This window comes from Ascaphus truei, chromosome 1, assembly GCF_040206685.1.
Source record: "Ascaphus truei isolate aAscTru1 chromosome 1, aAscTru1.hap1, whole genome shotgun sequence".
Classification (NCBI taxonomy): domain Eukaryota; kingdom Metazoa; phylum Chordata; class Amphibia; order Anura; family Ascaphidae; genus Ascaphus; species Ascaphus truei.
The window spans coordinates 521,380,569-521,452,657 of NC_134483.1; the positions used below are offsets into that span (position 1 = coordinate 521,380,569).

The following is a 72,089-nucleotide window of genomic DNA, read 5'->3' on the forward strand; positions in this document are numbered from 1 at the left end:
TCGTTAACAAGAACCGATTCTATGCAAAACCACCAAACCACAAAGGCTGGAAGAATTCTACTCGACACAACTTCAACATTAGTCATTGCTTTATTAGATCACCGTGCCCCAGAAAGAGGGGTGGGCACTGCACACATCACAGATGGGTATGTTCGATGATAGTAACTTTAGAAGGAGAAAGAGATTGAATAATAGACCTTCCCAAACCCATCCCTCCAATCTTCCGCCACCCGAGTACCTGCTCCAACTAAAGTAAATAAAGTAACAAGTCGTACAAAATTGTGTATGGGGGAATTACAGTGTAAAGGGCTGTTTCAAATATAATGCTACAAGATGTCTACAGTCTAACATGTACATTTTTAAATACAGATAATAAAAAGGAGTTTCAATTTTAAGAGCAATGGCCGCACTTTTTTATTAAACAATTTATTAATGGTAACGCTTGTTATGTTGTGTATCTGATAGAATGCACAAAAAGAAGCGTAAAAACCCGATTCCTGGAACATAAGAGAAACACTGTGGTCGGTTTCACTAAGCACCGAGTGTCAAGGCATTTTTTTAAACGCTCCATAATAAGAACCCCACAGGAATGAATATTAAAGGAATCTAACTGGTAACCCTAGAAATAGAGGAGAAAGACTCCTGAAATTGAGACAAGAGACATTTGATTCACTGCTTGCAAACCTTAGCTCCTATGGGTCTAAATCCGGATATAGATCTTGCTGCTTTTATTGAGCATTAATTAATATCATTATGTTGTATCGGATACGTTCTCTATTACCCTTCAGTATACCAATTTAATATCTGATTTTTTAATTACCCTTTTGAGCCAGTTTTATCATGTGAATTTTACAATTTTAACTCAAAAGGTGTTTTTTAATTCTAAAGTGTAATTTTTGTTTTCTGTTTTTATATTTCTAAACAGATATTTATATTTATTCTATATTTTGTTCACACTAATAGCCAGTTAGATATGGGCTTGGAAATTATTATGCCACTCATGTTTTAATATGTTTAATTCTCATTTTAAAAGTTTATTCCTATTATAGATGTTTTAAAGTTGTATTTCATAGGTATGTGTATTAGAGTTGTTTATATTATGTCATTCAGATTATTGAGATACAGTATTTTGAGTCACTGAGCCACTGTCACTATACACACGCTTTTCCCAGCAAACGAACAGTTAATATCTGAAATTTACTATATATATATATATATATATATACAGGCATACCCCGCTTTAAGTACACTCACTTTAAGTACACTCGCGAGTAAGTACATAACGCCCAATAGGCAAATGGCAGCTCACGCATGCGCCTGTCATCACGTCCTGAACAGCAATACCGGCTCCCTACCTGTACCGAAGCTGTGAGCAAGCAGGGAGACTATAGAGCCTGTTACACATGCGTTATTTACATCAGTTATGCACGTGTAACAGTATTTCTGAACCGGCCTGACCCACCCAATCTCACATTGGCCCCTGTGGTCTAACCGGCCCCCATTACAGTGTGGTAGTGTCTGGTGGTGCACCTGTTGGCAACAGGACTCCTGAGTCTTCCGCATGATGGTGTGTGGGGAGGACCCGTCCAGACAGGCAGCTGAGGTAGTGTGCTGAGTCTCACCTAGTTCCAGTGCAGCGCCTCCACCTCATCAGGGTCCCTGCGTCCGCAAGGGGATGATCCTGTTGAGGAACTCCTCCGTGGTGCTCCTCTCTGTACATTCACTCCACACATGTACACGAGAGGGTTTGTGAATGAGAACATCTTTATTGGTTGATGTGGGCTAGCTGCCCCTCGCAGTATATTCTTAGCCACTCATTCTGCAGTCAGTGCCTCCCTTTAAAAGGTGTATCTCTCCTTAGATAGGGATTCCCTATCCCCGCAGGGATCACTGCCCTGTGCCAGGTCCCTGGACACAGTCTCCTCTATGGTTACTAGAACATAACTTTCAGTCTCTTAGGCTAGTACTTGAACTTGGGCTCCTGCCAGAACTCCTCCTCTTGGCAGAGCTGAACGTAGATCTAACTTTAGGCTCAGTGCTGTGCCTTTTGTATACTCTGGAAGCTGACACACCTCTGACATCACTAACCATGGAGTCAGAGCATGTGACTACTCCCATCCATACACAGGGCACCCCACCAGGGTGTGAGGGCAAACCTCCATAATTACTGCTGGCATGCCTACAACTTACCAGGCCTTACTGTCAGCAGGAGAGATGACTGTAGCCATTTTACATGTCCGCTACATTCTCCCCCTGGTGAATCCCATCGTCCTCGCTGGGACCTAAATTTGTATACCCTTTTCCAGGAAGCACTGAAATACAACACATAATTGGTTAACTTTTCATACAAATCTTCATGGTGTATAACAAAAATGACTACAGTACATTCCGCCAAGCCCGCCCGACCAGCAGCCACGAACCCGCGTAACGTATCAGTACCCCCTAAAAATAGTGACTCGGGTCAGGTTTCTTAACCTCTCTACCGCCCATGTCTATGACCGTGACGTGATAGTGCCTAGGCAGTCCCCTCTCGGGCCTATATGTCACCCTGTGTTTATAAATGTTTCTGCCAATGCCCCATACACGCACTAAGTGCTCTATGCGCTCCTCAGCCTTCTTCCCTATCACGGAACTCCCTCTTCCTACTAAGTGCATTTCAATGGCCTCCCTAAGCCACCTATCCCGGTTGTCCTCTATCTCATCCATGAGAGGCTCAGGGACATACGGGTACTCCAACCCGTGGGACGATTTATACCGAGCCATTATGGTTCTCTCGGCCCTACTTATCCAAGTCAGGTCAGCCTTACCTGCCCTCCCAGGCAACACCCATGATAGGGGCTCATCAGGGTCCACGGGGTCTGATAGGATGCTAGGACCCATGGGTTCTATTTCCCTATGCTCGATCTGCTGACACCGCTCCTGCAACTCTCTGTCCCTCTGTTCCGGTGTGAATTCTCCCACAGCCCACCAGTAGTCCACTACATCTTCTCGCCGGATGAGGAACCGAGTGCGGTCCATCCAGGCGGAGTACCCTTCGAATAGTGGGGCCCACCAACGGTTCTCTCTGAATCTATTTGACCTCCCTGACTCCCTATCATCGTCTATAGAAAATATCCCCGATGACCGTGCCGATCGCGGTAGAGACCACCTGGAAGACCCCGGGGCCTTTATCACTGGCTCGGGTGCTGTCGTAACCACTCTCAATTCTCCCCCTCCCCGAGAATCACCCTCCGTAGCGCCACTGCGCTGTCTTTCCCCAGTCCGTCTCCCTTCTCCCCCTGATGATATGTCCACAGATTCCAAACTAGGCGGGGAACCCGGGGACCGTGTGAGTGGGGCAGGGGTTTTAGCTAGGGCGGGGGATTGGGCGGATGGGCAAGGAATGGGACCCCACGGGGTTACGACCCATTCCTGGCTGTCCGTAGACTGGTCCAATGAGGATATCTCACCCTCCTCAGTCCTTGGATCGCCCATCCAACTCCTGGGCCTTGTAGGTGATCGGGGACCTTCCCCCGATCGCCGAAGCGTCGCTGCATTCTTCCTCGGGGTTCCGCTGTCGCAACCGGAAGTGATGTCCTCCCCGGAACCGGAAACACCGTCATCGCGGGTTGGACCCCCATTCGGGATCTCTTCCTCAATGACAACATCCGGAAGCTCCGCCGTCGTCCTCACCGGAAGTGATGCCGTCTTTCCACGTGCGCCTGCGGCCTGGCATGGCCTCTCCGCTCCTACACCGTCTGCTGGGGCAAGGTAAGTGAAGGGACTCCTCTTACCCGTCCGCAGGGGTGTCGGCGTCTCTCGTCCGTCGCCGCCACGCTCTGAGGCGGAGGGACTCCGTCTCTCGGCTCGCTTATCTGCGGGGGACGTCCTGTCTTTCTGACAGCTGCTGGTACCACGGGGTGTCGTCCTCCCCGGTTCTATCCTGGGCCTCGCTGTCACCTTCGCAAGTTCACGGAGATCCTCGTCCGAGTATTCTCCCTTCTCGGTGCGGTCAGGAGGTGACCCGACTGTCTCGGTTGCGGCCGACCCAGCCGACTTGACCGGCTCCAGTCCCCTTTCTCCGGGAATCACACGTCCTATCCACAGTGCGCCAGGGGACTCGGCGGTTCGCTTAGCCTGGTCCCCCGGGGGGTCAGCCGATTGTATCGGTATAAATGTTGGCATAGGCCATAAGTACAGTGTCCCGCAATGTGGGCAATGTGCCGCCGTGTTGACCGTGCCTCCGGGCAGCCCGCATTGTAGGCAGAGCCCGACCACCGTCTCGGTGTTAGCCACCCTTACTACTAGTAACCCGCCGGGTACTGAGTAGGGCTGAGTGGAGACCATAGTTCCCACAGCGGAGGGGCAGGCCATTCTTTTTGTAGGGACCACTTTCAGTGTGGGTCTCTCCAGGTCAGTGGTTCCTCGCAACTGACCGGTAGAAGCTTCTGGGCCAGCCACTTCCTGCTTCGGCTCCTCCTTCCGCTGACATAGCTGGAACCCGCCCCCAGGGGTTGCAATTATGGGCGGGTCCCACAGGGGAATATCATGCCCCTTAATTAAGGCCGCGCCTCTCTCAGTCCTGGTGGGCGCGGTCTGCGTTTTCGCGCCAGTTTCCTCCTCAGAGCTGGATTCTTTTCCCGCGGCTAGTTCCCGCCTTCTCCTTGCAGCAGCTTTGCGTGCAAAATATCCCTCTTTCTTGCAAATCATTTCCGCGGCCGGAACTACCTTTTGTAGTGGCGCCGTCTGGATATCAGTCCCTGGGCCCAGTGGGTGCATTCCCACAGGCCATAGTTGAAAGTCACTCCCCCTGGTGGAAATCAGGGGAGGGTCCCATAGACTAAGCGGTTGACTCAGCACAGGGGCCGAGTGAGTCACTGTCCATGAAGGCGCAGCCATAGCTTTCGCGCCATGCCCCCCATCAGGGCGGGGCTCTGCTGTTCGCGCCATTCCCGGCCAGCTCTTTGCAAGTTCTGCATCAGCCCTTTCTTCTGTGACTGTCCCATGCGGTTTCCCTAGCAAGCGGGAACCGCCATTTTGGTTGGCTTTTAAGCCCAAAAAGTCATTTTGTTTGCTCTCCTCGCGGGGTTCTCCCCCAATTATTACAATTTCCTCACACTCTTCAAGGGTGGCCCCTCGGTGTCCCAGACAGGATAAAAACGGGGCAGCCACAGCCTTCGCTCCACTCCAGAGCAGACTGGTTAACGATAACTCGGCGACAGTTTGCTCTTCAGTGGGGTGCACGCCACGGGTGCCCTCCCCAACAGCCTCGGGTCGCCATTTTGTGTTCTCCGCACCACGCGGATCCTCCATTCTCTCGTAACAGTTATCGTACATGGGACTCCGCTCTGCGGGGCAGCCTCCACATCAGTACAATAAAGAGTTGCTCAGATGCACCACCACATGTGTACCTGAACTAGGCTGGACTCATGTTGCACTACCTCAGGCTAGGCTCACTCTCTCAGTGTCTGCTGTAACTCCTTCCTCCCAGTCTGTGCTCCCTATGGTAAGTGTCTGGAATGGGCTAGGTACTCTGGCTCTGCCATGCAGTACTTGGGGCGTCTACCTCTTTTGGTCAGCCTAGCGCAGACCCTCTCCAGGATTCCTGACCAAGTTACAGGCTATCCCTTATGGCGTCCTACCAACTAGCACTGCCTCAAGGTGACTCGGTCAGCTATAGCCCGGCTCCAGACCCCTCACTCCTTTCAGGCCCCTAGGTTGTCCCTGCGAACTGACAATATCCCGTCAGCCCCCTGACCACCCCTAGGTCCGTCCCTACGCAGCACAGAGTGGCAGCAGACTCTCTCCCTGTTTCCCAGTGTGCCTAGCTAGAGCCTGTCCTGATGACAGATCTGATCTCAGCAGCTCGCCTCCAAATGTAACGGTATTTCTGAACCGGCCTGACCCACCCAATCTCACATTGGCCCCTGTGGTCTAACCGGCCCCCATTACAGTGTGGTAGTGTCTGGTGGTGCACCTGTTGGCAACAGGACTCCTGAGTCTCCCGCATGATGGTGTGTGGGGAGGACCCGTCCAGACAGGCAGCTGAGGTAGTGTGCTGAGTCTCACCTAGTTCCAGTGCAGCGCCTCCACCTCATCAGGGTCCCTGCGTCCGCAAGGGGATGATCCTGTTGAGGAACTCCTCCGTGGTGCTCCTCTCTGTACATTCACTCCACACATGTACACGAGAGGGTTTGTGAATGAGAACATCTTTATTGGTTGATGTGGGCTAGCTGCCCCTCGCAGTATATTCTTAGCCACTCATTCTGCAGTCAGTGCCTCCCTTTAAAAGGTGTATCTCTCCTTAGATAGGGATTCCCTATCCCCGCAGGGATCACTGCCCTGTGCCAGGTCCCTGGACACAGTCTCCTCTATGGTTACTAGAACATAACTTTCAGTCTCTTAGGCTAGTACTTGAACTTGGGCTCCTGCCAGAACTCCTCCTCTTGGCAGAGCTGAACATAGATCTAACTTTAGGCTCAGTGCTGTGCCTTATGTATACTCTGGAAGCTGACACACCTCTGACATCACTAACCATGGAGTCAGAGCATGTGACTACTCCCATCCATACACAGGGCACCCCACCAGGGTGTGAGGGCAAACCTCCATAATTACTGCTGGCATGCCTACAACTTACCAGGCCTTACTGTCAGCAGGAGAGATGACTGTAGCCATTTTACATGTCCGCTACACACGTATATAACGATTGCAGCACAGTACATGCATCGGTAAGTGGGAAAAGGTCGTGCTTCACTTTAAGTACATTTTCGCTTTATATACATGCTCCGGTCCCATTGCGTACGTTAATGCGGGGTATGCCTGTACATGATTATCATGCTGCCTACCACACAGTCAATGATCCCTTGAGAAAGGAACTAAGTTGTTCTGAAACACGTTGGATTGCTGTGGCAATGATCGGACCGCCGGTGTGCGACTCTGACACTGACCCCGAGACATCAGTTTTCTGCGGCCTTCCCGGAGCTCTGAGCCAAGATGCCAGCAAGTGAAGCAGTGAGGAGACTGCAGACGGACCAGCACTTGATATGACAGTTTCTGTCTACACATCAGTCGGTCATAGGATCTTCTGTACAGGCAGGTTTTTTAATGATGCAAACATAGTGCACTAAGTTTGCATCATTAAAAATATTTTAAAAATACTTTAAAATGTCCATTTCACTCTTGACAGAGGTTTTGTGTGCCACAGGATCTTGTGTTTTATTGAGACTGGTTTTATTGAGACTGGCACTGGTGTAACCTCCTTTTTAGGGACCACTAGCTCTGTAAGGGGTTAACATAGCTTAAGGGGTTAACTGTGTGGGTGCACTCAGGTTACTCCCCTCCCCACCATGGGGTGTATGATGTAAATGTAAGGATATATATAGCTGCCCCTTATGTTCTAGAAACAGGTCCTTCAAAGTTCTGACTGGGGTCCTCGCTGTGAGTCCTGTAAATACGTTTGTGTGTATAGTCATGTGTATTAAATGTGTCTATTCGCCGTTTCCTGTTTTCAGTTAGTAACGTGCCCTTTTAAGATAGCGTCTGTTAGAGGAACGTGGACCTTAAGTTGTGGGAGAGGGATGCCCCTTGTTCTGGTCTAAAAGGGTTGCCCTTACCACAGCCTGACTGATGTGACTCCGCTGAATGAGAAATTGGGGTAACAAGTTTAGCCGTGCCTCCACCTGACAGGGGTCCTGCTAAGAATAGAGATATCACTCTCAGGAAAACTATATGGCCTATGCCTGGGAGAGCCTAACCGGGCCTCTGGTGCATCCTGTCCCCTCCCCAACTAGGCAGGAACTGCTGCTTCCTTGAAAAGCCTGTGGAACCAGTCACATGGAGCTTTTCTCATAACCAACATGACCACCGCAGCTACTGTGTCTTATCCAAGATGGCCATCTGACTTCAGGGAAAAGACCCAGAGCTCAGTAAGAAGTCCCAGAGGTAAGAAGGGGGATCCCTGCTACATTCCCCCCCTGGTAGAAATCCTCACCGTCACCATGTGAGGTAAAACATAACAATATACAAAATACATGAATAAGGCATAAATAACACAAAAGAACCATACTCAACTAGACTGTTATATGGGCAATATGTGACTATATACCTGGTGTGCTCAGTCCATGGGGACTAGGGTATGAAAGTCCAATGTCCAGCGTCCCCATGAACATGTTTACTCACATATAAGTGAGCGATATTGTTTTGATTCTGGTGCTAATACATTATACTTATACAGGCTGTGCTTGTCTGTTTCTTCCGTAAGGCATAAATAACATATCTCCAATTGTACTCCTAAACTGTGTTAAAGACCTCTGCTAACACTGAAATTTACAGTTTATGCTTTCCTGGTATTCCAAGATTTAAGTACAACCTTGTCTCCAAGTCTGAGTTCTTGGTGGTACACCTTGCAATCATACCTTCGCTTGTTCTTCTGATTCAGCCTGGCAGTGGTTTCCTCCACCAACTCATAGGCTTTCTGGAAGCTCTATTTCAACCATTGTACGTACTGATAACGAGCGGTGTTATGCACTCCATCAGTGGAAACTCCCAACCGAATATTAATGTGTAACCTAGCTTCTCTATCGAACATATTGAAGTAAGGAGAAAAGACAGTGTACTCATGTTGAGTACAGTTGTAGGTATGAACCATTCTCCATGTTTTCTCCAATTCATCTTTTCAGGATTCTTTCAAGTACCCAGCATGTCAACAGCAAAAGACAAAAATACCCAAATGCTACATCCAATTTGACAAAATATATAGTTAAATATTTCAATGTTAGTATTCTCATAAGTACGGGTTATTTAGTTAATCCCTTTGGGCAAAGCGTTATAAGCCTGCACTCACTTCACGACATGACCAGTATGCAGGTCCTAACACTACCTGTGAAAATTCTCATATGCCTCTGCAGTGGAGGGAGAATGGTCTCAGTAGACCACAGGTACATGGAAAAACCTGCTACTTAAAAAGTGGGGAGCACTGAACTCAACATGTCAAGCCGACTTCTATTAAATCTTTAGGCAGGGAATCCTCATTGGGGTGGTAAGGGGTAGTACGGGATTGCTCAGTCCTGAGTAGCTCCAGTTTCTTTATGAGCCTGCTCTCGAAGTCTCGACCCTGATCAGAATACAATCTGTTTGGCAGCCCATAGTGAATGCAGCACTTTTCCAACAGTATTTTAGCATGTTATTGTTCTATAATCTTTGGTGGGAAAGGCCTGTGCATACCTGTTGTAGTGATCAGTAACTACAAGGACATTTCTATGATGTAAGGCCCTATACATAGGAAATTAAAAAAAAGAGAATGCAGAAAATATGTTGCAGAGCCAGCTGCAAGAACTGCATGCGAGTCTGAAGGACGCCAAAGAGAAACAGGTGGGTGCTGAGGAGAAGCAGCAAGTTCTGCTGGTTGAAAGTATCCAGACTGCTAATAAAGTAAAAATGCTGCAAGAGCATTTGAATACCCACTCTATTCCCAGAGAGCAGCATGAGGAGATGAAGGCCACACTGAGTATAACCAGAGCCTCGCTAGAGGAGGAGCTTAGAGGCCAGGTTATTCTATATGAGAGGGAGCTCAAGGCGGTCCAGAAACTGAAGCAAGAGTTAGAGGAGCAGACACACTGCTACATCCCCAACAGTCAGTATACCCAGGAGAAAAAAACCTGGAAAAGACAACCTGCTGGGACCCTAGCGAAGGAATTGGCCGAGCTCCAAAATGTAATGAAGGATGTGTGGAAGCAAGCTCAGAATGAGCACAGTGAAGAGATAAAGGCCCTGAGAGTAGAATTGCAGGATGCACTCAGGCAGGGGTCTCTCGCTGAGGAGTGGAATTTGCAGCAAAGCCTGGAAGTGGAAGAGCTAAATCTGGCAGCTGAAAACACATTCCAACAACTAACAGCGCTGCAGGCGCAGATCGCTGAGTTCAAAATACAGCTCGCCAAAAAGGAAGAGAGAGAGGAGGTGTCTGTCCGTCAAGTGGCTGGCCTGACACTGTGCTATGAGGTCAAAATGGCCGATGCCAGCGGATTGCTGGACCACACAGAGAAGGCCCAGCTGCAGATGGAGCTGGACAAGGTCCAGGAAGAGCACCGGCAGCTGCAGGTCGGAAATAAAGAAAAAGAGACAGATTTAAGCCTTGCTCTGAGTCAGCCGGGAGATGTGGAATTGCGACTCAATTCCAAAGAAACTGAACTGGCAACTGCATTGAGTGGGAAAAGAAAAGCAGAAGGACAGCTTCAAGAACTGAAAACTCAAATACAGTCATGTGAAAAAGAAAGTACACCCTCTTTGAATTCCATGGTTTTACATATCAGGACATAATAACAATCATCTGTTCCTTAGCAGGTCTAAAAATTAGGTAAATACAACCTCAGATGAACAACAACACATGACATATTACACTGTGTCATGATTTATTTAACAAAAATAAAGCCAAAATGGAGAAGCTATGTGTGAAAAATTAAGTACATCCTTACTGCTTCCATAGGAATTAAGATGCTAAGTAGCAGACAGGTGCTGCTAATCAAATGCCCTTGATTAATTGATCATCAGCAAGTGTGACCACCTCTATAAAAGCCGAAGTTTTAGCAGTTTGCTGGTCTGGAGCATTCAGGTGTGTGTTAACACAATACCAAGGAGGAAAGACATTAGCAATGATCTTAGTGAAGCAATTGTTGCTTCCCATCAATCTGGGAAGAGTTATAAGGCCATTTCCAAACAATTTAAAGTACATCATTGTACAGTGAGAAAGATTATTCAAAAGTGGAAAACATTCAAGACAGTTGCCAATCTTCCCAGGAGTGGACGTCCCAGCAAATTCACCCATGGTCAGACCATGCAATGCTCAGAGAAATGGCAAAAAAAACAAGAGTTACATCTCAGACTCTACAGGCGTCAGTTAGCATGTTAAATGTTAAAGTTCATGACAGTACAATTAGAAAAAGACTGAATAAGTATGGTTTGTTTGGAAGGGTTGCCAGGAGAAAGCCTCTTCTCTCTAAAACGAACATGGCAGCACGGCTTAGGTTTGCAAAGTTGCATCTGAACAAACCACAAGACTTCTGGAACACTGTACTTTGGACAGACAAGACCAAAGTGGAGATGTTTGGCAATAATGCACAGTGAAATGTTTGGCGAAACCAAACACAACATATCAGCACAAACACCTCATACCAACTGACAAGCACGGTAGTGGAGGGGTGATGATTTGGGCTTGTTTTGCAGCCACAGGACCTGGGAACATTGCAGTCATTGAGTCGACCAGGAACTCCTCTGTGTACCAAAGTATTCTAGAGTCAAATGTGAGGCCATCTGTCCGACAGCTAAAGCTTGGCCGAAATTGGGTCATGCAACAGGACAATGATCCCAAGCACACCAGCAAATCTACAACAGAATGGCTGATAAAGAAAAGCATCAAGGTGTTGCAATGGCCCAGTCAAAGTCCAGACCTCAACCCTCAATGAACTGAAGCAATGTTGTAAAGAAGAGTGGGACAAAATTCCTCCACAACGATGTGAGAGACTGATAAAGTGATACAGAAAACGATTACTTCATGTTATTGCTGCTAAAGGTGGTTCTACAAGCTATTGAATCATAAGGTGTACTTAGTTTTTCACACATGGATTCTCCATTTTGGCTTTATTTTTGTTAAATAAATCAGGACACGGTGTAATATGTCATGTGTTGTTGTTCATCTGAGGTTGTATTTACGTAATTGTAAGATCTGCTAAGGAACAGATGATTGTTAATATGTCCTGATATGTAAAACCATAGAATTCAGAGAGGGTGCACTTTCTTTTTCACAGGACTGTAGCTGGTCTTAAATTCTCATTAAGTGATACCATGAAACGGCAGTCACAAAAGAGACCACAGAGAGTGAATTCAATGCCCCCACTGACTCGTGTGGAGAGCCTGGTGCACCTGTCCCTGATGCCCATGTTCCTGATATCCATGCCCCTGCATTTAACTTGGATGCACCCATATGGCGGTTCCATGCAGCGCCAGATGTGCCAGTGGCTGGTTCCTGCGCCGTTGCGGTGTGGACAAGTGTTTTGCCCATCAACAAACCACCAGGGGTGGGTCACCCTGAGTCCGCCTTTCATCAAGGCCTCCAGGAAGAGCCTGGAAGATTGTCCGGAGAACGCTCTTGAGAGGGGGGAGTAATGTCAGGGTCTCCCAGACATCCTGCTCCTAGCCATAGTTCCTTTCTCTGTCCACAGGTGTGCTGCTGGTTTCTGTCTGCTCTAGGGTTCCTCTGTCTGTCTGTCTCCTCTTGTTGCTCTTGTCCTCTGTCCTTATAGTTCCTGTTCCTCCCTTCCCTTTATTTTGTTTTCAGACTCCTTATGCCTCTGCCCTTGCTTCTGCCTCTGCTTCTGTTTCTGTTCTGTGTTGGAGTCCTCTACATTATTAAAGGCCCTTGCTGGTAATCTGGCTTGTCCCTATTTGTTCCCTGCTCCCTGTTCTCAGTCCCTGCTCCTTAGTCTCTGTTCCTGCTCCCCTGTCCTGCTCCTGCTTTCCTGTTGCTGAACCCTGCTTGTGACCCTGACCACGCTACTGTACCTGCCTATTAAAATAGGTGCCAAAACATAGTTACATAGTAACATAGTAGATGAGGTTGAAAAAAGACATACGTCCATCAAGTTCAACCTATGCTAAATTTGGACAACAGATACTTTATCCTATATCTATACTTACTTATTGATCCAGAGGAAGGCAAACAAAAATCCCCAGTGACATATCATCCAATAATATCTCATAAGGGGAAAAAGAAATTCCTTCCTGACTCCTAGAATTGGCAATCGGATTAATCCCTGGATCAACATCCTTCCCATGTATACTTATTTGGTATATCCCTGTATACCTTTCCCATCTAAAAAGATGTACAACTTTTTTTTGAACAGTCTATTGTATCTGCCATCACAGTCTCCATGGGTAATGAATTCCACATTTTAACTGCCCTTACTGTAAAGAACCCTTTCCTTTGCTGCTGGTGAAATCTCCTTTCCTACAACCTTAAGGGATGGCCCCGAGTCCTTTGTACTGCCCCTGGGATGAACAGTTCTTTTGAAAGCTCCTTGTACTGTCCCCGAATATATTTGTATATAGTTATCATATACCCTCTTAGATGCCTCTTTTCTAATGTAAATAAATCTAATTTAACTAGCCTCGCCTCATAAGTTAGATTGTCCATCCCCTTTATTAATTTGGTGGCTCTTCTCTGCACTCTCTCTAGTTCCATAATGTCTTTTCTTAGGATTGGTGCCCAAAATTGTACTCCATATTCAAGGTGTGGTCTTCCTAATGCTTTGTAAAGGGGCATAATTATGTTTACTTCCCTTCCATCCATTGCCCGTTTGATGCAAGATAAGATCTTGTTTGCCTTTGCAGCTACTGCATGACATTGGGCACTATTGCTAAGCCTGCTGTCTACAAGCACTCCTAAATCCTTCTCCATGAAGGATTCCCCCAATATATCTCCATTTAATTTGTAAGTCGCCTTTTTATTCTTGCATCCCAAATCCATAACCTTACATTTATCTGTATTAAACCTCATCTTCCATTTACCTGCCCACGTTTCCAGTCTCTCCAAGTCCTTCTGAAGAGAAATTACATCCTGCTCTGATTCTACTACCTTACACAATTTAGTATCATCAGCAAAGATGCAGACTTTGCTCTCGATGCCAACCTCAAGGTCATTAATAAACAAGTTTAAAGCAGGGGTCCCAGTACCGATCCCTGAGGTACTCCACTCACGACTTTAGCCCAACTTGAAAAAGTTCCATTTATGACAACCCTCTGTTGTCTGTCCTTTAACCAGTTTTCAATCCAGGTGCATATATTATTACTGAGTCTAATTTTCTTTATTTTATACACCAACCTCTTGTGTGAAACCGTATCAAAAGCCTTTGCAAAATCTAAGTAGACCACATCAACTGCATTACCCTGGTCTAAAAAAAACCCACTACAAAAGATAAATATAGTGTGAGTAGTGGTGCTCAGGTGTAAAGGATATAGGCAAATAAAAAAAAGACCCTGCAAAGAGTACTCTGGCATACCAAAGGTAATTCAATTTATTATACACAAATACAGATTAAAAACACTAAAAAGGGAACAGAGTGCTCTTTGCGGGGGCTTTTTTCTTTTTTGTACACACACACACACACACACACACACACACACACACACACACACACACACACACACACACACACACACACACACACACACACACACACACACACACACACACACACACACACACACACACACACACAGCTGCAGTTCTGCCTTGCATTAGACTGGGGTTATCTCTGAACAGGGCTTCTTGGTTTAGTCTGAAGGGGAACTAGCAAGTCTGGATGAGCCCAGAGCAGGGTACAGTAGGCCTGCCAGCAAGAGTGCGAGCCATGATTACTACTTGTAGTACAGTTCTGGGTTTCTATGGGGCTATCTTTGCCTGAGAACAAAGCTCAGGTGGAGTCCAGCTCCCTGACCAGGGTGTGCTGTCTCTGCCAGAGAGCTGAGCTCCGGTGGAATGCAGCTCATTGAGTGAAAGGTTTTAAAACAATCTCTGGCAGACTTTCTCGTTTTTCTGATCACAGTTCCACCTCAAGTTCCTGATCACAGTTACACCTCAAGTTCCTGATCACCGTTACACCTCAAGTTCCTGATCACAGTTAAACCTCAAGTTCCTGATCACAGTTACACCTCAAGTTCCTGATCACCGTTACACCTCAAGTTCCTGATCACAGTTACACCTCAAGTTCCTGATCACAGTTACACCTCAAGTTCCTGATCACAGTTACACCTCAAGTTCCTGATCACCGTTACACCTCAAGTTCCTGATCACCGTTACACCTCAAGTTCCTGATCACAGTTACACCTCAAGTTCCTGATCACAGTTACACCTCAAGTTCCTGATCACCGTTACACCTCAAGTTCCTGATCACCGTTACACCTCAAGTTCCTGATCACCGTTACACCTCAAGTTCCTGATCACAGTTACCTCAAGTTCCTGCTCATAAATCTCTGATTCTGAAGCTCAGAATTACTGAGACTGCCCAAAACCTGCAGAAGTGACAGCCTTGATACAAGGGCTGAGAATTTATTTTCCCAGCCTTGTTACAAGCAGGCCCGTCACTAGATATACCTCAGTTAAGGCACCAACAGCATGTCTCAGGGGGCAGCCACTCCAGGCAACACTAATTTTTAATGTTTGAAGCAGGGGGTCTCTGGAGCTGAACTGCAGTTATTTCAGCTCCAAGGATCCCTAGCTTGCCGAGATACTAACCTCTGTATTGAGTGCTGGTATCTCAGTGCAGTTTAAATGCCCCACATTACGTGGGCCAAGAGGAAGCCACAAGGGATGACGTCATCACTAGGGTTGCCACATTTATGTTTTGGAAATATGGGACACCAAAATTCAATAGAACAATTACATTTAAATCCAGTCATTTCCTATATGCTTTCATGACAAACATACAGTACATTGTTTTTCTCTCCCCCCCAATTATTTCCATCACTCAGCCCCCCTCCTCCTTCCTCTTCACAGATCCTCTTCCCCTTCCTCACAGCCCCTCCTCCTCACAGCTCTGCCCCTCCTCCTCCTAACAGCACCCCCCGGGTGGCTGCAGAGGAGGACTATGCAGCAGAGGGCAGCAGAGGGCAGTGGGGGAACCTGCCCCAGCAGACACCAGTCAAGTTGTAATTGACTTCCAAGTCATGTACCGCTGGGGCAGGTTCCACCACTGCCCTCTGCTGCTGCTGCTGCCGCCATGGTCCTCCGCAGCCAACAACCTGCTGCTGCTGCACGGCTGCCATCCTTCTCCTCTTGTCACTGCGGGACGGACCTTCATCCCTGGCTTATCCCATTGCCCCTGAAATATGGGACAATTATGCGCCTTGACAGACCTTTCAGGGACAACGGGACAATGAATTGAAATAAGTGACAATTCTGTATAGAAGGGACACAGAAAAATTGAAGGAGCAGCGCACAACCAAGAGAGCGGGTCCAAGGATGATATAAAAATTATTATATTATTATAATTATTATATCATTGTGACGGTGAAGGGGTACCCAGGCCAGTAAATAAAGGTATTATGCCCATATTTGGGAATTGTGATTGTCAGCTCTTCAACCCAGTAATGGCAGCAACACCTTTCTTGTATTAAAAATGTCTGTGTGTGTCCCACCAGGTATAAGGTGGTGATAATAATATCATGGTTTAAATGCATGTGCTATTTTTGCCCCTGTTTCCCTGTAACCCGTGCAAAGGAAAAATGGTTTTAAAAAGCAGCAGCTTACAGCACAGCGCATAGCGTTTAGCTAACTTCAGCTAGGAAGGTCCTAGAGCGCTGAGTTTTGCTGTGAGTGCTGCTGGAGTAAAATCATTAAAAAGGTTATGCCGCAATTTTTATAAAGTTAAAGGAAAATTGATGAATGAAAATCCCCCTCTTTTAAGTGTGCCAACATTATAGGAGTGAGGGGGTTTTCATTCAGGCAGCCGGGACAGCGGAAACACTTAATTATAAGTACCATACTTTAGAAATGTATAGCAGGATATTCCTGTGAGTGAGTCATGCATAATTTAGCCCAAGACATCCCGCTAACATGGTTCCATGATGTCTGGAAAAGTCTGGAGATAAAAAGGTTCTGACATGTTAAGGTGTTAAGCGGGGAGGGGTAATTACAAGTACCCTCATCCTAGCAGATGTCCAGGTGTTCGGGCGAAGTAGACAAAATGTCGCCAGGAAAGGGGGCTTGTTTTGGTATGCTAAGCGGCGAAGGTGCGAGGTTCGAGCATGCCCTTAGCATACTAAGAAGCTCTCTGCCCGGTGCTGGGAGGTACTGTCAACCTGGGGATAGGTGGGTTATTTAGTTCCCATGCAGCGGTTGGCTGCAGAGTTTAAAGATAGGGATTTTGACTGTTTAAAAATCCCTGCAGCCGATCGAGAGATAGATTAATCGTACGGTACAAAGTTGTAATATCGTAACCAAGATTTGTACCCAGCTTCTAAAGTTCGTAGGAACTAAGGACTTCCAAACCAATTCTACAGTGGTAGAATGAAGCAAGCAGCCCCGGCGGAGAAATAGGGGTTGCGAGCGGTGCCCCAATCCAAAGACTGTTTCGGCTTTATTTGCGCACAACTCCCGCTCCTGGGAAATTGTGCCTAAAGACCATGTTTCAAAACATTTCGTTCTGGAAATAGAAAGATTTCTTTTTCCCTGTCCCAGTAAGTGTATTTTCGTAATATTTTGTAAATCAAGCTGTGTATGTTCATTGTGTAAATAAATTACAATTTATTTTATCTCTTGCTTTGCTCAATCAAAGTATCCGGGTAATTTTGGTGTTAAAAGTTCTGGTCTCCCGTGACAATAATTTTTGGACCCACTCTCTTTGTTGTGCGCTGCACCTTCTATTTTTGCATATCTTTACCTTACAACTAGCAGCACGCCTAACCAGGGGCACAGGACAGAGGCATTTGCATATTTGTGAGTATACCTTTATTATTGCTTCATGTGTTAATGAGGTTTTGTGGAGTGGGCTTAGTCCCATTACTGTCTTCCTTCAGGGTTATATTTTCACTTTTCCGACTCCATATCACTTCAGATTCATATATTCTCTATATACCACTAGCCTCATATCCTGTACCTTGGTTTATGTGCTATATTTTTCTATATATATCGTGAGGATCCAGCGCTTGAGCGCTTATACCACTAAACTTTTTTTTATCTGTATATAAGGGACGTCTGGCATCGTGATGGCTTCCTATTGGCCCGCAGGATGTGGGAGATTTAAACAACAGATATACCAGCACTCGTCAAGCAGGTGGTTTACCGGACAGGAAATTAGCACTGCTTGGCTCCGGAGACCCCGTGCTTAAAACCTAAGGGGGGGGGGGTGAATTAATGAGGGGAAAAAAGGGGTGGCACATAACCTAGGGATGGGAAGGATATTTAACCTTCCAGGAGAAACTGTTGCATGTATATTTAAGACAGTTTCCTTTCATTTTGTTTATGCTGCAGGACGCTATTTTTGTTGTAAACAATTCTTCATAATTTCTGAATAAAGGAAGAGCTCTGTGTTTATCTGAGTGCACGAGTCTTACCTCATCTATTACACGTGTGCAAAGAAAGGCTGCTGAATGGACTCTACATCATAAAATAGTCAGTAAAGGCCAAAGTACTTCCACATCTACATCTTTAAAGAGAAGAGGGAAAGGGGGGGGGGGAGATATGATTTAACCTTCCAAATGTATTTGGGGGATCAACAAGGTACAGGAGAGAAGCACATTTCAGAGAAGCACAAGAACTGAAGATGTTTATGCTCTGCTGATGGAGGGTGGCCAGCTCAGGGGACTTATGAGGAAGTACTTCTTCATGGAAAGGGTGCTGGAGCTGTGGAACTGCCTCCCAGCAGAGGTGGCAGGTGCTAATGCACAACAGGAATAACAACAATGGTTGGAGTAGATATAAGGCAATACTAAAAACAAGGGGTGTTTGTTGTGTTACAAAAGACCCAGTCACACAGTATTATATATTTATACAAAAGATAGGAAAATGGACAGATTAAAGGGACCATGTTTCTATGTTTCTAACAGGGAAAAACACAATTATGAGTATTTTGAATGATGAAATACAGTACAAATACATCAAAATAGTAGAAAATGTGTTACACGTGTACGAATGTTGTGCACTATTGCAACCCCATTTTACGTGGCTAAGTGAGACTTTATCTTTCAGAATTGGAGACATTTTTGCAGCCGCTGTGCTAATACCATTCAGATCAAAGTGTAAGAAACTTTTCTTCCAGAGAGGTTTAGAACAAAACATGGGAGTGATCCCTTCATCTTCAATTGAAGGGAATTTGCTTCAGTGAGAAAATGTGATAATGATACCCTGTTCAGAATTTGACGAGAGTGTGTCGTATAAATAGGGAGAGTTTGCCAACATGGCTATTACTGTTCAGTCATTTGTACTGCCTGAGCTGCAAGAGGGACCAGCAATGTACCAAATGCAACCCTCTCCCTTGTGGGTTATTGTGTGTTGTAACAACACTAAGGGTTGCGTGGTGGTGAATAGAAATGAGTGTGGTTACCCTGTTACTTTGCTCCTACATGTCCAGGAGAAGAGAGGAGGACCAACAACCCAAGAAAGGGTGGAGTCAGGTCCCAAGAACAAGACATCCAGTGAAAACTGGGATGGGCATACAGCAGCAAACTTTATTGTAAGGTGAAAAATAATTGGACGGGTGACGAGCGAAAGAGTGGCAGGGTGATCAATAACAAAATACAACTAATAAATGAAAGGCACAAAATAATATGACTACACCATAACTCCCAGGTACTCTTGCAAATAAATAATCACATAAGTATCTTGTGGCATCTCTAAATCTACTGAGATAATGTCTTAAAACAATGCAATATTTTATTGTTCATTTATTTGGTGAGGTTTTAATTTTAAAGGCATTTTGCTGTTCCTTTCAGGACAATCCTCACCTTAAGGGTTGCCAGTTACAATGAGGCCCTGTGGCAGGACGGCCTGTAGCCGAGGTCAGGGAACAGTCCACACGTGGAGTTTCAGGATAATAAAAACGTTCAGTGGCTTTATTTCTCCACAGCATAACATAACATGTGGATACACTGTCCCTTTAAACCAAAACAAAACCTGTTCCACATTGGGAGAACTGACTAACACTCCAGGCCTATCTAGCAGGCTGGCTGGCTAAACCATTTACCAAACCGCAAGTGTATTTTAAGCAGTCAGGAAAACAAATTAACAATTCTTACTTTGGTTGAAAGAGTTAGTTTGGTGAATCCGTCTGGCTAGCAGCTCACATAGCAGCATGCTCTGGTCTAAGGCAGCCAGCTACTGCCAGTAACAACATCCTTTTATACCTTGCTGGCTATCAGGTGTCAGCTTACCTCCTGATTACGTGGTTTGTGTGTTTGGAGTGGTGCTCAAAAAGTGCTGGGACTGTATTTAAAGGAAGGGAGCATGAACTGGGTAATTCACAAATAAATAATTAGTAGTACTGAGCCTTAGGAGGGCATAAGGTACCCTGAAGGTTGGGGTGGGTTGCCAAAAGACATCCCCCCCCTTCCTCCTTGGGTTAGCCCCAGGTATTGTACTCACAGTAGTTTTCTTCTTCCTTCCCTAGTCTACCTTCCAGAGCGTGCAGCTGTAATAGAATGTGTATCCAGAGCCAGGGTGTGAAGTGCACAGCAGTAATGACAAGAGCAGGTCTTGCAGAAAATAATAAGTCCTTTAATGAAAATTCATAGTGATGTGGGACGCGAAACGCGTAGAAGGTTGCTGCTGTCCCACATCACTATGAATCTTCAATAAAGGACTTATTATTTTCTGCAAGACCTGCTCTTTTCATTACTGCTTTGCGCTGCACACCCTGGCTCTGGATACCTCCTGATTACCTAGCTTCCTCCTGAGTTAACCTTCTGAGTGCTGGATGAAGCACTCAGACATATGTCTTCCAGGCATAACTGATAGGGGTTTACTTCACCCTGTCACAGGCCCCTATAATGCATTCCAGAGAGGGGCCATATTTCCTAAGCAGTCTTCTGCCGTAAGACACTTTTCGGTGCCCATCATAGGCTGTAAGGTGCCTCCCAGCCACGGAAAGTGTCTTATGTTATAAGACTACTTAGGAAACATGGGCCTGGGCTTTTTGTTTAAGCCAGCTATTTGAGCTTGATTGTTGGTGGCATGCATGCTCGGCTGAGGAGGTGAAATGCAGTATTACTGGTGGTGTCACTTGTGAACCCCGATGGGTAACTCTGCTATTATTAAAGTTACTCTGCTGTTATGAAGTCCTGTTCTGAACTCCACCGTCGTTGGGCTTCTGCATGCCTGGGCCTCGGTTGTATTGGTCGTCATCCAGGTTCATTGTCTCACTTCTCTCTCATCTCCCTTTCTTCTCTCTATTCTCTTCCCTTCTACTTACAGTATGTGCTCTCTTCCCGCTTTCACTCACTAACTCCATGAAAGGGTTAAAAGTAAAGGCCAGAATCTCCATCTTGTCTGCCTGTACTTTCCCCTTAACTAAGTGTATATGTAAGCAAGAAACGACCTCCAAACATGCAGGCCGTTTTATCAGCTTTCGCTAGTTATTGTCAGAAAAACAGCACTGTTCTGTTGTCTGGACACCAGTACTGTGTTTTCTTAGAATCGGCTTGGCCACAAGCTTTGCTTACAGAAACCAAGGCTATAGATAATGTGTATGAGTGGAAAATTCTCAGCTAGGCTGTCACGACGCTCCTCATAGTCCCCAACCCAACACCTCCTCCAGAAGCCTACGTGAGTTTAACTCATATAATGGTAGTATCGTCCCTCCTAAGCATGCCCTGCTCATTGTAAAACAAAAATGTTTCTTTAGTGGTAAAAATCATCTGGCTTCTGAGGTCACCATGGTAACCTTTAAACTGCCCTCGGATCTGGGGAGAGCTTCATTTTAACCTCCCGGACACTTAATATTCCAAACGCTTATATCCCCAGAATGAAGCATCAGTTAAAAAAAGAAAAAGAAAATGAGCATAGGTAAGGGCAAGAAGAGATCTTATAAAGTAAGTAAAAGAATAAGATGCAAAAAAAAAAAACTCCCATGGTGATCAGTGCAGACAGCTGCTTTATGAAAGCCAACATGGAGTTGTTGTCTTGTTGAGACAAGACAACGTTTAGGGGTGTGTTGTCGTACACTGGTGCGCGCACAGCTTTCCTTTACAGCTGAGCATACACACACCTGTCTGCACATGGCAACTCAGCTCCCAGCAGCTTCTCCTGTGCCTCTGAGAAGAGACAGGAACTACACTCAGTAAAAAGCAAAACTTCTCTTTATTACAAGGAACAATTTATTTACAGTATGTGAGACAGTAAAAATAGCTACAAGAAAACACTGAAACTGCCAAAATAAGTGATTTACCCTCCCCACCACCGAAAAAAAAAAAGCTGCTTTGGGTACAAACATCTGGATTTTGGTAATTGAGGTAGGGTGGACAATCCTGTATTTCATGATCTTTCAACAATCGACGGGCAACACATCCATTAATTAACTGAGACAAAACAGGGCTGCCTATATCTGTGCAGATAACCCGGGTACAGTTGGTGATGCCAGGCTAAGCGAACTAATTAACAATGGCTATAAAAGGTTATAACAAGCATAAATAGTATGTGCAAAAAGGTGCAAACTGGCTATTACCCATTGAGAATTCTAGTATACTCACAAGGGCAACAAAGAGATGAAACACACACACTTATATATATATCTCAAAAATGAATAGACAATATCGTTCTGTGGCTAACGAAATGCTTTTATTTTTGCGAGCTTTCGAGATACACTGATCTCTTCTTCTGGCGGTGTTACATTGAATAAAGCAAGCAAGGGTTTTTCCTAAAAACAGGGCATCTTGGAACATATCTGTGACTGAAACCTATCCCTCGCCCCTGTGCAGTATGTAATTTATGACTTGAGGTGTTAAATAGTCCCTGACTGTTAGTCATGTAAGAGTGTGTGTGTGTGTGTGTGTGTGTGTATGTATGTAAATATACATTTATAAAGAGCCCACAGTGTATACAGCGCTTTACAAAAGGTGTGTGTGGAGTGGGAGTGTATATCAATGTGCGGGTAGGTGTGGAAATGTAAGAGGGTGTTGCATTACTAGAAGTGTGTGTAGATACTATGTATTCCCTATTGGTATATAGGGATGGAATTACATGGAGTATTTGTATGGGTCAGAGAGAGCTGTGTGTGCATGCATATAGCGCAGTATGTATAGACATGGCCTATAGAACTCATGGGAAGAGAGTTCTCTCATATCATTAGTGACTCATAAAACTTCGGTCTCGGTTTAGGCCATCGCTAAGTGTTCCGAACAGTTGCATACATTTGTATTCATGCAACCGTCTCTTTCGGTGTTCTAAGATTGCCTTTGAGTATGGCCACCTTCAGATCGTTCATCTTATGGCCAGAGTCAGAGAAATGTTCGCCGACTGGACTGTCTCTTGTTCCGCATGTGACGCTGTGGCGATGCAGATTCATTCTCTTGAATGATGTGTGTGTGTGTATGTATATATATATATATATATATATATATATATATATATATATATATATATATATATAAATGCTTTTATTTGTGCGAGTTTTCGAGATACACTGATCTCTTCTTCCGGCTGTGTTGCAATGGATAAAGCAAGAAAGGTTTTTACTTAAAAACAGTGGATACTGGAATGTATCTGACTGAAGCCTATCCCTCCCCCCTGTGTAGTATGTGATTTATGACGTATGGTGTTAAACGGTCCCTAAATGTAAGTGATGTAAGAGTATGTGTGTGTGTGTGTGTGTGTGTGTGTGTGTGTGTGTGTGTGTGTGTGTGTGTGTGTGTGTGTGTGTGTGTGTGTGTGTGTGTGTATATGTATATGTGTATATGTATATGTGTAAATATAAAATTATAAAGCGCTCAGAGTGTATACAGTACAACGCTTTACAAAAGGTGGGAGTGTATACCAATGGTGTGAGTAGGTGCAGAAATGTAAGAGGGTGTTGCATTACTATTAATGTGTGTAGATACTATGTGGTTCCTATTGTTATATAGGGATAGAATTATATTGCACATTTTAAGTCATAAATTGCATACTGCACAGGGGGGAGGGATAGACTTCAGTCAGATACATTACAGGATGCACTGTTTTTAAGTAAAACCCTGTCTTGCTTTATTCATTGTAACACCGCCGGAAGAAGAGATCTGTGTATCTTGAAAGCTCGCACAAATAAAAGCATGTCGTTAGCCACAGAACGGTATCGTCTATTCGATTTTGATTATTAAGCTCGGCTAACATGATACAGATACCTCTACATATATATGTATGTATATTTCTGTATTTAACTGCGGATGATGGGGTGCACCTTTCTCATCACGGGGAGACCCAAATGGCTAGATTCACAAAACGGCTTATTTCCTCTGAATTCATGTAATCACGTGACTGCTCGCAGTATCTGTGTGTCACACACTGAGCCAAACGCGCTCCCACAAAGGAAAGTTTGCTTGTTCTAATGTCAGTGCGTGATGGTAAATGCTCCTTATTAATGTATAGGAAAAATTAGTCATTTTAAGATTCATCTTCTATACAGTACATGGAGCCGTCCTATTAATTGCTTTAAATAGTGTGGCTGTTATTTTGCACTCATTGTAGAATATTATTACTGGGTTGAGTGCATGCCAAATACAATAGACACTATGGGCACTATTCTAGTACTGTAGCTGTGAGAAGTGCATATCCGTTTGAATAGGGCCCTTTTCGCCTGGATATGTAGGTCGCTGTATTCTAAAAGCCCTTCTTGCCTGTCCAAGCCATGTGAGAGAGGATTGTTAGAAGCAGTTCCATGCGATCTGCCAAACTGTCCGTCAGTGCTAATTTGTTTGTATTCCAGTTCCTCCATTAAGTACAAAATGCGAAAGTGAGCGAAAATACTCGCAAAGTGTATCCCGCCGCCCCAAGGTTGGCGAGATCCCCCTAATAGATGCGAGACTGTCTGTCTGTTTTTCTCCTGTTGGGCAGGAAAATACTTAATTTAATAAGTTTAAAAACCTTTTTCATGCGCCTTCCTAACTTTTCCCTGTACTGTCTACATAATTATGTACATTACTGCGAACATTACTGGTCAGTAGTGCCCGGGCTGGAGGAGGCCGATGCGAAGCTGAGGGCCTCTAACTCAGCCTGTGGTCACTAACGCCCTCTTCTATGAGGATTAATGACATAATCGTTTAAATGTCGTATGATATTTTGTTTCTAAAATGAATAATAAAAATGCCTGCTCTGTAGAAGTTAATACAGTACAGGGTACATCATAATGGCCCCTGGGCTGGCACTTTTTGTGACATACACCGTACGTTCATTTAGGCACGTACTGTACGTCTGTCATGAAGGCACATACTGTGCGCCTGTCATTACGGCACTTATTTTATGCCCGTTATTAAGGCACTTACTGTACGTCCGTCATGAAGGCACTTACTGTACGTCCGTCATTAAGGCACTTACTGTACGTCCGTCATGAAGGCACTTACTGTACGTCCGTCATGAAGGCACTTACTGTACGTCCGTCATTAAGGCACTTACTGTACGTCCGTCATGAAGGCACTTACTGTACGTCTGTCATGAAGGCACTTACTGTACGTCTGTCATTAAGGCACTTACTGTACGTCCGTCATGAAGGCACTTACTGTACGTCCGTCATGAAGGCACTTACTGTACGTCCGTCATGAAGGCACTTACTGTACGTCCGTCATTAAGGCACTTACTGTACGTCCGTCATGAAGGCACTTACTGTACGTCCGTCATTAAGGCACTTACTGTACGTCTGTCATTAAGGCACCTACTGAACGTCCCTCATTAAGACACTTACTGTACGTCCGTCATGAAGGCACTTACTGTACGTCTGTCATGAAGGCACTTACTGTACGTCTGTCATTAAGGCACTTACTGTACGTCCGTCATGAAGGCACTTACTGTACGTCCGTCATGAAGGCACTTACTGTACGTCTGTCATTAAGGCACCTACTGAACGTCCCTCATTAAGACACTAACTGTACGCCCGTCATAAAGGCACTTACTGTACACTTGTTATTACAGCACTTACTGTACACTTGTTATTACAGCACTTACTGTACACTTGTTATTACAGCACTTACTTGGCTTGACTCAGAGCTTGACTCCAAAGTCGAACCTGCGAACGTGCTCATCCTTAAGCCTAATAAAGTGAAAGTAAAAGCCACGCTAAATAATCTGGCCCGTTTATAATGAATAACGAGTTGCTCTTGCTTGGGGGGATATTTGGGAACATTGCTAACTTTGCAAGATTTTTACAAGCAGCGAAAGTCGAAAATATTTATATGGATCCGTTTGAAAAAAGGCCTTCCCCTTCTCCCCTCCCGTTCCCATAACGAAAAAACATTATACACGTTTTCAATGACCTCTAAACAGCTTTGTGGCCAAATACGACTGTGCCTGTCTTGTATCTGATGATGCTCTCCTGCAACGAGGCACAGTACAGCTAGTTTGCTCACTGGGTGCTTTGCCTCTCTGTACATCTGGTTTGTTTATGGTCACCTGGTTCTTTTGCCCATCTAATTGTGGCAGATCACATCTTTAAATATATTTCTTATTACCAAAGTCCAGCTAGTAATATATGTTTGTTAAGTTCTCTTCAGCTCAGTGTTCCCCAGCCGAGACATTTCTCTCTGTCAGTCTGTAGTTTGAGTCTGGAATTCTGCATCTCTCATCACATCTTCAAGGAAGAGAATAATATTCTTCTTACTTTGGAACCCTGGAGAACAACAAGAACGAGAGACGTGAAGATTCCAATCCTGTAACCCTTCAGCTGCCAAAGGGGCCTTTTTTTTTGTTTAATGGATTTTTTCCTTTGATACATACGGTGAAAATAAACTGCACCAACTGTATCAAAGAAAAAAAACTTGTTAAAATACAATTGTTTTCTTCTATACAAAAATAGGATTAGGTCAAATGAGCACATGTATCCAGGGAAAAGGAGGGCAATTGTGTGGTTAAATTATTGCTCCAGATGTATCCTATTCTTATCAATAGAATGTCTTTCTTTGATAAAACTGATGCCATTTTTTTTGTCCCCAAATTGCATTTCCGACCCACTGAAGCTAGTTAGAAAACAGAGAATATAACAGCAGCTGCTCGTCCCCCCCTCCACCTGTCTCAAATGATCTCTAACCACCTGTATTGTGGGGAAGTGGTCTCTTCAGTTGGTAATTACTATGGGTTAAAGGCGGGCACCTCCCAGTCTTGTATGTGGTCTCTTTTTGTTCTATTTTGCCTGAGAAAGAACATCTCTGGGTTACTAGGAAGGTGCAGAGATACTCAGAATCTAGTCTGGCCCCAGCAAATGTGGGGCTGCTTCCTTTGTCCTTGATGTGCCCTTGTTCTCCTTGCTCTGCATCAGAGACAAGCCTACAACTATATAAAGTTGGGTAGGTAGACTGGTTTAAAGATTTATGGCTCAGCCCCACGTAGGACCTACTGTATGTAACCTAATAACAGTAACACGTTACTAGGATGTTTTCACCTCAAAGATAGCACAAAAGACACAGGGTGATCCCCTGAGATTACAGGAATGGGGATTTTACCAGTAGCAAAAAGGTTCTTTATAGTTAGGGCAGTGAAATGGGGAATTTACTACCCATGGAGAATGTGGTAGCAGATACAGGATATAGCTTGTTAGTTGAAACATCTTTTTGGAAGGGAAAGATATACAGCAATATGCCACAAGGAAGGCTGTTGATTCAGGAAGAAATATGATGGCCAGAGTCAGGAAGGACTTTTTTCCCCTCTTTCCCCCAGAGACCTATCAATATTTCACTGGGGTTTATGTTTGCCTTCCTCTGGATTAATATAACTATAATATATAGGATGTATACCTCAGCTAATTAACATTTATTAAAGGTTGAAATTGGTGGGCATAAGTCTTTTTTTTAAAACCAAATTTACTGTGCAGCTAAGTACTAATGTTGTAGTCTCCTCTACACTCACAAATAAAAGATTTTTCTTCAGAGTCCAATAAAGAAAAGAGAATATCAGATCCAGCAACTTGGGATGCCCCTAACTGGGGCCTGGAGAGGTACCAGGTAACAAAGCTGGGTGCGAAGACAAAAAAATAAGGTCAAGATACAATGGTCATACAAATGCAGGGTCTCCCTGATGAAGGTGCTTGGATACAGTAGTGTCTTTCCCATTAGACCCGGGCGGAAAAATTTGGAGACGGCAAAAATGTCCGCCCCCATATACTTTTGCAGTGCTCACGGGCCTAATGGGAAGTAATTTTATCTGTTGCGCCCGGTTTCTTACCTGCCGCCCTCCTCCTTCTTCTGAACCACAGCGTCAAATAATGCCGTGGACGTCACTAACGTAACGGCGTCTCATAACATGCAGCGTCAAATTATGTCATGACGCCACGTTACCATGGCAACGGGCGGCGTCATTTGATGCTCCGATTCTATAGGCGGAGCGGGGGGGGGGGGGGTGGCGGGGGGCGTCAGGTAAGGAGGCGGCCGCAACAGCTCTGCCTAGGGGTGGCAGATGTTGAACTCCGCCGCTGGTTGGATGCTACCATGACTTTTTTAAGTAATTTATGACCTTTTTTGCAACCCATTGAATTCCTTTACTTTTTTGGTGTGCTTGTCCCTGCTTTTCTTCAGAGTACAAGACATTAAAAAAATATGCAATTTATTAAGCACAAGAACAGACACAAATGCACAACGTTTCGGGGATCACCCCTTCGTCAGGTACTAGGTAATAGATGTAAGGGAGAAGGAGAAGGAGAAGGAGAAGGGAGAAGGAGTGGCTCAGTGAGTAAAGACACTGACTGGCACTGAGTATGCAGCAGGGGAGCCTGGTTCAATTCCTGGTGTCAGCTCCTTGTGACCTTGGGCAAGTCACCTTATCTCCCTGTGCCTCAGGCACCAAAAACATAGATTGTAAGCTCTACAGGGTAGGTACTGTGTCTGCAAAATGTCTCTGTAAAGCGCTGGGTAAAACTAGCAGCGCTATACAAGAACATGCTGTTATTATTATTATTATTATTATTATTATTATATAAGGGTCAGTTCCATGTAGGAGATAAAGTGACCTAATGATAGCAATATGTTTAATGTGATAAAAAGTTAATCTCATGAAGGACCAAATCAAGTTAGTAATATTAAAATGTTTAAAGGTTTAAAGTGTCAGTGATCCCCTAAATGTCCGCTGTACTTAGGGGCCCATCTCACAGAAAACAGGGAAAATACCCCTAGCACCAACCTTGCTCGGAATCACTATACAATGATGCATGTTGGGGAGCAAATGTTTACCACTGAGCATATGATGCTGCTGCACTTGTTTGATGTGGTAACACATGAGAATATCATTTCAATCATACAGCGCGTTACCACAAACATGAATAAACAAACTTACTGCTTCCTGAAGTGGTGACGGGATCTCCTGTAGATACCTAGGAAATAGAATTGAATTGCATCTGAATTACATTGATTTTTTTTTATATTAAGAGTCCAATTAACAAGTGTATGTAGATTGCATTATAGGCCAAGGGAAATATAACTTATCCTAGTGTTTGTGTCCTCATACTTTCCATCTGAGCCCCTCTTTTTCTTTTCTTTTCTCCTCCCACATACTTCCTTACCGATTTATTGTACTTTCATCTTTCTTTGTTATTAGCAATGAACGTATCTATTCAGGAACTCACACCTTCTTCTTCTCTTCTACAGTAGAAGTCTCTTAACACCTCTCTTCCCACTTTTACCTCCTACACACGTCTATACATAGTTACATAGTTACATAGTAGATAAAGTTGAAAAAAGACGTACGTCCATCAAGTTCAACCTATGCTAAATTTAGACAACAGATACTTTATCCTATATCTATACTTACTTATTGATCCAGAGGAAGGCAAACAAAAACCCCCAGTGACATATCATCCAATGATATCTCATAAGAGAAAATAAATTCCGTCCTGACTCCAAGAATTGGCAATCAGATTACTCCCCGGATCAACATCCTTCCCATGTATACTTATTTGGTATATCCCTGTATACCTTTTCTTTCTAAAAAGATGTCCAACTTTTTTTTGAACAAATCTATTGTATCTGCCATCACAGTCTCCATGGGGTAATGAATTCCGCACTGTAACTGCCCTTCCTGTAAAGAACCCTTTCCTTTGTTGCTGGTAAAATCTCCTTTCCTCCAACCTTAAGGGATGACTTATAAGGTACCGCATTAAAAGTCATATTTCCAAATGTGTAACCCTTTGGGTGCCCCAAGATGTAGCCACCACATCCCGGGGTCTGGCACTCCAAGGACCCCATTGATGTAATTGCTACACCATTGCTATGGCCTTTTTGCTTGTTGTGTGGGGAAGGTGGCATTCTACACTCCTGTGGAGCACTGAACATGATCTGGGCAGAAGAATGGAAGAGGAGGACTTCTCTTCTGGTCGTCTCTTCACTGACGTTACGATCATGTGATCGCAATGTGCCGGAGGGGTCCATGGCATTCTTGTGCCGCGGCCCCCCCTGTACTCATGAGGTTAACTATCTGAAGGGGAACTGACTTCCCCTGGGGCCGCACACAGACATTGATCCACTTTTTGCCGATCACTGCTGCAGAGAAACAGGGTTACAGTGATAGAGCAGAAACAATATAGCTCGTAGCAGTATCCCACAACGTACTAAAAAGATATACTTACGACGTGTGTGTAAAATGCAAACAGCCAGAGAAATGAGAAGGATAAGAGCACATCCAACCAAGGGTGCCCAGACTGCAGCACTGCAGGCAACACCTAAATAAAGAGAGATTGTTAGGAAGAATGACTCTGTTTTGTTTGGAAGCATTATTGTGTAGTGGTGTGAACATTTTAATCAGAGACTTCAAAAAGTCATCCGTCCACAAAGCAGATCAAAGGACGCAAGATACCGAGGGCGTGCACTTTACTGAACACTTTTATTGATGAATTGGTGAATTGATGCTAAGAGAGGCATTGTCATCATATTTCCAAAGGGCTCAACCGGGACAAGTTCCCGTGAGACAGCATTGACATTCAGATGACATTCAGAATAGGGCTAATAATCTGATCTAATAATACAACCTGTGAGGAGTAATGTATACAGCATGTAACAAGGCAAATGTGATGCAAACGTGGGGTATAAAATTGCACCAAAGTAAAAAATCTCTCAATGGGATTTTTTCCTTATTACATTTGGTGTAATCGTTATACTGCAGAATTTCACCACTCTTGCCTTGATATATACTTGAATATTTTTACTTCTCTCCTAGAAGAAGAAGTATCTAAATAGACAGGCCATCACAGGTATATATCAGGCCCTGCCAATTAAAGTGGGGTGGGCGAGCTTAACACCAAGGAGGAGGGGACACAAACCTCCCAATAGCCGTTTCCAGCCTTGGATTTACCTTCGCCCGCCCCACTTTAATTGGCAGGTCCTGATACAGTTAGGTCCGGAAATAATTGGACACTGATACAAGTTTTGTTATTTCGGCTGTGTACCAAAATAAATTCAAGTTACAGTTAAATAATGAACATGGGCTTAAAGTGCATCTATCAGCTTTAATTTGAGGGTATTCACATCCAAATTGGAGGAAGGGTTTAGGAATTACATATCTTTAATATGTAGCACCCTCTTTTTCAAGGGACCAAAAGTAATTGGACAATTTACTCAAAAGCTGTTTCATGGACAGGAGTGGGCTATTCCTTCGTTATTTCATCATCAATTAACAAGGTAAAAGGTCTGGAGTTGATTACAGGTGTGGCATTCGCATTTGGAAGCTGTTGCTGTGAACTCATAACATGCGGTCAAAGGAGCTCTCAATGCAAGTGAAATAGGGCATCCTTAGGCAGCCAAAAAAAAAAGAAAATCCATCAGAGAGATAGCAGGAACATTAGGAGTGGCCAAATCAACAGTTTGGTACATTCGGAGAAAAAAGAACGCACTGGTTAGCTCTGCAACACAAAAAGGCCTGGACGTCCACGGAAGACAACAGTGGTGGATGACGGTAGGATCCTTTCCATTGTAAAGAAAAACCCCTTCACAACATCCAGCCAAGTGAAGAACACTCGCCAGGAGGTTGGCATATCATTATTCAAGTCTACCATAAAGAGAAGACTTCACGAGAGCAAATACAGAGGGTTCACCACAAGGTGCAAACCATTCATAAGCCTCAAGAATAGAAAGGGCAGATTAGACTTTGCTAAACAATATCTTAAAAAGCCAGCCCAGTTCTGGAACAGCATTCTTTGGACAGATGAAACTAAGATCAACCTGTACCAGAATGATGAGAAGAAAAAAGTATGGAGAAGGATTGGAACGGCTCATGATCCAAAGCATACCACAACATCTGTAAAACACGGCTGAGGCAGTGTGATGGCATGGGCATGCATGGCTTTCAATGGCACTGGGTCACTAGTGTTTATTGATTATGTGACAGAAGACAGAAGCAGCCGGATGAATTCTGAAGTGTATAGGGATATATTGTCTGCTCAGATTCAGCCAAATTCAGCGACGTTGAATGGACGGCACTTCACTTTACAGATGGGCCATGACCCAAAACATACTGCGAAAGCAACCCAGGAGTTTTTTAAGGCAAAGAAGTGGAATATTCTGCAATGGCCGAGTCAATCACCTGATCTCAACTTGATCGAGCATGCATTTCACTTGCTGAAGACAAAACTTGAGGCAGAAAGACCCATGAATAAACAACAACTGAAGACAGCTGCAGTAAAGGCCTGGCAAAGCATCACAAAGGAGGAAACCCAGCGTTTGGTGATGTCCATGCGTTCCAGACTTCAAGCAGTCATTGCCTGCAAAGGATTCTCGACAAAGTATTAAAAATGAACATTTTATTTATGATTGTGTTACTTTGTCCAATTACATTTGAGCACATGAAATAAGGGAACTGTGTATGAAAATGGTTGCAATTCCTAAATGTTCCATACGATATTTTTGTTCAACCCCTTGAATTAAAGCTGAAAGTCTGCACTTCTATTGCATCTCGGTTGTTTAATTTCAAATCCATTGTGATGGCGTACAGAGCCCAAATTCTGAAAATTGTGTCAGTGTCCAATTATTTCCGGACCTAACTGTATATACTCCTTGATAAAGCACCTTGTTGTTTGAAACGCGTTGGAGGGTCTGTACCCCCTTGTTTGCCATGTCTGACTGACAATAAATCTACATTATTTTTGATACACCTGTGTCCCTGGGCAGTGCGCTGCTCTGTGCATTTCTTTGCATTTTTTGGATTGTTTGGAACTTAATCAGCGGCTGGACACTCCCCCAGGATTCCAGTGGGCTCAAGGAGTGGGTAAGATCTTCAAAGATATACTTATATGGATCCCTATTACTACAAACTGGGGTGAGTGCTGAACTTTATCATACTTATTTCCAATGAGGAAGTGTGTTACACATTTTATCTGTTGCCTTCAGGAGATTCATATTTTCATTGGCTATAGTCACTCACCCAGTAGTTTACCCACTCCCTCATCTGAGTCTTCACTGTCTTTGCATGATTGATGAATATGTAGCCATGCTGTAAAATGGTCTGCAGTTTCTTCTCCTGCTGGCAGTAAACCTGGTAAGTTACAGGGATGCCAGCAGTAATCATGGAGGGTTGCCCTCACACCCTGGTGAGGTGCCCTATGTATGGATGGGAGTGGCTACATACTCTGAGTCCACAGTTAGTGACATCAGAGATGTGTCTGCCTCCTGAGGTATATAAGGCACAGCACTGCCCAAAGTTAGGTTGCTGCGTGGTTGGTAGTGAGTGTTCTGCAGAGAGCAGTTGAGTTGGACAGTTTGGAAATGTAGGGTCCACTAGTGCAGTAACTAATGGCCCATTTCTGCATCAATTAGTATCCAGCCAGATAAGGCCACACTGTGTCCAGGGACCTGGCGCAGGTGTGATCTCCCTGCGGGGAGAAGGGATCCCACTCCATTGGGAGGGCGTACCTTTCAAAGGGACAGCACGGAGAGATGTGCGGCTGAGCTGATCGCTGCGAGGGGCAGTCTGTCCATACCAACGTCTACAATAAAGATGCCCTGTTCAAAGATACCCCCACTGTGTCAGTGTGAAGTTACTCTCCAGTGGAAGGCACCACCAAGAAGGAGTTCCTCATCAGGACCCTCTCCCTGCGGACGCATAGATCCTGATGAGGTGGAGGCGCTGCACATGATATAGGTAGTACTCGCACCCACTACCTCAGCTGCCTGTGTGGCGTGACAATCCCCGAATAACACCATGCGGGAGACTCAGGAGTCCTGTTGCCAACAGGTGCACCACCAGACACGACCATGTAATGGGGCTTGGTTAGACCACACGGGCCAATATGAGATTGGGTGGGTCAGACAGGAGGGAATACCCGTTACAAATATATATAAAGATTCCAGGACTGTTGGAGCACCCATCACATTTCTAAATAAGTCCTGATATATACCTGTGAGGACCAGTCCATGGAGAGACGTCTTCCTCCAATAGAGAGGTAAAGAGAACGTGCGCAGGTAGCGTAGGACCTGCAGTAAAGGGTTAACCTTGATGTGGTTGCAGGTTTCTAATGCATTGGTGAAAGGATTGACTAATGACCCCTTATTTATGATATGAATAACAGATAGTATTTAACTTAATAATTGATCGTGTTGGATGTAGCCTTGGGGCTTTTTTGTCTTTTGTTGTATACATTAGGTCACTACCCAGTAACACTCCTATTGATACCTGTAAATAAGTACGCCAGTGAGAAAGATGATGTCTCCTCTCTCCATAATAGTAGCTAAATAATAGAGTGGCTTCTTTTCATCGCAACATCACTGGCTTACCTACCCGACGAAGGGTGGGACCAGCCCCCGAAACGTTGTGTTTCTGCTTTCTGCCCATATGAAGTAAATAAATATACAGCACTGAGCAGTTAAGTGGCTCTACGTCTCGCATGGGGGTTTCTTCCCCTTGTATGCTTGGGCATAGCTACGCTCATTCCCGTAGCCTAATTATCTAATTACCTGCTCAAAGTAAATGATAAACAAATTGCGACACTTTACTCGTCTCGCACATTACTGAAAACCTAAGTTATGGTGAGATTTCCTCATGACTAAACTTGCAAATCGCACAGAATTTAAACGACCAAATGAAATAGCTAACTAAATAACCCCTGGTTTGGGCTAGTGATAACTCTTTAATGAATGCGGTAAGATGACTTCTCAGGCGATATCGCCATTTACGGTTTAATTAAAAAAATCTGGAGTTTATGCACTTTATAAACCTGGTGAAGTAATAATGAAAGTTAAATACACTTTATACAGCACAAAGCATGAGAAACTCTACGGTCCCTATCCAACTTACAGCTGTGTGAGGCGAGGTATTGTGCCGTCATACTCTACTCTGAAGCTAACCTGCTTCTCCCTACATTGAATACGTGGTGGTCCCAACTGATTCAGGCTGTAGATGTGAGAGCTTCTAACGAGCAGACAGGTGTCAGAGAGACTCTTATGGGACGTACCTGGTGTGAAATGCGTTGGAGCTTGAGTCTGGAGTCTGCATTTGCAAGGTGGCATTTTTTGCGTTGTTTTTTCCATTGAAGGCAGGGAGTGAACTATATGAAAGAAACATATATTTTTTCCAACATGCTGGGACGTAATAAAACACTTTTTCAACATACAACATAAATAGTCCCTAACCTCTATCAAACTAAAGTAAAAACAAAATGGGTGTGATGCATCAGTTTCCAGGCTGCTAAACTATGGCAAACCCAGATGAAACCATTACTTTAAATGAGATGTCTTGGTGAAGTTGGTGCAGATTACTTACCTGGATTTTCCCCACTCTTGCAGCTAGGAGACTATCATACATCACCCCCCCAAGTGTACAAAATAATAAAAGACAATAAAAAAAATGTATGTGTATGTATATTTTTATTTATATAGCGCCAATAGTGTATGCTGCGCTGTACAAGAGGCACAATCCAGGGAATTATAATACAACGAGTGATAAATACCCCACTATATTCTCTTTCAAATGCGCGTTCACTTTAACTTGAATAAATCCAAATATACTTGAAAAATAGTCCGTTTTTATATGGCACTGGCAGTGTGTGTAGTGCTGTACACACGATTTTAGCAGCACAGGGAGGCTCTGTCGCACACAGTTTACAATGTAGTCTGCAGTGCTTCAAGGGACTGGGTAATAATGGAACAAGAGTTAACACTGGGATTCACCCACTTCAAAAGCGGTCATCTGATTACTAAGATACTCATTCAACAATATAAAAACAATGAACTAATTGCTTTGTCTTACCAACATGTAATATTGTTCCATTCCCAAAGATTATCTTTGCTGCTTTTTCAACCATACAATAGTATATGCCGCTGTCTGAAGGCTCCAGATAGCTGATCTTCAGGGTGAACGTGTTCTGAAATGTATCTCTGCTCGCTGAGAAGCGCTCTGTGCTGAAACCGCTACCGTAGGAAGACTTCATCATCGTTGCAGACATAATGAACTGCATGTCTGCGGATTTGTTGGTCTGTCTATACCAGAAAACCCCCATTTGCTGTATGAAATGGCCCTTCATGGTACAAGTGATCTCTGTGTTGTTTCTGACCAGGGATAGTGGAGACTTTGACATCTGGATTAGAGTTGCAAAAGAATGCGTCCCTGGGGAAAATAAATTAAAATGGGTGATTTCAGTCTAAACACACAGATACCCAACAAGTTCTGAGAAACCCCAAACATTACCACATAACATATATATATGTCTATAAGTGTCAAAAGGAGTGCTAGTGGGTGTGGCTAAATGTATACAACAAAAAACAAACAAAGATGCCAAAGCTACTTCCAATTATAATTATACATGTAGCCAGGTCCCCTCTGGCTCCGTGGACCTGAGGGCGAACCAGCTCCGTGACGTCACTAGGTCCGCCCCCAGGAACGCCCCCCCACAGCCCGTCTAATATGGCCAGGGAAAGCACCCGCTTTACCTCAGCCTCCGCGTGCCTCCGCACGGGAGAAGGCACCATGTCCGCAGCCTTAGAGATACGCTTCTCTCTTACTCTGCTCCCTCTTTCTGCCCGTTGAGGACGGAGCTGAATTTGGATCCCGGTGCTGACAGGAGGAAGGAGAGTATGCAGACAGTGACCACCAGGCTGCTGCATGGGGAGCTGGGGAGCCGCAGCACCGGCACACCGCAAACCTACAGGGGCCCATAATCTTGGGGGGTGGATAAGACCTTCTTCTGGCCCAAGATGAGGGAATCAGTGAAGCATCATTGCCGAAGATGCTTGTGGTGTATACAGCATAAAACATTGCCCACTCAGGCAGCCCCAATGGGCCATTTAAAGAGCTCTGGTCCTATGGACCTCGTATCTATGGACTTTGTGTGTTGAACCAGTTTCTAGGGTTATCGGGAATGTGCTTGTGATAACTGACCACTACACCAGAAACGCTCAAGCCTTCCCCACCAAAGACTAAAAGGCCCTCATGGTGGCTAAGGTATTATGGGAGATGTACTTTGTCCTCTGCAGGCTACTCAACCGACTTCATTCAGACCAAGGACGTGACTTCGAGAGCAAACTCATCAAAGAGCTGCTGAAACTACTCAACATTGAGAAGTCTTGCATGACCCCTTATCCTGAAGGAGATCCCCTACCGGAACGGTTCAATCAGACTTTGCTTGACATGTTAGGTACCCTGTGTGACCCCGAGAAGATACGATGGAGTAGACATGTGGAACAGTTGGTGCATGCCTACAACTACACTAGGCACAAATCCACAGGGTTTTCTCCATATCCTTAAAACCAGCACTGTTACTGGTCCTTGTGGACTGGGGTTGGGAACCACTGCCCTAAGGTATACGAGTTCCTATGAGGAGTCATCCAATTACCCAGGATCCTCATAGGTGGAGGCGTTGCATCATAGAGATATAGAGAACACACAGTCACCCCAGGCACCCTATGAGCAGAGGCCCAGGCCTTCTGTACGCCTAACAGGTAGCACCAGTACCGTAATTACCGCTGTTTCCCATAGGGAACACATACAATGCTTCCACTGCAGTCAGGGATTCTGGGTAATGACATGCAAATGAGCACTCATAGTGTGTCACCTTTTGGTGAATGTTATAAGATATTCATTTTCTATGTTAGAATTCCCAACCTTTTAGTGCAACATAAAATAATATTTGTGTTGGCACGTTGTAAAAAGAATAATGGTAAAAGCAATTATTTAGAATCTAGCATATATAGTTTATACGTTTAAATTGTAAGTGCGCCATATTTAAAACATGTTGCGGTTAATGACATTTCATGATTGCTAAAGGGATTCCAGGTATCAGTAGTTGTATTAGTTGCAGGATGAGATAATATTTATTAGGTCACCATATTAAGTCTAAATGGATGTTTATGAGCACAAGAAACCACAGGGCACCTTTGCACGTTTCAGAGCTCAGATAATATACACCTACAGTTTCCATAAGAGATGTTAAAAACTCCTGAGCAATATGAATGTATAATGTTTACATTATTTTACAGAACGAAGGTGAAGTGAAAATGTTTATTTATGAGATGTGGGTCCTTAGGGCCTGTTGGGTATTTGAATTACATTTAAGGTATTGTATTATCTACATTCTTAACATATATTTTTTCTGGGAAGAAAGCACTTGTAAACTATATATTCCGTGCATTGAGCCCAACTTGTAAAACGGCCGCAAGAAAAAATTGACGAGTCAGTCTGGTATTAGTCTAGTATAATGCAGCTGACCTTAAAAGGCTGGAGCAGGGGTGGCCAATCTCAGACCTCAAGTGCCACCAACAGTCCAGGGTTAAGGAAATGCCTGCTTCAGCACAGGTGGCGCAATCAGTGGCTCAGACTGAGCCACTGATTGCGCCACCTGTGCTGAAGCAGGGACTGATTGAGCCCCCTGTGCTGAAGCAGGGACAGCCTTAAAACCTGATCTGTTAGTGGCCCTTGAAGACTGAGTTTGGCCACCCCTGGGTTAGATGATCACTTTAAAAGCCATAAAATGCCAGCAACGCAACACTTTGCAAGACGTTACTGGCCAGCCTGACCCCCATAGCATCAAAAAGAAAGTATCTAATGAATAAAAAAATCCATAAAACCAATTGTGATATCTAGTGGTTGAATTGCTATTACAAAGTAGTGGTACTGGAGCAGATTCTGTCAGGTTAGAAGCCTCGCAGTGTATACGGAACTGTATATAGAATTGATTTAAGTTGATGTTCAAGAGAGATAATGATCTAAATTGTGATGACGGAGGTGAACTATTTTGCTCAAGGTCACAAGCAGCTAAGTCCAAGATTCAAAATCAGTGACTGCACTACTGCACTAACCCTATATTTATTACAGCAACGAGTACTACTCCGTACTAGATCAAGGATTCCTAACAGTTCCCAGAATCCCCCTGGCATCTTTTGGGGTGCAAACTTTTAGCCATGCTGTGCCTACTCTTTGGAACTATACAGCCCGAGAGTCCCTCTCCCTGGAAACCTTTAAAAACTCATGACTTTCCTGTTTACCCAGGCATTTTAATGAGTGAACCTCAACGTATCAAACATTCAATACTTATAGTATCATTCCATCCTCGATTCTGTTCATCCTGTATTTTTATCTTGTCCTTTTTTTAATGTAACTGTTACCTTTTAATTGTGTGAAGCGCTTGGAGTCCCATTGGGAGAAAAGTGCTATATAAATAAAGTTATTATATTATTATTATACTTCTCTATAATTTCTTTCCCTTGTAACAACAAGACCGGTAATATGAATCAAAATCCTAAGGGCGCTGACACTAAATTCAGACAATCTACGTCACCTTTGCTTAGTAGTACTTTTTATGATAATAAATCCTGTTAACCCCATAAACTGTAAACTTGTTACTACGACAGGTACCCAACTTCACGACTGATAAAACGCCATAACAACTGGAATCTTCCGTAGCCACACTTTTCAGTAAGTCATCTCACAATAAGACATTATTCTGAACGCAAACATTGCACCTGCGGAGGGGGTTCACTCCCCCCATTCCCCCTCCTCCCCTCCCTCCCCCACCCCCCTGAAACATTGTGTGTCCGGATTTCTGCAATATAATGCAAAAAAAGAAAAAGAAGAATATCTTGCTGTGGGACGGCTTTCTGCAGCTACTGGACATCTCAGTTGTTATACATTCAAATAGCGGAGTGGAAGCTATTCTGGGGAAACCGACACCAGCTGATAATTAAGAAGAAACACGATCATTTAAAAAGAAGACCATAGTAAGACCATAAGTAAGACCATAGTAAGTAAGTAGTAAGGCCATATGTAAAGACCATAGTAAGACCATAGATAAAATGCCCAGGGAATATCCCCCACGTTTCCAGATATAAGATGCACACAAAATAAAAAAACACGAGATTTAAGATAGATTGAATAAAATGGATTGTTCATAACGGGTTTAATCTCTTTCGCTGAAATGAGTTGCGGGCTCCTCTGGCAGAAACAGGGTAAATAACATTAAAAATAAAAAAAAATTTAAATTTTATATTTGTCCCTTAAAAAAAAAAAAAAAAAAAAAAACCTTTGCCCTAATCTGTTGCAATTCAGGTGAATTATTAGATATTTGTTGGTAAGTTAATTTTGATAACCACTTAATAGCTTCCTTCAAGTAAAACTTTTAACAATCTACATGGCGTGTGCAACAAACAGCTACTATACGAAGTGTAAAAACCCTCCAGTGCATTTGGTCACTATAGAGATATAACCAGTTTAAAACATTTAATAGTGATGTGTGTCAGATTTCAAATCTTTATTAAAATCCGATAGTGCCGATCAGGGCGCGATCACTTGGAAACTCCAAGGGGGCTATTTGCCAAAGTATCCGGATAACAAAACTGGTGCCAAAAATTTGCATGAGATTCGCCAAAGAATAGGAATCTAGTTGAAATCACAGGATTTCTTTTCCTTTGATAAATCTGGTGCAATTTTTTTTGCATAGGTTTCGCCTAAGTTTGGAAACCATTTAGTAAATAACCTCCTCATCCCCAGGCGACACTATCGCAGTTTAATGAATATCTCCCTTAACCTACTAAACCTGCCATTGCCACCAGTACACTTAGGGCCTCTGTAATAAGATCCTAATTATTTTGTGTGTTGAAATATTAGTGCTCACAAGTAGAACAAACCTTCAGAAAGGGTGACCCCTGCTTGAAGGTCGTTCGTGCCCACTGTATCACACGTAGTTCGTTGCTTGAGATACGTTTTGACGAAGTCCCGCTGTATACATAGTTGATATAATTTAAACTAAACTAGAACTATGTGTATTTTTTTATTTACAACTATTATTAGTAAATATAAATTATTGCTGGAATACCATTTACAACAGCCAGACTGTAATAATACATTTTTGTAACCTATGTAACCAAACATCTGTGCTGCGTCAAATACATTTCTGGCTGACACATACACGTGGCAACTTCATTCTGCGTTAGCGCTATAAACGTACTTTTAGGGTTTACGCCAGGTTGAATTTGGCGGTAATTTTGACGCACTTTCACCTTTTTTTGTCGCACAGAAACATTATTGGTTAATACATTCTGATAACATCTGTACGCCTAGTGCAGGCCATTCCTGCGCAGCGAAACATGAAGAGTATTCTTTTTGACACTGACGGCGCAGATTGGGGGTTTTCAGGTTAGTACACAAGCGCAATTCAAAAGGAGATTTCCGTGGGGCAATTGTGTACCAAAAAAAAAGACATTTGTAATGTTAAGTACATAAACCTCCAAATTCCCCAGCAGAACTTTATGTAGGTGCTTCTCAGGCCTTTAACTACTGTACCAGAGGTTACCATTAAATTGCAATAGTGCTGATCGGGGCACTATCACACGGGAACGCCCAGGGAAGTCAATGGGAGATGAACAACCCCTCAAATCTCCTTCTGGCAGCGTAAGGGTTAAGATTTTAACAATTTTTTAAGGAATTGTGTTGCCAACTTGTCGGATTCTTTCCGAAGGAAAAACAAAAAGCCAAGTTGGCCAATTTTAAGAGGCCTTATTTATACATCAATAATACACAGGGAAACGTAGAGGCAATTTATACCTATTTGTTTCTTCCAGCTATGCGACTCTCTGCTTTCCATGCGCAACACATAGATGATTAATGATTTGGTTTAAATCAGTGGGGTTGGTAGGGATACCCTAACCCCTCTCTCCCACGTGCATGTCATGCTTTGTACATGTTGATCAGTGTGGTTCGGGTGAATAATAATTACTCACAAAGTAGGGGTTTTCCTGGAAAGCCCCAACTAACAGCTACATTGTTATATCACCACACCCTGCATCCTAATGACTGGTGTACGAGGTGCTGCGTGCATGGCTTTTACTCTGTAAATGACAATAAAAGCACATAAATATAGGCCTAAAAGAGGGCCTCTCTCCAGCAGACGCAGAGAAAGCCCACATGCGCAGATCCTCACATAGAATAACATACCCAAAGGCCGCACACACGAACAAGATTTAATATGGATGTAGAATAAGATGCGCATAAACCAGAAAAAAAGCCATTTTAAGACAAAGCTGCAAATTCTCACCTCAAAAATATAATGAAGAAAGTGGACATATAATTAAGAAAACTGACATTTTGAGTAAGATCAGTGTGCACCCCAAAACTGGAACAAACTACTGGAGACTCTCACAGCCGCCACCAGTCTAAGTTCTTTCAAAACTAAAGCTGTCTCACATTTTAATCTGCTCTGTAACTGTTACATACTGTGCGCCTATAATATATATTATCTCTAACTGTTCATGCAATGACAAGTATATAATGTATACCCTGCTCACTTAATGTAACTATGTACTTGTAACCATGTATCTGTCATCATAACTGTGCCCAGGACGTACTTGAAAACGACAGGTAACTCTCAATGTGTTACTTTCTGGTAAAACATTTTATAAATAAATAAAGTATATGTTTCTTATTGTCTAAATTGGGATGGGGGAAGGACTCCCATCTTGTTGAAACTGCACGGCATGCTCAAGCAGCTCCATTTTGTGTTTATGATACATAGATATATTTACATTTATTTATAAATATACATGTATGAATGTTTTTATATCATATTGGTTTGTGCAGCCTTTCCTTGTATCGAGGTTTACATACAAGGTGATATCATATTCCCATGTGAATCTTTTTCTGTGTCTAGTGCTACAAAGCAGTTTCTTACCCACATTGATTCCTATCTGGCAGTCTGTATGAAGTATTATCTCACAGAGTGCTGTGCGGGGATATACGTACCATGTGGAGGGCACACACTTGCCAGCAGATGAAATACATGTTTATAGGGACATTAACAACATAATGAGTGCCCAGTCCCAAGCAAGCCCCATGAATTGAGTGGTCGGAGAGCAAAACTCTTTTCAGGGCTTGAGGCGGACCTTACAGTGAGTTGCAAAGTGACTTTTAATGATGGAGAAAGAATCAACATGACATAGGACAGAAACACAATTATAAGCAGTTTTCAAAGGAAATATACTGCCAGTCTCAATCACAAATATACTACCAGTCTCAATCACACATACACTACCAGTCTCAATCACAAATATACTGCCAGTCTCAATCACAAATATACTACCAGTCTCAATCACAAATATACTACCAGTCTCAATCACAAATATACTGCCAGTCTCAATCACAAATATACTGCCAGTCTCAATCACAAATATACTGCCAGTCTCAATCACAAATATACTGCCAGTCTCAATCACAAATATACTGCCAGTCTCAATCACAAATATACTGCCAGTCTCAATCACAAATATACTGCCAGTCTCAATCACAAATATACTGCCAGTCTCATTCACAAATATACTGCCAGTCTCACTCACAAATATACTACCAGTCTCACTCACAAATATACTGCCAGTCTCAATCACAAATATACTGCCAGTCTCAATCACAAATATACTGCCAGTCTCAATCACAAATATACTGCCAGTCTCAATAACAAATATACTACCAGTCTCACTCACAAATATACTGCCAGTCTCAATAACAAATATACTACCAGTCTCACTCACAAATATACTGCCAGTCTCAATCACAAATATACTGCCAGTCTCAATCACAAATATACTGCCAGTCTCAATCACAAATATACTGCCAGTCTCACTCACAAATATACTACCAGTCTCAATCACAAATATACTGCCAGTCTCAATCACAAATATACTACCAGTCTCAATCACAAATATACTGCCAGTCTCAATCACAAATATACTGCCAGTCGCAATCACAAATATACTACCAGTCTCAATCACAAATATACTACCAGTCTCAATCACAAATATACTACCAGTCTCAATCACAAATATACTACCAGTCTCAATCACAAATATACTGCCAGTCTCAATCACAAATATACTGCCAGTCTCAATCACAAATATACTACCAGTCTCAATCACAAATATACTGCCAGTCTCAATCACAAATATACTGCCAGTCTCAATCACAAATATACTGCCAGTCTCAATCACAAATATACTGCCAGTCTCAATCACAAATATACTACCAGTCTCAATCACAAATATACTGCCAGTCTCAATCACAAATATACTACCAGTCTCAATCACAAATATACTGCCAGTCTCAATCACAAATATACTGCCAGTCTCAATCACAAATATACTACCAGTCTCAATCACAAATATACTGCCAGTCTCAATCACAAATATACTGCCAGTCTCAATCACAAATATACTACCAGTCTCAATCACAAATATACTGCCAGTCTCAATCACAAATATACTGCCAGTCTCAATCACAAATATACTACCAGTCTCAATCACAAATATACTGCCAGTCTCAATCACAAATATACTGCCAGTCTCACTCACAAATATACTGCCAGTCTCAATCACAAATATACTGCCAGTCTCAATCATAAATATACTGCCAGTCTCACTCACAAATATACTGCCAGTCTCACTCACAAATATACTACCAGTCTCAATCACAAATATACTGCCAGTCTCAATCACAAATATACTGCCAGTCTCAATCACAAATATACTGCCAGTCTCAATCACAAATATAGTACCAGTCTCAATCACAAATATACTACCAGTCTCAATCACAAATATACTACCAGTCTCAATCACAAATATACTGCCAGTCTCACTCACAAATATACTGCCAGTCTCAATCACAAATATACTGCCAGTCTCAATCACAAATATACTACCAGTCTCAATCACAAATATACTACCAGTCTCAATCACAAATATACTGCCAGTCTCAATCACAAATATACTACCAGTCTCAATCACAAATATACTGCCAGTCTCAATCACAAATATACTGCCCGTCTCAATCACAAATATACTGCCAGTCTCAATCACAAATATACTGCCAGTCTCAATCACAAATATACTACCAGTCTCAATCACAAATATACTACCAGTCTCAATCACAAATATACTGCCAGTCTCAATCACAAATATACTGCCAGTCTCAATCACAAATATACTAACAGTCTCAATCACAAATATACTGCCAGTCTCACTCACAAATATACTGCCAGTCTCAATCACAAATATACTGCCATTCTCACTCACAAATATACTACCAGTCTCAATCACAAATATACTACCAGTCTCAATCACAAATATACTACCAGTCTCAATCACAAATATACTACCAGTCTCAATCACAAATATACTGCCAGTCTCACTCACAAATATACTGCCAGTCTCAATCACAAATATACTGCCAGTCTCAATCACAAATATACTGCCAGTCTCAATCACAAAACTACTACCAGTCTCAATCACAAATATACTGCCAGTCTCAATCACAAATATACTACCAGTCTCAATCACAAATATACTGCCAGTCTCAATTACAAATATACTACCAGTCTCAATCACAAATATACTACCAGTCTCAATCACAAATATACTACCAGTCTCAATCACAAATATACTACCAGTCTCAATCACAAATATACTGCCAGTCTCAATCACAAATATACTGCCAGTCTCAATCACAAATATACTACCAGTCTCAATCACAAATATACTGCCAGTCTCAATCACAAAACTACTACCAGTCTCAATCACAAATATACTGCCAGTCTCAATCACAAATATACTACCAGTCTCAATCACAAATATACTACCAGTCTCAATCACAAATATACTACCAGTCTCAATCACAAATATAGTACCAGTCTCAATCACAAATATACTACCAGTCTCAATCACAAAACTACTACCAGTCTCAATCACAAATATACTGCCAGTCTCACTCACAAATATACTACCAGTCTCAATCACAAATATACTACCAGTCTCAATCACAAATATACTGCCAGTCTCAATCACAAATATACTACCAGTCTCAATCACAAATATACTGCCAGTCTCAATCACAAAACTACTACCAGTCTCAATCACAAATATACTACCAGTCTCACTCACAAATATACTGCCAGTCTCACTCACAAATATACTGCCAGTCTCATTCACAAATATACTACCAGTCTCAATCACAAATATACTGCCAGTCTCAATCACAAATATACTACCAGTCTCAATCACAAATATACTGCCAGTCTCAATCACAAAACTACTACCAGTCTCAATCACAAATATACTACCAGTCTCACTCACAAATATACTGCCAGTCTCACTCACAAATATACTACCAGTCTCAATCACAAATATACTACCAGTCTCAATCACAAATATACTGCCAGTCTCAATCACAAATATACTACCAGTCTCAATCACAAATATACTGCCAGTCTCAATCACAAAACTACTACCAGTCTCAATCACAAATATACTACCAGTCTCACTCACAAATATACTACCAGTCTCAATCACAAATATACTGCCAGTCTCAATCACAAATATACTACCAGTCTCAATCACAAATATACTGCCAGTCTCACTCACAAATATACTACCAGTCTCAATCACAAAACTACTACCAGTCTCAATCACAAATATACTGCCAGTCTCACTCACAAATATACTACCAGTCTCATTCACAAATATACTACCAGTCTCAATCACAAATATACTGCCAGTCTCAATCACAAATATACTACCAGTCTCAATCACAAATATACTGCCAGTCTCAATCACAAATATAATGCCAGTCTCGATCACAAATATACTACCAGTCTCAATCACAAATATACTGCCAGTCTCAATCACAAAACTACTACCAGTCTCAATCACAAATATACTACCAGTCTCACTCACAAATATACTGCCAGTCTCACTCACAAATATACTACCAGTCTCAATCACAAATATACTGCCAGTCTCAATCACAAATATACTACCAGTCTCAATCACAAATATACTGCCAGTCTCAATCATAAAACTACTACCAGTCTCACTCACAAATATACTACCAGTCTCACTCACAAATATACTGCCAGTCTCACTCACAAATATACTGCCAGTCTGAATCACAAATATACTACCAGTCTCAATCACAAATATACTGCCAGTCTCAATCACAAATATACTACCAGTCTCAATCACAAATATACTACCAGTCTCACTCACAAATATACTGCCAGTCTCAATCACAAATATACTGCCAGTCTCAATCACAAATATACTACCAGTCTCAATCACAAATATACTGCCAGTCTCACTCACAAATATACTGCCAGTCTCAATCACAAATATACTGCCAGTCTCAATCACAAATATACTACCAGTCTCACTCACAAATATACTGCCAGTCTCACTCACAAATATACTGCCAGTCTCAATCACAAATATACTGCCAGTCTCAATCACAAATATACTGCCAGTCTCAATCACAAATATACTACCAGTCTCAATCACAAATATACTACCAGTCTCACTCACAAATATACTGCCAGTCTCACTCACAAATATACTGCCAGTCTCAATCACAAATATACTGCCAGTCTCAATCACAAATATACTGCCAGTCTCAATCACAAATATACTGCCAGTCTCAATCACAAATATACTGCCATTCTCACTCACAAATATACTACCAGTCTCAATCACAAATATACTACCAGTCTCAATCACAAATATACTACCAGTCTCAATCACAAATATACTGCCAGTCTCAATCACAAATATACTGCCAGTCTCAATCACAAATATACTAACAGTCTCAATCACAAATATACTACCAGTCTCAATCACAAATATACTACCAGTCTCAATCACAAATATACTACCAGTCTCAATCACAAATATACTGCCAGTCTCACTCACAAATATACTGCCAGTCTCAATCACAAATATACTGCCAGTCTCAATCACAAATATACTACCAGTCTCAATCACAAATATACTGCCAGTCTCAATCACAAATATACTGCCAGTCTCAATCACAAATATACTGCCAGTCTCAATCACAAATATACTGCCAGTCTCAATCACAAATATACTGCCAGTCTCAATCACAAATATACTGCCAGTCTCAATCACAAATATACTGCCAGTCTCAATCACAAATATACTGCCAGTCTCAATCACAAATATACTGCCAGTCTCAATCACAAATATACTGCCAGTCTCAATCACAAATATACTGCCAGTCTCAATCACAAATATACTACCAGTCTCAATCACAAATATACTGCCAGTCTCAATCACAAATATACTGCCAGTCTCACTCACAAATATACTGCCAGTCTCAATCACAAATATACTACCAGTCTCAATCACAAATATACTGCCAGTCTCAATCACAAATATACTGCCAGTCTCAATCACAAATATACTGCCAGTCTCAATCACAAATATACTACCAGTCTCAATCACAAATATACTGCCAGTCTCAATCACAAAACTACTACCAGTCTCAATCACAAATATACTGCCAGTCTCAATCACAAATATACTACCAGTCTCAATCACAAATATAGTACCAGTCTCAATCACAAATATACTACCAGTCTCAATCACAAAACTACTACCAGTCTCAATCACAAATATACTGCCAGTCTCACTCACAAATATACTACCAGTCTCAATCACAAATATACTACCAGTCTCAATCACAAATATACTGCCAGTCTCAATCACAAATATACTACCAGTCTCAATCACAAATATACTGCCAGTCTCAATCACAAATATACTGCCAGTCTCAATCACAAAACTACTACCAGTCTCAATCACAAATATACTACCAGTCTCACTCACAAATATACTGCCAGTCTCACTCACAAATATACTACCAGTCTCAATCACAAATATACTGCCAGTCTCAATCACAAATATACTACCAGTCTCAATCACAAATATACTGCCAGTCTCAATCACAAATATACTGCCAGTCTCAATCACAAATATACTGCCAGTCTCAATCACAAATATACTACCAGTCTCACTCACAAATATACTACCAGTCTCAATCACAAATATACTACCAGTCTCAATCACAAATATACTGCCAGTCTCAATCACAAATATACTGCCAGTCTCAATCACAAATATACTGCCAGTCTCAATCACAAATATACTGCCAGTCTCAATCACAAATATACTACCAGTCTCAATCACAAATATACTACCAGTCTCAATCACAAATATACTGCCAGTCTCAATCACAAATATACTACCAGTCTCAATCACAAATATACTGCCAGTCTCAATCACAAATATACTGCCCGTCTCAATCACAAATATACTGCCAGTCTCAATCACAAATATACTGCCAGTCTCAATCACAAATATACTACCAATCTCAATCACAAATATACTACCAGTCTCAATCACAAATATACTGCCAGTCTCAATCACAAATATACTGCCAGTCTCAATCACAAATATACTAACAGTCTCAATCACAAATATACTGCCAGTCTCACTCACAAATATACTGCCAGTCTCAATCACAAATATACTGCCATTCTCACTCACAAATATACTACCAGTCTCAATCACAAATATACTACCAGTCTCAATCACAAATATACTACCAGTCTCAATCACAAATATACTACCAGTCTCAATCACAAATATACTGCCAGTCTCACTCACAAATATACTACCAGTCTCAATCACAAATATACTACCAGTCTCACTCACAAATATACTGCCAGTCTCAATCACAAATATACTGCCAGTCTCAATCACAAATATACTACCAGTCTCAATCACAAATATACTGCCAGTCTCACTCACAAATATACTGCCAGTCTCAATCACAAATATACTGCCAGTCTCAATCACAAATATACTACCAGTCTCACTCACAAATATACTGCCAGTCTCACTCACAAATATACTACCAGTCTCAATCACAAATATACTGCCAGTCTCAATCACAAATATACTGCCAGTCTCAATCACAAATATACTACCAGTCTCAATCACAAATATACTACCAGTCTCACTCACAAATATACTGCCAGTCTCACTCACAAATATACTGCCAGTCTCAATCACAAATATACTGCCAGTCTCAATCACAAATATACTGCCAGTCTCAATCACAAATATACTGCCAGTCTCAATCACAAATATACTGCCATTCTCACTCACAAATATACTACCAGTCTCAATCACAAATATACTACCAGTCTCAATCACAAATATACTACCAGTCTCAATCACAAATATACTGCCAGTCTCAATCACAAATATACTGCCAGTCTCAATCACAAATATACTAACAGTCTCAATCACAAATATACTACCAGTCTCAATCACAAATATACTACCAGTCTCAATCACAAATATACTACCAGTCTCAATCACAAATATACTGCCAGTCTCACTCACAAATATACTGCCAGTCTCAATCACAAATATACTGCCAGTCTCAATCACAAATATACTACCAGTCTCAATCACAAATATACTGCCAGTCTCAATCACAAATATACTGCCAGTCTCAATCACAAATATACTGCCAGTCTCAATCACAAATATACTGCCAGTCTCAATCACAAATATACTGCCAGTCTCAATCACAAATATACTGCCAGTCTCAATCACAAATATACTGCCAGTCTCAATCACAAATATACTGCCAGTCTCAATCACAAATATACTGCCAGTCTCAATCACAAATATACTGCCAGTCTCAATCACAAATATACTGCCAGTCTCAATCACAAATATACTACCAGTCTCAATCACAAATATACTGCCAGTCTCAATCACAAATATACTGCCAGTCTCACTCACAAATATACTGCCAGTCTCAATCACAAATATACTACCAGTCTCAATCACAAATATACTGCCAGTCTCAATCACAAATATACTGCCAGTCTCAATCACAAATATACTGCCAGTCTCAATCACAAATATACTACCAGTCTCAATCACAAATATACTGCCAGTCTCAATCACAAAACTACTACCAGTCTCAATCACAAATATACTGCCAGTCTCAATCACAAATATACTACCAGTCTCAATCACAAATATAGTACCAGTCTCAATCACAAATATACTACCAGTCTCAATCACAAAACTACTACCAGTCTCAATCACAAATATACTGCCAGTCTCACTCACAAATATACTACCAGTCTCAATCACAAATATACTACCAGTCTCAATCACAAATATACTGCCAGTCTCAATCACAAATATACTACCAGTCTCAATCACAAATATACTGCCAGTCTCAATCACAAAACTACTACCAGTCTCAATCACAAATATACTACCAGTCTCACTCACAAATATACTGCCAGTCTCACTCACAAATATACTACCAGTCTCAATCACAAATATACTGCCAGTCTCAATCACAAATATACTACCAGTCTCAATCACAAATATACTGCCAGTCTCAATCACAAATATACTGCCAGTCTCAATCACAAATATACTGCCAGTCTCAATCACAAATATACTACCAGTCTCACTCACAAATATACTACCAGTCTCAATCACAAATATACTACCAGTCTCAATCACAAATATACTGCCAGTCTCAATCACAAATATACTGCCAGTCTCAATCACAAATATACTGCCAGTCTCAATCACAAATATACTGCCAGTCTCAATCACAAATATACTACCAGTCTCAATCACAAATATACTACCAGTCTCAATCACAAATATACTGCCAGTCTCAATCACAAATATACTACCAGTCTCAATCACAAATATACTGCCAGTCTCAATCACAAATATACTGCCCGTCTCAATCACAAATATACTGCCAGTCTCAATCACAAATATACTGCCAGTCTCAATCACAAATATACTACCAATCTCAATCACAAATATACTACCAGTCTCAATCACAAATATACTGCCAGTCTCAATCACAAATATACTGCCAGTCTCAATCACAAATATACTAACAGTCTCAATCACAAATATACTGCCAGTCTCACTCACAAATATACTGCCAGTCTCAATCACAAATATACTGCCATTCTCACTCACAAATATACTACCAGTCTCAATCACAAATATACTACCAGTCTCAATCACAAATATACTACCAGTCTCAATCACAAATATACTACCAGTCTCAATCACAAATATACTGCCAGTCTCACTCACAAATATACTGCCAGTCTCAATCACAAATATACTGCCAGTCTCAATCACAAAACTACTACCAGTCTCAATCACAAATATACTGCCAGTCTCAATCACAAATATACTGCCAGTCTCAATCACAAATATACTGCCAGTCTCAATCACAAATATACTACCAGTCTCAATCACAAATATACTGCCAGTCTCAATTACAAATATACTACCAGTCTCAATCACAAATATACTTCCAGTCTCAATCACAAATATACTACCAGTCTCAATCACAAATATACTACCAGTCTCAATCACAAATATACTGCCAGTCTCAATCACAAATATACTGCCAGTCTCAATCACAAATATACTGCCAGTCTCAATCACAAATATACTGCCAGTCTCAATCACAAATATACTGCCAGTCTCAATCACAAATATACTGCCAGTCTCAATCACAAATATACTGCCAGTCTCACTCACAAATATACTGCCAGTCTCAATCACAAATATACTACCAGTCTCAATCACAAATATACTGCCAGTCTCAATCACAAATATACTGCCAGTCTCAATCACAAATATACTGCCAGTCTCAATCACAAATATACTACCAGTCTCAATCACAAATATACTGCCAGTCTCAATCACAAAACTACTACCAGTCTCAATCACAAATATACTGCCAGTCTCAATCACAAATATACTACCAGTCTCAATCACAAATATACTACCAGTCTCAATCACAAATATAGTACCAGTCTCAATCACAAAATATACTACCAGTCTCAATCACAAAACTACTACCAGTCTCAATCACAAATATACTGCCAGTCTCACTCACAAATATACTACCAGTCTCAATCACAAATATACTACCAGTCTCAATCACAAATATACTGCCAGTCTCAATCACAAATATACTACCAGTCTCAATCACAAATATACTGCCAGTCTCAATCACAAAACTACTACCAGTCTCAATCACAAATATACTACCAGTCTCACTCACAAATATACTGCCAGTCTCACTCACAAATATACTACCAGTCTCAATCACAAATATACTGCCAGTCTCAATCACAAATATACTACCAGTCTCAATCACAAATATACTGCCAGTCTCAATCACAAATATACTGCCAGTCTCAATCACAAATATACTGCCAGTCTCAATCACAAATATACTACCAGTCTCACTCACAAATATACTACCAGTCTCAATCACAAATATACTACCAGTCTCAATCACAAATATACTGCCAGTCTCAATCACAAATATACTGCCAGTCTCAATCACAAATATACTGCCAGTCTCAATCACAAATATACTGCCAGTCTCAATCACAAATATACTACCAGTCTCAATCACAAATATACTACCAGTCTCAATCACAAATATACTGCCAGTCTCAATCACAAATATACTACCAGTCTCAATCACAAATATACTGCCAGTCTCAATCACAAATATACTGCCCGTCTCAATCACAAATATACTGCCAGTCTCAATCACAAATATACTGCCAGTCTCAATCACAAATATACTACCAATCTCAATCACAAATATACTACCAGTCTCAATCACAAATATACTGCCAGTCTCAATCACAAATATACTGCCAGTCTCAATCACAAATATACTAACAGTCTCAATCACAAATATACTGCCAGTCTCACTCACAAATATACTGCCAGTCTCAATCACAAATATACTGCCATTCTCACTCACAAATATACTACCAGTCTCAATCACAAATATACTACCAGTCTCAATCACAAATATACTACCAGTCTCAATCACAAATATACTACCAGTCTCAATCACAAATATACTGCCAGTCTCACTCACAAATATACTGCCAGTCTCAATCACAAATATACTGCCAGTCTCAATCACAAAACTACTACCAGTCTCAATCACAAATATACTGCCAGTCTCAATCACAAATATACTGCCAGTCTCAATCACAAATATACTGCCAGTCTCAATCACAAATATACTACCAGTCTCAATCACAAATATACTGCCAGTCTCAATTACAAATATACTACCAGTCTCAATCACAAATATACTTCCAGTCTCAATCACAAATATACTACCAGTCTCAATCACAAATATACTACCAGTCTCAATCACAAATATACTGCCAGTCTCAATCACAAATATACTGCCAGTCTCAATCACAAATATACTACCAGTCTCAATCACAAATATACTGCCAGTCTCAATCACAAAACTACTACCAGTCTCAATCACAAATATACTGCCAGTCTCAATCACAAATATACTACCAGTCTCAATCACAAATATACTACCAGTCTCAATCACAAATATAGTACCAGTCTCAATCACAAATATACTACCAGTCTCAATCACAAAACTACTACCAGTCTCAATCACAAATATACTGCCAGTCTCACTCACAAATATACTACCAGTCTCAATCACAAATATACTACCAGTCTCAATCACAAATATACTGCCAGTCTCAATCACAAATATACTACCAGTCTCAATCACAAATATACTGCCAGTCTCAATCACAAAACTACTACCAGTCTCAATCACAAATATACTACCAGTCTCACTCACAAATATACTGCCAGTCTCACTCACAAATATACTACCAGTCTCAATCACAAATATACTGCCAGTCTCAATCACAAATATACTACCAGTCTCAATCACAAATATACTGCCAGTCTCAATCACAAAACTACTACCAGTCTCAATCACAAATATACTACCAGTCTCACTCACAAATATACTGCCAGTCTCACTCACAAATATACTACCAGTCTCAATCACAAATATACTACCAGTCTCAATCACAAATATACTGCCAGTCTCAATCACAAATATACTACCAGTCTCAATCACAAATATACTGCCAGTCTCAATCACAAAACTACTACCAGTCTCAATCACAAATATACTACCAGTCTCACTCACAAATATACTGCCAGTCTCAATCACAAATATACTACCAGTCTCAATCACAAATATACTGCCAGTCTCAATCACAAATATACTACCAGTCTCAATCACAAATATACTGCCAGTCTCACTCACAAATATACTACCAGTCTCAATCACAAAACTACTACCAGTCTCAATCACAAATATACTGCCAGTCTCACTCACAAATATACTACCAGTCTCAATCACAAATATACTACCAGTCTCAATCACAAATATACTGCCAGTCTCAATCACAAATATACTACCAGTCTCAATCACAAATATACTGCCAGTCTCAATCACAAATATACTGCCAGACTCAATCACAAATATACTACCAGTCTCAATCACAAATATACTGCCAGTCTCAATCACAAAACTACTACCAGTCTCAATCACAAATATACTACCAGTCTCACTCACAAATATACTGCCAGTCTCACTCACAAATATACTACCAGTCTCAATCACAAATATACTGCCAGTCTCAATCACAAATATACTACCAGTCTCAATCACAAATATACTGCCAGTCTCAATCACAAAACTACTACCAGTCTCACTCACAAATATACTACCAGTCTCACTCACAAATATACTGCCAGTCTCACTCACAAATATACTGCCAGTCTCACTCACAAATATACTGCCAGTCTCAATCACAAATATACTACCAGTCTCACTCACAAATATACTGCCAGTCTCACTCACAAATATACTACCAGTCTCAATCACAAATATACTACCAGTCTCAATCACAAATATACTGCCAGTCTCAATCACAAATATACTGCCAGTCTCAATCACAAATATACTGCCAGTCTCAATCACAAATATACTGCCAGTCTCAATCACAAATATACTGCCAGTCTCAATCACAAATATACTGCCAGTCTCAATCACAAATATACTGCCAGTCTCAATCACAAATATACTGTCAGTCTCAATCACAAATATACTGCCAGTCTCACTCACAAATATACTGCCAGTCTCACTCACAAATATACTGCCAGTCTCAATCACAAATATACTGCCAGTCTCAATCACAAATATACTGCCAGTCTCACTCACAAATATTCTGCCAGTCTCAATCACAAATATACTGCCAGTCTCAATCACAAATATACTGCCAGTCGCACTCACAAATATACTGCCAGTCTCAATCACAAATATACTGCCAGTCTCAATCACAAATATACTGCCAGTCTCAATCACAAATATATCTGAATACACATTTAGATACACGGCTTATATACGGCCGTTCTGACAGCTACATACAGTAAATGAACCCGGTACTGCCACATCACAAATCGTACCGTCATGAAAACAGCAATTCAGTTGAAAAGTAGGTGGATTTCTGACAAGAGGAACTGCACCTGGCATTAACCCTTTCAGTGCAATTGGGGTCTACAACATATTGCCGTAGGCGGAAAGCGGGTATAGAAGTAATGATCAGCAGTATTACAGTACTCACCCAGGGCCCACTTACTGTGCTTACTCTATTGGTCATGATTTATAAACCAACACAGTCGTGCATTCCTACGGTGTCTGTATGTCTCCCAACTAACCCCTTCGTCTGAGCCACTGATTGAGCCATCTGTGCTGAAGCAGGGATATCCTGAGAACCTGACCCGTTGGTGGCCCTTGAGGACTGGAGTTGCCCACCCCTGCCTTAAGCTGTAAGGGAGCCTATCCCCTATTTACTTTTATATTTGATGCGCTTATCCCAGCTCTGTATACTGTTTCCTAATTCTACGCCTCAGGTACAGCACTATTTCTGGAGGATACTGGGTACATTTTTGGCACAATATAAATAATAATCCATACAAAACCAATGTTTCTCTGAGTAAAGAGAAGTGGTTTAGCGAAAGTCAAATATAAAAAGACTGCAAAAAGGCTAAAAAGTGATTAAATCTCTTAAAAGGCATGAATGCTTTTAAATTTTCACTGTTGTCCTAATTATATGGGATTTTCATGGGATCTCAATGAATAATGTACAGCAACTCCCCTCCCCCCTCCTTTTTTTCCCCTACAGCCCAAGATTTTGCATCAGGACAAATTTGATCTTACATGTAACTGGTAAAATGTTTATGCCAATAATTATGGAATCCCAGAATATTGTAAATATTATATTTCTTCTGATAGAAGTATTTTAATATAAAATAAACCATATGCTGGTAGACTATAATTAATTGTGGTGCTTTTAACGCAGTTATAAATAAATAATCCAAAATGGGCTGAATAAAACATGGGCCCAGAATATAAAATTAATAGCAATATTTGGGGTACTTTTATCAAAGTGTGTTATGCGTGATCGCACAAAACTTATCTCATAGTCATATCAAATATTCCAGGCATAAAGATGAAAACCAAGAATGTCCGGAACAACTGTAAATACAAGACATTTCTAAGCTATGTAGACAACAAAAAAACAAAAAACCTCAATGCAACATCCAGATGACAAAGTATATAGTTAAATACTTAGCTGTTTGTCTGCTCATAAGTAAGGGTCATTTAGTTAAACTCTATGTCCAAAGCGTTATAAGCCTGCAGCCACGTCACGCATGACCACTCTGCAGGTCCTAATACTACCTGCGAGTATTCTCATTTACCTCTGTGACGGAGGGAGAATGGTCTTAATACACCATCTTTCTACATGTGCGTAAAAATCCTTCTACGTAAATGTCTAAGCTCCGTTCTGTCTACCTTGGATTTTTTTCTTCCTCATTATAAAATACATGCGACTGCCCTGTTCCTTTCCCGGCATCATGTGGTCCATTTATCAGAGTCTCCAGGCGGCCAAGCTTGGGGAAACTAGTGGAAAAATATTGCACCACATTTATCAAAGGAGAAGAAAACCGCATTGTTTTCAATGGGAAGGTTTTTCCTTCTTATTGCTGATGTCGGGTTATATTTGTCCCCAGGAGACCTTGGAAAATAATCCTCAAATTGGGAGAAAATAACAACAAAAGATTTATCCAAGAAAATAAATCCCACTGAAAACCAGGAGATTATTTCCTGTGCTAAACAAGGAGCAACGTTTTGAATTTTGCAGGCAGACACATTGATAAATGACCCCCACGACTCTTCAGGTTAAACTTTGTTTAAATTGTCTTTTTACGAATACATATTGTATCTAGTACATTTGCCTAGAATTAAGAGGGGTTCTCCCCATCGAATTCAATAGTATTGCATTTTTTTTGGCATAACAGTAAAAGGGTTTCTCCCCATCAACTTCAATCATTTAATGGAAGAACTTTCCTTTTGCGCATGGATTTTTGTTTTCTACGTTTTATCAGCGCATTGGGAGTTATGTATCGAAGTCTCCCGGCGGCAAAAATGCAGCGCATAAAAAAACGACACCAAATCTAGCAAAGCAAAAAAATCTATTTATTTATTTTTCAAAGAAACTTAAAAACAAGTAAGTGATTTGATATTGTGAACCTGAACAGCGTAAATGTCAGAATTACATTTACAGCATCCTCTATACCAGGGGTAACCAACTCCAGTCCTCAAGAGCTACCAACAGGTCAGGTTTTCATGATATCCCTGCTTCAGCACATGTGGCTCAATCAATCACCGATCGAGCCACCTGTGCTGAAGCAGGGATATCCAGAAAACCAGACCTGTCGGTAACTCTTGAGGACTGCTCTATACAGAGGTGGGCTATGCAATGGGTTAAACTGTCAGCCTGCAAAGTTTTAACCCAGGCGCGGTTCTAAAAACTTTCACATTATTACATCAATGTTTATTTCACTGGATTCGTGTTACTTCGACACTCTCCGGGAGAGAGATTCCTCTCACACAGAATGATTGGTGCGCATATCTTTATCTAGAGGTCATTATTGTTGTTTATTTACTGTACAGGCCACACACCTATTTTGTAGTACAGCGGGGGATATGCAGCAATGTAATAAATGACATTATCACCAACAGAAGTAGATAACCAACCGGCCCAGAGAGTAAAGATATCCGAAGGGCATCGATTGCAATATCCTGGGGAAATATGAGGAGACGTTTTGTACGAATGTATATTCTTATAGTACCCGCCAGGCACACGGCACATTCCCATAGTCACAATACAGTAACAATACAGGGGCTATAATAATACGGGCGAGACGACATAAATGGAACATTGGGAGGAAGGAGTACCTGCTCCGAAGAGCTTACAATCTAACCGGCATGTGAGGAGACTAACCGAAACAGTAGGAATACATTTTAAGTCCATTGATTTTAATTGTATAGTAAATGCTGCTATTAGGGATAATAAGTTTATGTTGAAACCCATTTATAATGAAAGGTAACGCATTCTGACACAAGCTGAGAAATCCCTCTCCTAAAAAGAAACCATTGCATATGTAATGTGTTGTAAAGCGCCCAACATATTATCAGAGCTAGTTAATAATACCACTACTATTAATACTGCTAATAACGACACCCACACCAGCGAGACTCCCCTTTCTGTCACAGGGGCGTCCTGATCTTCGGTTTATTAATGCATCCTTTTTCTACTCTCTTCCTCATAAAGGTTCCCCCCCACCCGACGCGTATCACCGGAAAATTAAACGACCTCCCTAGTCCTCCCTACAAGGAGATTTCATTCTGATCGTAACAATGGCAGTCATTTGGTTGCATGTGGTGGCTTCTCTGTGCTATGAAGATGTGAGAGCGTGTCTATAAGATGTGCCCCATATTATGCTCCTGTCACTTACCTGTGACACAGATAGAGATGAGAAGGATGCAGCAGCTGCAGGCAAAGCTGTGCCTGGGGCTCTTCATCTTTGCTCAGAATTAGGTGCGAGATGCCTTCACCTGACACAGTTTAATAACGTATCCACAACCCCCACCTACAGGCTGCCAGCACGTGACCTGGAGTACAGCCTATCACAGTGTGGGGCCACCTGTGGTGTAAAGAAAATACACTGTGGGTGTATAGGACGAGGGGCCTGTGAGAGGCGCCAGAAACCTCACCCTACACCCACAGACACCAGCCTACTTAAAAAATACTCAGCCTGGTCTGCACATGGATGGCTTAGTTGCCAACACATGCACAAGGCATCTTCTTAGGACTATGCTAGTGATGTATAGCGATTGCATGTGGCCAAACAGCCTGGAAAACCCCAAATACTTACTGAGAAATCCGATATTTGCATTTAACCCCTACAGTGCGAAGTGTCGCAGGCCTCTCCGACACTGACGTTCAGTGGGTATAGATCATCGGAAGTGCGCTAAATTAGGGCAAATAATGTTACGTTACAATTATTATTTAGTGGACATTATTTTTCCTTCATTTAATGGGGATCAAAGTTAATCATAGGCATAAATAAAGTCCGTTAACAAAACCACCACCATTACGTTACCTGCGTTCTCCCATACGCTGCATATGCGCATTTGTCAAACTTTAAGGTGCGTTATTAACACAGATTTTCACGTGTGATACCAAAAGCTATCATGTTTACACTTAACTTTTTAATTTAATTTTTATGGTATATAATGTAATAATGACTGTACAATAATAATACATACATACCTCAACAATATGAATTAATATTTCATTTATATTAATGTACAATAACAATTTCCATACTTCACTTATATTAATTGTACATTAATATAAATGAAAAATGTATTAATATTGTTGAGGTATGGATATACATTATTGTACACTCATACTGTATACAGTCATAATTACATTATATACTATATTAGTTCACACAAACAAAAATATAGTTTATGTTTATATAATATATACACACACACACACACACACATATATATAAAACAATAATAATATATTATATAATAAATATATATGACATTGATATAATCTATACTATATTCATTTATATGATTCATGTAACTTTTTGTAATGAAAAGGGTCAAGACCTATACTCATTACATTACTTTTATGCTATTCTTAGAAATAACTCAATGCTCCCCCGGGTCTGAGTAACGGCAGATTTAGGACGGTGCTAACACTGTTAGGTAAACTGCTCGTTACCATGTAATTTACACATGAGGAAGCATAAGGTTCGTTAAAACGTACGGATCCGTTATTTTATTTGTAGCACTAAGCACCGTTGGGGATACGCGTTACGGATACGTTAAATCGAGATAACGGAGATTGAAAACAATTAGCGACCTTCTGAGGATCTACTCCAATGTTCTTATTTGGTATTCGATATTATCTCTTTACACACTGCCATTACTTTACCTTTTTCACCCCGATAACACGCGTCATTGTGAATTGCAGTTATTTTAATAATAATTTCTTGTTGTGTAAAACAGTTATTGTTGACATTGCAAACGGTTCTAAACTTTCTAAGACCCCTCTTACAGTGATCTCCATGACATCTTTCATGCTCCGCTTACCTAAAGCAGGGTGCGCAAACTCTTGGCGCTGCGCCCCCCTGCTTGCTCTCCCCCACAGCTCGCACCCGCCCCCCCTTACCTTTGTTCATGTGACCAAGCGGCGTAATTTGACGCCGCGTTGCCCGAAGCCAAGGTCATTGAGATACAGAGGCCTCGCGCGCTCCCCGGCATTTAATTTAAATGCTTTGTGGAAGAGTGCGGGGCCTCTGTTACTGCTGCACCCCCCCCAAAACAATCTTGTGCCCCCCCAGTTTGTGCACCACTGACCTAAAGCATAACACATTGTATACGGCATGATTTTTGTTTGACGTGGTTAGGCTGGTTATATGAATGCTTTGAAACATAAGTGACATGTTATATTTCTTGCATGTATATGGTACAGTACGTGGAGAAGAATGTATGGTACATAGGGGAAATGTATCTTATTTGTTAGAAATAAAATAACACGTTTATGAACGGTTATAATCACTCTAAGTTACAAAGTCGCTGTGACACCCTTTGTGTGGAAAAAAACAAACCCGCTTCTATTGATTGTGTCTTCTAAAAAAACACCCCCCATTTCCAGGTGAATGTACAGTAACTACTGAAAAAAACATACTTGGGACACAAAGATGTATAATTAAAATGTGTATTATTTACAGGTGACACATTATTGCAAATATATACAGTATATATATTCAGATATACAACTGAAACTGGTACACAGGGCATATTTTGCCTTGAACATAAATTAAAAGGGTACTGACAAAACCACAATTAAGTGCTCGAAGTGCCAGCAACCTGAAGCAGACTTGAACACTGCTTATCATATGCATCGTTAGCGAAACCCCCCTCCTTACGTTACCTGCGTTCTCCCACACACCGCACATGCGCATGGGTCAAACTTGAAGGTGCGTTATTTTTGGTAACATTATTAACAGAGATATTCCTGTGAATATCGCATTACCGAAAGCTAGTAATGCAAATCTTGTTATAATATTGAGAAATGTATAATTTTTCCCCACATATAAAAAACGGCCCTTAATGATATGGTATATAATTTAATAATGACTGTATAATGATGTATGGGTGTACAATAATGTATATCCATACATGCCTCAACAATATAGATTTATATTTCATTTATATTAATGTACAATTTAAAAAAATGAAGGACATCCTTCATTTATTTTAATTGTACATTCATAAAAATAAAATATGAATTTATATTATTGAGGTATATATTATTGTACCCCCATACAATACAGTCATTATTACAGTACATACCATATTAGTTCACAAAAACATATCACTTTAATCCCCAAAATAATAATATAGTTTATGATGTGTTTCAGACATGTATATGATACATAATATATATGTTTGTATGACACATGTAACTTTTGCTAGCGAATGGGTTAAGTCATACAGTATACTGATTATATTGCTTTTAGGTTATTTGGAGAAATAACCCAAGGCTCCTCGGGGTTTAGAAGGGAGTAAAGCAGCTTTCAGCAGGTGCTAAATATGGTTACGTTATTAGCACCGCGCTAACAGTAACGCAGGTCTGAGGATTTCTGCTGGTAGGTAAAGTGCTCATTACCATATGATTGGCATAAGAAGAAGCCTACGGTCTGTTCAAATGTAAGGCTCCCTTATTTTTAAGGAAGAGGACTGAATAGCGTAGCATTAAGCAGCTTTGGAGATGCGCGTTACAGATATGGGCACGTTAAAATGAGATAAGGTAACCATACAGAATGAGGATCTATCCCTTTGATACACAAGGCAGATCCCCCCCACCCCCGCCCCCATAATTGCACCACTTTGCCATGCTGTATACATTATATCCCAAAAAGATACAAAGAAAGAAAAGAAAGAAATGCACTGAAACTTAAAAGGCAATATTGGCCCAACTGCTCCCAAAACATTACCATTGAGGAGGAACAATGAGGGGAGTTACAAAGGTAAAAAAAATAAATATATATATATATGTATACATATATATACATATACATACACATACATGCATACACACAGTATATATCATGCATTTATTAAACAAAAGAAAAAACACCATTTATTTTTAGAAACAAAGGACAGAATCACGGACTTTTCTTTTTCCCCATCCTCCATCCACGTCTAAAATACACATTAATATTAATTATAAGATAAAACAATATATATATATATTATTTTTGTAAAGACGCTGCAATAGAACGAAGTTAATCTTTAGCTGGCAGAGCCGCACGTGACCGTGTCAGTTAGAAGTTATAGTACCTTTCTAGGTAAACCACACGCATTATATGTGAGTCTCTGCTGGCTGTAAAACTAGAGCAAAAAACAACATTATATTATTCAAAGAAAACAAAAACATCTACATAGAAAGCAATGGGAAGGTGTGTCTTCTTGTTGGCCTGGTGTTGGGGTGTGTGTGCCAGTTTTGCAGCCGGGGGAGACTAGGAGAAACAGTATGTTAGTTCTGTCCTACTTGTGTCAGCTGGTGCTAGAGTCATTACATACAGTATCACTTTAGCATGTCTTGCTGTCATCCTTCTCCACTGTTTATGCTTCAGTTTAATCGCCAGGTAACACACACAAAGGGTTATTTATCAAAGCCTCCTGGCTGCAAAACCAGAGCAAAGAGACTGCACTGAGTTTGCAGCAGGGGAGCCTGGTTCAATTCCCTGGGTTGGCTCCTTGTGACCTTGGGTAAGTCACTTTATCTCCCTGTGCCTCAGGCACCAAAAACATAGATTGTAAGCTCTACGGGGCAGAGACCTGCGCCTGCAAAATGTCTCTGTAAAGTGCTATGTAAAACTAGCAGCGCTACACAAGAACATGCTAATTATTATTTATTATTAAAACAAACAGGATTTTCGGGATTGGTACATTTGGTGCAATGTTTTTGCCCAGGGAGATTTTAAATAAACTTAAATTAAAATGATCTTAGATGCCAAGTGGGTCATTGATCAAAGTCTCCAAGCTGCTGATGCAGGGTAAAACGAATCCAAAATTACTTCAATCAGATATTATATATATAGATATATATATATATACACACATTACCGCATAGCAGCAAAAAGGGAGACAGCACTCATGTGAATGAAAATAAATGTATTAAATACAGCACATAACTCCAACGTTCGATCCCACAGGGGGATCTTCCTCAGGGGAGTGCAGTCTCCTTTTTGCTGCTATGCGGTAATGTATACTTTTATTATTTATATGGGACATGCACCTATTCACTATTGAATTTTTATTGGAGTGCCAGCGATTCTTTATCATATATTAATTAAAACGTTTCCCCTTAGTTAGCCTGGAGCAGGTTTCTCTTCTCCCCAGCTTTGCAACCGGGAGACTTTACTGTAGTAAGTTACTCACGTGATGTATACCATGTTAACCCTGATTATACACACTGTATCCCACGGATCTCCTTCTGGCGTATAGTGTGGATACAATAATAAAGGGGGGGGGGGTATTTATCAGTCCCGCGGTTTCCAAACAGGGCAAACGAGTGCACAAATATTGTAACCGGTTTGTAAAAGGAGATAATGCGATTTGTTCGAATGGAAATATTTTTCTTTGCTAAAAGTGGTGCTATTTGGTGCCAGTGTTTTGCAGCAGGGATACTTTGATAAATGACCCCTTTTATTCTCATAGTATTCCTGGATACAAAATATATAAAGAGCAATGTATAGATTTATACAACATAGTTTTTTTTTAAACGAATTGAAATATTGCATTGCGTCAAAAAATATGTTAGTCAATATTCCTGTTCTTATCTGAGGCAGACGTTTCCATGTTCATACATATCAATGGTTTGTGTCTATTTGCATTTGTCTTTTACGTCAAGAAAAACTTGCCGGACTATTTTGATGCATGTCTAATGCACAAAATTGGCGCATGCGTGAATCTTAATATTACATCATTTACCTATGTGTGGTACAGACAACATCCAACCTCTGGCTTTTATCTCCCCATCCCCCCGGATCAGCTTTTTCTGCCAAACACATCTGGTTCAGAGCCCATGAAAATCGCTGTTATACTCTGGCGCACTAAAAGGAAGGAATTTATTACTCTTCGGTGCATCACTTTAACCATCTAGCAACACGTTTTAGGCCCCATTGATTTCCATAGGAAAATGTCTTACATACGTAAAAACGATTTAGCCCACGTTTCTAACTTTATACTATGAATATATTTTCCTTTTTTTTTTTTATCCCTTGGACTCCACCCTTTGGCAACTGTACTATTAAGCCATGCACGCAACAACAAGTGGATGAACTAGAGAAAGTTTATTACGGCAAAACAGAGACACCAGCGCTATCTACACCACTATTTGTACTGCGTCTTTATGTATTAGTAACCTACACAAATGGTAAAGTTGAGAAATGTGAAATCACTCAGCGAGGTTTCTCTACGTTTTTGTTGTTTGATTTTTTCAGTTTTGTTAGACGCTTTAAATTTCTACGTTTTTAACACGTCGGGTGTACTTTATGTTCATTTTTTCAGCTTATGAGAAGAATTTCTTTTTTTTTTTGTAGAAGCACATTATGACATTTTGTATAATATCCAAGCATGCAACATTGCCCTGTACTGGGGAAATACAAATGGCACTGTGCAGTGACATTGCCTTATACTGGGGAAATACACATGGCACTGTGCTGTGACATTGCCTTATACTGGGGAAATACACATGGCACTATGCAGTGACATTGCCTTATACTGGGGAAATACACATGGCACTGTGCTGTGACATTGCCTTATACTGGGGAAATACACATGGCACTGTGCAGTGACATTGCCCTACTGGGGAAATACACATGGCACTGTGCAGCGACATTGCCCTGTACTGGGGAAATACACATGGCACTGTGCAGTGACATTGCCCTGTACTGGGGAAATACACATGGCACTGTGCAGCGACATTGCCCTGTACTGGGGAAATACACATGGCACTGTGCAGTGACATTGCCTTATACTGGGGAAATACACATGGCACTGTGCAATGACATTGCCCAATACTGGGGAAATACACATGGCACTGTGCAGTGACATTGCCCTATACTGGGGAAATACACATGGCACTGTGCAGTGACATTGCCCTATACTGGGGAAATACACATGGCACTGTGCTGTGACATTGCCCTGTACTGGGGAAATACACATGGCACTGTGCAGTGACATTGCCCTATACTGGGGAAATACACATGGCACTGTGCAGTGACATTGCCCTGTACTAGGGAAATACACATGGCACTGTGCAGTGACATTGCCCTATACTGGGGAAATACACATGGCACTGTGCAGTGACATTGCCCTGTACTCAGGAAATACACATGGCACTGTGCAGCGACATTGCCCTGTACTGGGGAAATACACATGGCACTGTGCAGCGACATTGCCCTATACTGGGGAAATACACATGGCACTGTGCAGCGACATTGCCTTGTACTGGGGAAATACACATGGCACTGTGCAGTGACATTGCCTTATACTGGGGAAATACACATGGCACTGTGCAGTGACATTGCCCTATACTGGGGAAATACACATGGCACTGTGCAGCGACATTGCCCTATACTGGGGAAATACACATGGCACTGTGCAGTGACATTGTAGCAGGTGTTCTTGAAGTGCCCTTGTTCTAGCAGATGTATTTCATGTTTTCAGTAATCAGGAAACCCCTGTCTGTTCATGATGACTTATCTTTAGGTTGTGCTTTTGTTTTCTATATTATTTAGATGCATTTTTTTCTTACAGGCACCAGAATTAAAATGCGCTTTTCAGAATTACAAACTCTAGTTTAACACAATGCAGTCACTTATGGATTGAAATACAAATAGTACATAGTATATAGTACATCATTATTAAAAATATATATATATTGAATATTTTCCCTACTTTGACTATTTTCTACAAAAAAATATTACAAATGTGGAAGATTATATTAATATATATATATCAAAGTCTCTCAACTGTAAAATTGGATAAAACTGATTATATATATATATATATATATATATATATATATATATATATATATATATATATATAAATAATCAGTTTTATCCATTTTTACAGTTGGGAGACTTTGATACATAATGAAAATATATATTACAATATGAGGATTACACAAAGGAGGGAAATAGATTGTTTTTCAAAGTCTGGCAGCGAAAAGAAAACAGCACTAAAGAATCGTCATCTTAAGAAAAGAAACAAGCAAAATAAAAATAAAATTGCACTATATGATATTTAATATATATATATATATATATATATATATATATATATATATTTTTTTTTTTTTTTTTTTTTTAATAGCCTTGTCTGAGACAGTCCCCCCCCCCCCTCTCGTATGAGATTATGTATCCAGGTACAAATATAAATATATTTTGATCTGCTATTAATAAAAAAAATGCAATTGAAACTATATAGTTTAGCTCAACGTCTCTCACCTGCAAAACTGTCAAAGAAATACAGTACATTGTCAAGAATAATAATATATTGTTTCAATTGCATTATTTTTTAATAACAGATCAAAATATATCTATATATTTGTACCTGGATACATAATCTCATACTGCAAATCCAATCATCCAAATGTCAGGTATACAAGAAAACCCCAGAAATATATCAGAGTAATGCTACTGACAGTGCTATGGGGAAGATAATATGAAAACACAAAGAAACAAGTACCCCAAACAAGCACTCAAGATACCAGATATGATAAATATTTATTTAACAACACCAATAAAAAAGGACAATTAGAAAAATGGACAATAAAAAAATATTTATACACACACACACACACACACACACACACACACACACACACGAAAAACGTCCCTATTGAAATGAATGGAGTTTTCTTGTTTGATAAAGCTGCTGTTTTTACACCAGTTTTGCGTCTGAAAGATTATGATAAACGAACCCCAAATGTCTGAGTTGGGGTATCCTTTCCCTACTCTAATGTGCCTATGTACTAAGATTTTTTTTTTTGTGTGTCAATATTGAGCTTTAAAAATTGTAATTTGTTGTTAGAAATACATTTTCATGCATTGCGTCACGTTGAATACCTGATGCAGGCAACCGAAATTAAAACAGAACGAAGTGTACTTTATTTTATTACTAGCGTCCGTAAATATAAATGATTACCGTAACATTATTTTTAAACTCTGAAAAGAATACATTTGGTTAAACTTATATAATGAAACATCTGTGAGGGTTCAAATACATTTTTGGTTGATACATACTGTAGCAACTTGATTTTTTTTGTGCAGATACAGTAATATAAACAGTCTGTTTAGGATTTATGAAATCTCCCCAGCTGGCGAGATGTAGGAACCGGGTCACTGCTGCGTAGGACTGAAGATCAGGCTAGACAAAAAGCTGGCTGAAAACAGAGCACTCTTTTTATCAAAGAGCCGGGTGCGGGAAACACGTTAGATTTTTTCTGTACCTGCAGCATCATATTGGATGCCTCATTAAACTGTTTTTAGCCAGCTTTTTGGCTAGCCCTGGTTCTTGGTCCCATGCAGCATTGCACCGGTTCCTACAGCTCGCCGGCTGCAAATGTTTTGTTTGCTGTTCATTACGAGAAGGACACCAAAGGAGTCGTTCATTTTTTTGGGTCATGTGAGTAAACGGTTAATGTTTTAATGCCAATAGATTACTGAACAATACCAGTCTCTCTATATACAGTAAATGTTTTTATAACAGCACTCGACACAGCGCTCACTGAATAAGCTCAGTTGGACCAGGGGGGCAGGATGTTCTGAGGTTTCACTGACCTCTTTACTGTCTGCCTTACTCTGAGGGTAACACAAAATCTGGGGGGAGGGGAGAGGGGGGGGTGTGTAATCGGGTGCTCCAGTTTCAATAAATAATATAAGTGACTAAATGTATAGAGTGCAAGTACACACAATTCAGCTGTATTAAATAAAATAAAATAAATAAAATGTAATAATAATGGTGTAATAAAATAAAATGTAATAATAATGGTGTAATAAAATAAAATGTAATAATAATGGTGTAATAAAATAAAATGTAATAATAATGGTGTTTTTCTCTGTCTTCAGGCTGCCAGCATTCCTCAGCCTAGCTATTGTAACAATGTTGCGACCCCTTGTGGGTTTCTTGGCTTCAGCCAGTTGCCTTGGCAACCCCCCTGCCTTTTTACCAGGATGGACTGCTCCCCCTTCCCTTGCCAGGTGGTATTGTCCAAGTTAATTTCCCATCAGCCCAGACCAGCATGCTGTTTTTTAGCACCAGCAGCCATCCTGAGCAGTCATCTCTCCTATCCTGCTAAAGTGACGGATTTTGACCTCTCCCTATATCCTGCATTTATCCCACTGCCCTCATAGCTCTCCTTCCCCTCCATTGCCCTCATGTCCCCGTGTTTGCTCAATACTTTCCCCCCTTTTTATTTGTATGTTGTTGCCCCAAATAAACACTTCAGCAAGTAAGAAGGTTCCCTTGCTTGATATGCCTGTCCCTACGCATCTATCAGGGTGTGCTTGGGCCAGAACAGTGAACCAAAGTGAACAATTGATATAAAAAAAGCGTGACTACATAAATAGTGATATATACCAGTATGAAACATCGCCAAATGTGAATTTATGTATGAATTGAAAAGCAGCTCAAACAAATCCCCTTAAAGACTGTTTTTCCAAATAAGGGGAGCGCAAGATGTTCACAGCATAGACATGAAAAAGATAAAAAGACACAACATAGTGCGACCAATAATTTGACAAGATTAATCTATAGGGCTGTAAGTCAATTCCACTCACACTTTATCCAAAGTAAAAACGCTTATCAGAGACTCAATCTCTCTCTGAATGGAGCAATGCTGCGCTGAGTACGAGGGGAGGAGATCCTGGCAACTGTAGATACAGTGTTACAGCACTTCCACCTTCACTGCCGTAATTATCGGAAGTGACGTACGCGGATGAGCTGCACACACGTGCCGGTGACAGAGACGCCAGGGATACCAGCCTTTCGTACAATGCGCTCACTCGGAGTGTAACATGTGAGTTTGTTTTACCTATGTATTGCTGTATACTAATACATTGTCCAAAGATATATTCCACTACAGTATATGAGTCGTTTATATTAAACTGATTGGGGGAGTACTGCACCTTATCTGTGGGATCTACACCGTGGTCTACACATGCCATTGGTCGATTCAGAGAGAGATGGAGTCTCTGATAGGTGTTTTTACTTTGGATAAAGTGTCAGTGGAATTGACTTACAGCCCTATAAATTCATCTCGTCAAATTATTGGTCGCACTATTCTGTGTCTTTTTAACTTGTTCATGTCTATGCTGTCAACATCTTGTGCACCCCTTATTTGGAAGATTACTCTGAGGTTGTAACGTCTGCAATATGAGTAGCTACGCATTTATTTCATATATGGCAAGCCCACACTGACTGGCTCGATTACTGTTTATGCTCCTAAAAGGACTGGAACAATGTAATTTTGGAGCACTGCACTGCTAGGAATTTACAGATAGTCCTCGCTATCCAACGTTTCACTTTACAACGAATGGCATATCCAACGCTTTACAATGCAACCCTGTGGGCCATTTTTCTACGCCTGAATGCGTTATCCAACGCTCACCGCCACTGGGTAACATGGGACTCACTTTACAACAGTTTCACTACCCAACGCTACTTCCAGAACGGATTCCTTTGGATAATCGAGGGCTGCCTGTATTTCTATTGTTTGACAAATGTTTAGGATTTGTATCAGGTTTAACTTGGCGGGGGCGAATTTAACACAGGTTCAACTATTTGTATTGCCGCCACAGATAGGTTTTTTAAATACCATTTACGTCTGTGCGCCAGGCGCTTCCCATTTGTGTGCGCCAAGATACTCGACTAAAACCATTTTTATTGCTCAAAGCCCTCATTGGGATGTATGTGCAGCAATTTTACACCTAAGGGGATGGACAATCTAACTTATGAGGAGAGGCTAGCTAAATTAGATTTATTTACATTAGAAAAGAGGCGTCTAAGAGCGGATATGATAACTATATACAAATATATTCAGGGACAATATAAGGAGCTTTCAAAAGAACTATTCATCCCAGGGGCAGTACAAAGGACTCGGGGGCCATCCCTTAAGGCAGCGGTGTGCAAACTGGGGGCGCGACCCCCAGGGGGGGCGCGAGACAGCCGGGGGGGGGGCGCGGGGTTTACAGAGGCCCTGCGCGCTTCCCGAAGGCACTTAAATTAAGTGCCGGGGGAGCTGCAGGGCCTCTGTAAACCTAACTTACCTAGGCTCCGGCGGCTTCCTTCCTGCGTCGCCGTGGCAACGCGGCATCAAAATGACGCTGCGAGGTCATGTGACGTCATGTTGCTATGGCAACGTGATGTCATTACACCGGTAAGTTGGGGGGGGGGGGCGCGGGAGTGAGGGGACCGCCGGCAGGGGGGCGCAGGGAAAAAAGTTTGCGCCCCCCTGCCTTAAGGTTGGAGGAAAGGAAATTTCACCAGCAACAAAGGATAGGGTTCTTTACAGTAAGGGCAGTTACAGTGTGGAATTCATTGCCCATGGAGACTGTGATGGACATCTTTTTAGATGGGAAGGGTATACAGGGATATACCAAATAAGTATACATGGGAAGGATGTTGATCCATGGATTAATCCGATTGCCAATTCTTGGAGTCAGGAAGGAATTAATTTTTCCCTTAATGGGGTTTTTGTTTG

General features: G+C 41.5%; 1 protein-coding gene across 1 annotated transcript; it reads right to left on the reverse strand.

Annotated features, from left to right (window-relative positions):
* Window positions 1-23,715: 23,715 nt before the first annotated feature.
* Window positions 23,716-60,067, reverse strand: CD8B (CD8 subunit beta). Its single transcript, XM_075571882.1, has 6 exons — window positions 59,737-60,067; window positions 35,855-36,211; window positions 35,061-35,153; window positions 30,249-30,341; window positions 28,961-28,997; window positions 23,716-26,309 (listed from the first exon to the last, which is right to left on the reverse strand). Exons 1-6 carry the CDS (start codon window positions 59,801-59,803, stop codon window positions 26,297-26,299), a joined length of 660 nt encoding a protein of 219 aa, XP_075427997.1. The 5' UTR covers window positions 59,804-60,067; the 3' UTR covers window positions 23,716-26,296.
* Between the last annotated feature and the right edge of the window lie 12,022 nt (window positions 60,068-72,089).

Excerpts from the sequence above, each read along its gene's own strand:
- CD8B (XM_075571882.1), bottom strand. The coding sequence starts at position 59,803 with ATGAAGAGCCCCAGGCACAGCTTTGCCTGCAGCTGCTGCATCCTTCTC. Across the intron at positions 35,154-35,854 it reads TGGAACAATATTACATGTTG|TTCACTCCCTGCCTTCAATG; the intron begins GTAAGACAAAGC and ends TCTTTCATATAG. Across the intron at positions 28,998-30,248 it reads TTGCATTTTACACACACGTC|GTATCTACAGGAGATCCCGT; the intron begins GTAAGTATATCT and ends TCTATTTCCTAG.